At 41.9% G+C, this 72,089-nt stretch overlaps 1 protein-coding gene across 2 annotated transcripts; it reads right to left on the bottom strand.

Moving 5' to 3' along the window:
- Positions 1–50,237: 50,237 nt before the first annotated feature.
- On the bottom strand, positions 50,238–59,282 carry LOC147880341 (uncharacterized). Of its 2 annotated transcripts, XM_087370418.1 has the most exons (7): positions 59,015–59,282; positions 58,603–58,903; positions 58,342–58,527; positions 57,587–57,697; positions 57,388–57,461; positions 50,963–51,190; positions 50,238–50,886 (listed from the first exon to the last, which is right to left on the bottom strand). In XM_087370418.1, the coding sequence occupies exons 2-5, from the start codon at positions 58,706–58,708 to the stop codon at positions 57,457–57,459; spliced, it is 408 nt and encodes a 135-aa protein (XP_087226544.1). In that variant the 5' UTR covers positions 58,709–58,903; positions 59,015–59,282; the 3' UTR covers positions 50,238–50,886; positions 50,963–51,190; positions 57,388–57,456. The 2 variants fall into 2 exon arrangements, with proteins under 2 accessions (XP_087226544.1, XP_087226543.1); XM_087370417.1 differs by having other exon boundaries at positions 50,244–50,886; positions 57,388–57,697; positions 59,015–59,279.
- Positions 59,283–72,089: the final 12,807 nt, after the last annotated feature.

Genomic DNA, 72,089 nt, shown 5'->3' with positions numbered 1-72,089 from the left:
GGGGGGGGGGGACTTGCAAAGAAAGAGAAAGAGAGGGATAGACAAAGAGAGAAGAGAAGACATATTTTTTGAGGGTCTATGGAAGTAGAAAGAGGTAGAAAGGACTAATTTTAATCATATGGTACATGGGCAGAAACTATGGAAGTAGAAAATGATAGATATAGGAGTAATTTACAGTCTGTTGTATTGAAGAATGTTAAGGATGAGCATGGGGAATGGATCCCTCAGCTCTACAGGAAATATTCTTTGATCACAATGCAACCCACTAATCGTGGGTGCTACAAAGTGGGTCGGAAGGATGCAATAGACATCTCCAAACATTGGAAGGGAAGCATCTTAGACTTTGAAATTTCTCCTAGTAATAACATAGTGACACATGTATATATTCAGCATGTCTTTACCCATGCAAACATACATGCATCCGAATGCAAGACTTCCATATCGTAGGCCCAATTGTAAGTTTTTCAAAGTGTACTAGTACTTCATTCATTTTAGTTTGCATTTATTTGGGGACTTTGACACAACTATCTTATGCCTTGTATTTGTTTCATAGATTTATATCCATCTACTTACAAAGAGCGGGAGCTTGTAGCATGCGTAATTGGGGTGTTGCATGTCCTCCATGTTGAGATCGGGAGTCTTCAGTATGAAGGTCACACACCATCAGAATTAAAAAAGGATGGGATCTTCTTCTATGACTCAATGTTCATTGTGCCAGATGAAGAAGGACAGTATGGTAGATTAGAATCTCTTCCCTTGCCTTCTTTTGATAGTCCAGAATGGCCACTTCCAAGCATGGAGATAAGTGAATCATCTAGAAATAGAATGTTTAATGATGTGAGAAATGCTATGAATCCAAGTACTGGTGGAAGAAATACTTGGTTAAACTAGTTTCTTCCATTTCCATGCTTTGTTGATTTCTTTGCAACTTGTAGGTAATTAAAGAAAACAAAGACTACATACACTTGCAAGAGCTTAGAATTGGACTGGTTGTTTGAGCTATTTGACAATGGATGGACAACAAGAACATGTCATGCTAAAGATTTAGTACAATGTCGATTGAACACTTCAAATGTGACATTTTGGTGATCACATTTTACAATTCTTGTTTGTATAAAAAATGATCAGGATAGTATGTATTAACAGATCCCAAATTTTGCAAGTATATCATTGGAAGGCAAAATCTTTGCATGACTTTGACATATAGAAGGTTTAGATAGAAGAACGTGCAATGGGAGGCAATGGATGATGATCTGTGTGATGGGACTCACAGTTCTGTTGTCGAGGTATCAATTTATTGGCAAGAACATCTTGATCTAATGTTGGACTTAGAAGAGGAGTGGACCATGCGATTTATCAAGGAAGAATTGCAGTTGGCAACAACAAGCCCTCCCCAAGACTATTATTTTAAACTTGATAATCGCAAAGCTAGATATAGGGATGAGACAAGTATCCTTTGTAAGAATTGTTGCCCCCCCATACTCTAGAGATAGTAGAGACATGATGGTAGGTATTTCATCAATATCCAGTTTCTTGGATCCTTAGTGCTTCAGCAATGGACTTGGCAATGAGGCATTGTTACATGTATGAATAGAAATCATAAATAATACAAAGTGCTATTTCATTTATTGTTAAGATTTTATTTATTATGTTTGCACCTCTAGATTGATGGATCTCTATGGTCTATAAGAAAACAATACAACGTCAGTGCTCAACAGATAATAGGATCTCGTATGCAAGAGAGAAAACAAATAGTATGGAGAATCAAAATTTTGATTACTGTAAAACTGATACAATAGATGGCGCTACCTCCCAGCCATGCGCTCCTGTGAAATAAGCTTCGATGGCATGCTAAAAATAGTAGAGGATGAAGGCTGGAGGAATCAGGGTGGTTGTAGCCAGATGATGAAATGGGCTTCATAGGCTTGCTCTTATATAGCCACCACAAGTATTCGATTAGAGTCAATTGGGTGACTGACCCAGTCTGCCCAAAACGACTGACTGGGGGTCGATTAGGCCACCGACCACACGATAGAACCAGTGTGCAAAATAGAGCAACTAACCTACAGTCTCTGCCCAGAGCCATCCGAGATTCATCTGAGGCTCCAAACAGGCCCTGCAACCCGAGAGTGGGCTGCCCCGAGAAATGCTCCGTGTACCCTCAGTGCAGTCAGTCATGAGATGCCTTCCCGCACTTACATGTAGCCTAGTTGGTGCTGTGCCAACTCTATCTGAAGCCGTCCAGCCATCAGGCCACACATGGCCCACATCTGGTGTCCAAACCAGGACCTACCGGATAACCGAGCTACTTAAATGCCTTCTCCTCATATGGGAGGCTTACAAGTAGAGTTAGCTGGTTCCCGCGTAGTTACATGAGAGTGGAGCATTGATATCTAACACCCCCCCTCAATGTCCACCCGCAAGTGAACTTACTTTTTCGCTTCAATGCCAGGTCGATGAAGATGCCTCTCCAGCAAGTCTCTTCCAAGAGCCTTCGTGAAGATGTCTGCAACATTCTTTGTAGCCGGACAGTACACCAAGTCGACCTCTCCATCCATGATGAGCTCGCATACAAAGTGATATTGAATCTCAATGTGTTTTGTGCGAGTGTAGAACACAAGGTTCTTTGCAATCGTCATGCAACTCTCATTGTCACATGATAAGTACATAGGCTTGTTCTGCACTGCACCCATGTCCCCTAAAATCCTCCTCAACCACATCGCTTTGCAAGAAGCAAAGCATGTAGATTTGTACTCACCTCAGTAGAAGAAAGAGTGACTGTGGGTTGCTTCTTGCTGACCCATGACACAGCTCCAGATCAAAGTGAGAAACAATAACCTGTCACTGATCTCCTGTTGTCCACGTCTCCTACCCAATCCGAGTCACAGAATCCGGTCAAGATGTTGCCCTTGGTATAGGTGATGCCATAATCAAGTGTGCCTTTGATGTATTTTAGCACCTGCATCCTTGCCCTCCAATGGTTCTCCCGAGGCTTATTGGAAAACCTACTTAGTACACCAGTCGCAAAACTAATGTCCAGCCACGTGTTGCACAAGTAAATCAAGCTGCCCACAAGTCTTCTGTACTTTGCTTCGTCCAGTAGTGGTGATGAATCCTCGTTTGAGAGCTTCATGTCAACCTCCATAGGGGTACCAATTGTCTTGCACTCAGCCATGCCAAATGCCTTCAGTATCTCTCCAGCATACTTCAGCTATGAAATGAAGATCTATTTTGGCTCTTGCCAAACTTTAATCCCCAAACAGAAATGCATCAGTCCGAGTTCTGTCATTTCAAACTCTCTTCCTAGCAAATGCTTTGTCTACAAGATCTCTTCATGGTTCCCTGTTATGACAAGGTCGTCCACATAAAGGACCACGATCATACACCTGACTCCTTCTCATGCGCGTGGGGCATGCGCGTGGGGACTGTTTCAACCTGTAAAGTGCCTTCTTCAGTTTACAGACTTTACCTTCTGAACCGGGGATCTCAAAACCTAGTGGTTGTTCCACGTATACCTCCTCCTTGAGATCTCCATTCAAAAAGGTGAATTTTACATCCATCTGAAACACGGGCCAACTTTCCTGGGTAGCTAAAGCCAAAACACTACAAATTGTGGTTAGTCGAGCTATGGGAGCAAAAGTATCTTGATAATCAAAACCATGTACCTATGTGAATCCTTTTACCATGAGCCGAGCCTTGTACTTATCCAACGTGCCGTCGGACTTGTACTTGGTCTTGTACACCCACTTGGTTCCGATTACCTTGCGTTTTGGTGGTCGATCCACAAGGTCCCAAGTGTTGTTCTTAATTATGGAGCCATACTCCGATTGCATAGCCTCCATTCACCTATCATCACCTTGTGCCTCTTCAAGACACTTGGGTTCTTCAGCACGGATCACCTTTGTCATCGTGTAGTTGACCAAGTGTTCCTGCGCCCTTCTTTGCTCCTCTAATCTCTTGGACCGGTGGTGTTCGGATGGTTCCTCCTTAATGGCTAGAGGTTCTCTGCCATCCAAAAGCTACTTTACCCACTTCGGGAATGGCTGTTGCCATTGTGGTTCTGCAGACTCTTCTTCCTCTTCTTTATCTTGAATCTTCCCAAGCACCATTGGGGGAGTTCGGTCTACTGTTGGTGGTTGTACTGGATGGATATCCTGGTCCTAGTTGTCTAGGAAGGAAGCATCCTCCTCCAATTGATGCGGCTATTCTGAGAAGACCACATCGTGACTTATAATTACCTTCTTGGTAACAGGGTTATAGAGACAACAACCCTTCGCCTCTTCACTATAGCCCAAGAAAATACTTTTCCAGCTCTTTGGTTCCCATTTGGTCTTGTTAGCATCGGGGACATGCACAAAACAGTCACATCCAAAAACTCTGAAATGTGCAACTGAAGGTTTCTTACTAGGAAAGGTCTATAGTGGAGTCATCCCGTTCATAGCCTTCGTGTAGCTACGATTTAGAATGTAAACTGCAGTGTTACATGCTTCAGCCCAGAAATTCTTTGGCAAATCTTTCCCTTTCATCATACTCCTGCCCATTTCATAGATGACGCGCATCTTGCACTTTGCTACTCCATTTTGCTGTGATGTATGTGGCGGAGGTTTCTGCCTCTTAATCCCGTGACTTTTGCAGTAACTCTTGAATTCAGGTGATGTGAACTCTCCACCTCTGTCTGATCTCAACTTCTTCACCTTCCTCCCTATTCTTTCTCGACCATTACATGCCATTCCTTGAACTTACTAAAAGCCTCGTCTTTAGTCTTCAGCAAGTCTATCCATATCCTTCTACTGTAGTCGTCGATCAGCATCATGAAGTAGTAGGAATCACCCAAAGCTTCCATCTCCATCTTTCCACAGAGGTCCGTGTGAACGAGCTCCAAAGGAGCCTTTGCCTTGCTGGCCTCTTTAGGAAAGGGATGCCGATGCTGCTTGCCCATCATGCAAGCTTCACATACATCGGGCAAATCTACAATTTCTGATAGGTCTACAATCATTCCACTTTTATGCATCTCCTTTAAAGAACTAAGGTTTAGATGACCAAACCTCTCATGCCATAGCTTAGTGTTATTCACATCCTCTCAAGCACTGAAAGCTGAGAGTTCATAGATGTTGTTGCGCCATGTACATTTACCAACGACCTTCCCTTGAAGATCCAAAATCTATGCGCCATTCTTATCGAAGTGAACTTTGTGGTCCCGATCCGTGATTGCAGAAACGGACAAGAAGTTTCTCTTGATATCTGGCACATAAAGAACATCGGACAACTGTCTTACAACTCAATCTGACTTGAGAGCAATCGTACCTTTTCCTTTTGTTGGACATTTTGCATCATTGCCGATTGCTACCAAGATGTCATTCCCTACCGGCTATAGAGAGGTATACCACTCCTTGCGACTGGTCATGTGGCGAGATGCACCACTGTCAATGATCCACGGTTCATCCGTAGGTACATGAACTGCCTCCATGTAAATCTCCTCAATTGCTACGAATAGCTCTACTGGTACTGCCTGTGCACTGTTGCTAGACTCTTTCTTCACTCCGTTCTTCTCATCTGCAATCTTCTTCCGGCACTCATTTTGCTTGTGCCCTACCTTGTTGCAATAGAAGCACTTGATCTTCTTCTTTCTCTTTTTATCATCATCAGAAGATGGGTTACCAGAGTCCCTACCCTTACCTTTCTTGGATCCAGCGTAGAAAGCCGAATCTTCTCCAGTCCTCGTCTCTTGATGCATCTCCTTCTCCAGAATCATTGCGCTGAAATCCTCAAAGTTGAGGGGTGGATTTCTGTTCTGTGTATTCAGCGCTGTAACAAGACCATCGTACTTTGATGGGAGAATCTGTATGCACCTCCGTGCTAGATTCTCACTGGTGATGGTGATGCCAATTGCAATCATTTGATCGCACAGATTCTTCACCCTGGTGATGAACTTCTCTACCACTTCAGACTTAGACAGTTTCTCATTCATGAGTTGAGTCTCTAGATTCTGAATCCACGTCTGATTCGTGGTCTCGTACTGATTTTTCAAGACTATCCATGCCTCCTCCGCTGTGGTGACATGTTGAATTAACACCATGATGGAATCACTTACACTGTAGACAATAGAACACAGTGCATCTGCATTTCTTCTTGTCCATGCAAGAATCTCATCCGTAGTTGGTACTATCTGTTGTGCTGCATTGGCCGAATTCGATCTCGATGATGATCTCGGGACCAGCTTGATATCCACCCTAGTAGCAGTATCCCAAAGCTCGTATGTGCTTAGGATAGTCTTCATCAGAGTGGATAGTTAGTGCCGTCCATCTTTTTGCTTTCGCCAAACGGTGGGATTCGCAATCTTGCAGGCTGGGCCATCTCTCATAATCTACTCGCAAACATAAACACAATACCAAATCTTCTTGCTAGAGTCCAGGCTCTGATACCATGTAAGAAAACAATACAAGGTTTGTGCTCAACAGATAACAGGATCTCATACGCAAGAGAGAAAATAGATAGTATGGAGAATCTAAATTTTGATTACTGTAAAACTGATACAATAGATGGTGCTACCTCCCAGTCGTGCGCTCCTGTGAAAGAAGCTTCGATGGCATGCTAGAAACAGTAGAGGACGGAGGCTGGATTCTAAGGAATTAGGGTTGCTATAGCTTGATGATGAAATGGGCTTCACAGGCTTGCTCTTATATAGCCACCACAAGTAGTCAGTTAGAGCCAATTGGGTGACCGACCCAGTCCGCCCAAAACGGCTGACTGGGGTTAGTCTTGAAATAGGCCACTAACCACACAATAGAACCGGTGCACAAAATAGGCCACTGACCACACGATAGAACCATTCGGTGTAGAGGCCATCCGGGATCATCTGAGGCTCCAAACGGCGGGCCCTGCAACCCGAGAGTGGGCTGCCTCGAGAAATGCTCCGTGTACCCTCAGTGCGGTCAGTCATGAGATGCCTTCCCACACTTGCATGTAGCCTAGTTGGCGGTGTGCCAACTCTATCTGAAGCCATCCAGCCATCAAGCCACACATGGCCCACATCTAGTGTCCAAACTAGAACCTACTGGATAACCGAGCTACTCAAATGCCTTCTCCTCATATGGGGGGCTTACAAGTAGAGTTAAGCTGGTTCCCGCGTAGTTACACAAGAGTGGAGCATTGATATCTAACATGGTCTATGAATGATAAATTGATAAATATTTGTAATTTTAAATCTGTGTGGATATTTGTATTATGCATTGTGCAAGAGAGAGAGTGTGTGAGAGAGATAGATAGCAATTAGAGTGTGAAAGAGAGAGAGAGAGAGCAATAAGCGTTACAAAAACATGAGAGAGAGAGAGAGAGAGAGAGAGAGAGAGTACAATAAGCGACACAAATAATGCACTTGGCCATGAGATAGAGTTAAATGTATGAAGAGAGAGAGAGAGAGAGAGAGGGGGGGGGGAGTTAGGGACACAAATAATGCACTTGGCCATGAGACATTGTTAGATGTATGAATAGAGAGAGATACACTATGAGAGAGAGAGAGAGAGAGAGAGAGAGAGAGAGCAATCAAGGACACAAAGGGAGGGGAAAATATAGAGGGATGGGGAGGGAAATATGGAGATGGAGATGAGGGCAAAAAGAGGGATATGGAGAGTGGGATAGAGAGAGAGAGGTAGACAATGAGAGAGAGAGAGAGAGAGTTAAGATTGCATTTATTCATTTGCACCTCTAAGTTGAGAAAGAGAAAAATAAGAAAGTTAATTAAGGTCTTCAAGAGACTATGAGATTGAAAAAAATCCTAGATACAACTGATCCAAAGGGTGGAGCGAGTAACAAAATACAAATACTATATATGTAAAATCAATGTCCATGACATAGATAGCTAAGGGCAACAAGGCAACAAGATGATCATTGAGTGAGAGAGAGAGAGAGAGAGAGAGAGAGAGAGCAAATAGGGACACAAAGGGAGGGAAAGAGATAGAGATAGATAGATAGAGAGAGAGAGAGAGAGAGAGACGAGAACTATATCAAGTTAACTAATGCTGCAAATGTCGAGTTATATAACTTACCCTACGAAGAAGATAGCAAAAAGGCTAAACGAAACATGCCATCGTACCAGTTACTGACACCAAAAGGAGTTGCTCTATCGTCAAATGAGTACTGCAAACAAATAAGACAATTAAATCCACAACAACGGCAAATTTTTGATGACAATGCATTCTTGAGTTAACTTACCAAGAGGAAGAACAAATACACGCATTCATCACAGGAGGAGCCGGTGCCAGGAAAACAACTCTATTAAAGGTACTCGTTGAATTCCGAACAAGAAAATTCAATTCAAATAAATACGCTAATCCATTGAAACTAAAAGTCTTGAAACTAGCATACACTGGTAAAGCTGCGTACAATATAGATTGCATGACACTACACTCAACTTTACATATTCCTATCAACCAAAGACAAAAGTCACAAATACTAGATGAATGATTAGATGCACTCACAAAAGCATACTCCAAACTACAAGCAATAGTCGTAGACAAAATATCCCTAATAGGAGCATGAATTCTTACAACACTAGACAAGCATTTACGTGCAATTAAACACGCTCAACATCTACCATTTGGTGGAGTGCACGTTTTCTTTTTTGGTGACTTATATCAAATCTTGGCCATACGTGATGCACGAGAAGGTATACTGCCTACAAACATCTGGACACAGAACTTCAAATACTATGAACTCTCACAAGTGATGTGGCAAACTAACACTGAGTTTGTGAATATCCTAAACAAATTTTGGAAAAACAAACAAACACAGGAAGAAATCAATACAATAAACAAAACATGTTTCCGCGAACCTCCAGATGACTTGACAATACCACACTTATTCTACACTCAAAAGGCTACAAACCAACACAATAACATCACTTTCCAAAAAACCCAAGGTGAAATTCACATCTTCAAAGCAAAAGACTTTTACAATGAACATTTTAAAACAAGCATAATGTTACCAAATAATCCAAACAAAACAGCTGGTTTACATAAAACGCTAGAGTTAAAGCCATCAATGTTAGTAGAGTTATGTGTAGGAAATTATGACACAATAGACGGACTGGTTAACGGAGCAGAATGCTACTTTCACACATGAACAAAAATAGATATGAACGATCCAATTATTTGGATACAATTCCTTCAACCATGTGTAGGTGCACAAACATGAGCTCGATATGCAAACTTATATACAAATTGCATACAACACAATTGGACATGCATCTTCCCTATCTCGAAAGAGATACAAATAGGACACCACAGCACAAACACACTAAAATCAAAAAACAGTTTCCAATACAAAGTGCTGCAGCTCTCGTACGATACATCGCTCACACGGTTTAACTCTAGAATAGGTAGCTTTCTGCCTAGCAAATGTTACTAGGCATGGGCTAACATACATTGCACTATCATGTATAAGATCAAAGGAACACTTATACCTACTATCACCACTTACAGATGCGAACTTTCATGTGGACAATGCCGTCGAAGAAGAAACTAAATGACTATTGACAGAATCCTCGTGGCAATTTTCAATGTTACAAATACAAGACTTTACCACAGGTCACCACAATATATTGACATTAAACACTCGCTCTTTATCGGCACACACAAACGATCTAAAAGTACATTACTTTATGGAATACAGTCACATCATTTGTTTAACAGAGGTCAACACGCCTCAATTAACAACATGCTTCAATAGCAGCAACAAGTACAAATCTATCATAGCTCCTAGTAAACACGCAACAATACTTCTCTACGATAGTGAATATACTTTAAAAGAAGCACTCGTAGAAATAACAACCGATTATGACAATCGAAACAACATTACAGGCTACCAGACACATGTTACTCCATATCATAGCAATACATCGTTCACCTTCTAGTAACCAAACGGGTTTCCTAATTCTCTTCACTAGCAAAGTTTCGATGACACTAACCAAATCTTGCTATATTTTACAGGGAAGAAGTCAACGTCCTGCAACAAAAAAAACAAAGACCCGAATGATAAAGTCACTATTTGAAATATAGGTAAATTGCATACGGTCATGTATGCATTCTTTCTCTTTAAAAGTTTTAAAAATTGAATCATGGCTACAATCTAACCTACTTTCTTTTAACTCATTCACAGGTCATAGCAATGATGAGATCAACAATATTAGTGTAGCAACAAATCGCAGGTCCAAATATTGAACCCATTTAAAAACCCTATAAACAAAGCATGATCAACTTCTTGGACAACATCAAAGTTCTTACTACTTACTCACATTAAATGATTACATGATGTAATCTACAAGATTCATCTCACTATAGTGGCACAATCAAACATTTCAATATCAAGTTTTTAAGGCTCCACATAACTTATGCCTTTCTTTGAGCTCCTCTTAGAGAGTTATAAATTTCCCTTTTTCCTTTAATTAATTTAAATTTCCAACTCGAAAATATTGTGACAAAAAAATGCGTCACTCTTTAAATTTAAAAAAAAAACACTTTTATTCTTTCTTCTAGGGGCAATGCTCTCGGCACTCTGTGCCCCTTGTTAAAATCCAACCGGGATCCAAAGATAAAGAAAATTTTCAACCCGGCTTTTAAAGGCACACTTCCATAAAAGCTTTATAAAAGGAGAGATTTAATTTTTGACCAGTCTTATTAAGGCATACACTTTGATGAAACCTTAAACAAGAATGCTAATATATTGGAATAAACACAAGCTTTACATTATAAGAGCAATGTCTAGAGTGGCATTCTAAATAAGATCCATCATAAAAATACTTACACTGCATATGACCAAAACAAGCTAAAAAGTTTTCTTCTTACATTCCAAAAATACTTACACTACATATGACCAAAACAAGCTAAAGCTTGCTAAAAAGTTTTCTTCTTACATTCCAAAATACTTCTTTATTTGTCATAGAAACAAGCTAAAGATATTTCCAAAAGATTATTCATTTGCAATAGTTGTTGCTCATGTTGCATTTCTTGCTGCTACTGTTGATGCATTGAGGGAGGGCTAACTATTGGCATATGTAACACAGAGAGGGGACTTGTAGGACGTATCCCCAAAAGAGAGAGGGCTGGCTGTTGGCATACATGGCATAGAGAAAGGACTGACGAGACATATGCAACAAGAGAGAGGGCTGACTTTTGGTATATGCAACATAGAGAAAGGGCTAGCAAGACTTGTGCAAAAGGAGAGAGGGCTGGCTGTTGGTATATGTGGATGTTGGCATGTGTAGCATAGAGAGAGGACAAAAAGGACATGCAATAAGGAGAGAATTGGATGTGAGCATGTGCAGCATGGCTGTGGACACATGAGGGATAGCTATGGGCACATGCAAAATAGAGAGAGGGTTCCCTTTGGGCACAAGGAAACATGGACATGGGGCTAGAGATGGCATGGATGTCTATTAAAGCAAACGCTATGGCAAAACGAATCCGCCCTAGAGTCTTCATATACATGTTGAAAGAGAGGACCTACACACAAAACACAATGTAATATAAGTGCATATTGGCAATTGAACTTACCAAACTAGCATGATAAAGTATGAACTAAAATTATATTAGACAGTCAAACTTTTATAAAAAATAACTGAGTGCATCAAAAAATCCTACAAAATCAAATGACATAAGATGTTGAAAGACATGCAGTTTTCAACTTAAGCTATAAAACATGATTAGCATTTTTATACCTAGCAAAAAATATTACCATGATGAACTATAAATTGAAATTATATCAGAGAATTCACCTCTTGCCTTGTAAGGCTTGTATGGCATCGACTATAGTACTCAAATGCTATCTCCACCGTAAGCATAGGATACTTAGAAAGCTTTTATTAAAAAAAAGAGAGTTCATCAAAACAATTGTACAAAATCAAATGACATTGGATGCTGAAAGACATGCATTTCCCAACCTAAGCTATAAAACATGATTAGCTTCTTATATTAACAGTAAATATTAGCATTCAATCTCTCCAAAATAGGCATAATAAGCTGAGAGCATGTGAACTTATCCACCAAATATATATATATATATATAGCCATGGTTGCTATACTATATTCGGTATACCATACTGGCATCGTAACAAGTGTAGCATATTCTTGTCAAAAATAGATTCAATGCAAAAATAAAAAGTTAGAAGATACATAAGTAAAAAATTATATAAAGTACAACATTAAAATGTTCACTATTTACATAAAAGACATCCTTTTAAAACAAAACTTACTATTGTCATGGAAAAGCCCTCAGTCTCATTGAATCCCTTCAAGCCTACATGTAAACAAATGAGGTTAGTATGAAATAAGGCAACTCTTCTAGATATTTGTCAATGACTAATTTAAAATTTTGAGAAGCATACCTTATGCTCTCACCATATATATGGTGGCTGGTTCTAGCAATACTTCTCCATAAACCAATGGTTGTACTGAAGTCATAATCAAGAAGAGAAGGGCCCTTGATTGATACACGCATGCGTGAATCCAAACTTCTTGTACTCAAAGAATTTCTAAGCTTTGATTTGAATTTTTTTTAAATGCTGAATCCCCTTTCACTGGCTGCTGCTGTATTGGCACATTGAAGCATAGAAATATGTACCAACTAAAGCAACATGGGATACTTCATGCACGTGGTTGGACTCCTACAAATAGACATCCAAGTGTCTCTCAAGCTCTTATGTGAAGACTTGGCCAAGAGTAAAATCAATCCACCATGGATGATTAGAAATCTCCCACTGTGACAATGTATGCATGCTAAAAGGGTACATACAAGTGGTAGGGCTCCCTATGCCTAGCCACCCTTTGCATTAACTAGCCATCTATGTTAGTGTATTTTCTTTCACCAAATAGGAAATATACCTCACAAGAGATATACTTTCATCCTTAAGGTTTTGGACATAAGAAGATCATGTAATGCTCAAAAGAATATTATAGTTAGCAGTCTTTATCTAAACACCACTTGTTCTACTACTTGATCAATATTAATTTTCTTTCTTGGTGCAATAATGTTGAGGATTGTGTAGATTGGACCATACCTTAAGTGCATTAGGGAAACCCATGCCTTGTATTCTTGAAGTATGCTGCCTTTGCTCTGTAGTGTGATTTCTCCATTTGTATATATAATTTTATTTGGAACCTGTAGGCAACAAAAAAGAGCAAGACGTAATGTGGTTAAAATTTTACTGTGTAACAAGTCGTTTAAATTAGAATGAAATACTAGAATAATGACAAGGTAGTAAAATAATAAAAGAAAATAGCACAACATATAAATTTGAATGCCATTAAGTTAAAAGAAAATGTATGTACATGGTAAATTTACTTCTTACAACTCAATAAACAATATTGATGGATGAAGGTACAATAGTAAAGAGTCAATGAAAACAAAACACCATTTTACTAGGAACATGTAGCTGGGAAACATGGTAAATTTACTTCTTACAACTCAACAAACTGTGTTGATGGATCAAGGTATAATGATAAAGAGTCTGTGAAAACCAAAAACCATTTTGCTAGGAACATGTGGCTACCTCCTACAAAAAGAGTTTCGATGTTGAAGTAGATATGAAACACTCCTAAGCTGGAAACAAAGATGAAGGTCTACTCTTTCTTTTGTTATCCTTTAGATAACATGTTGACTGTATTCCTGTTCATGTACAAGTAGTAACCCACCAATCATGGTACTTGACAGCAAATCTTGTTGCTCAAGGCTAACTTGTGATTAGTCAATCTTTGTTTTTCCCTTGTTACTTTCTGTATTGTTGTCACTTTCTTTTTTTTGTTTCTTTCTTTCAATGTTATCGTATCCAATAATCGTGTTTGCCCCAGTTAGCATGAACCATCCATGTATCCTTTTTGCATTAGTTTCTTTGTGAAACCTTGTTCAGTTCTTATTATAGTAGGTTTTGATTGGTTTATATGTTCCTAGAAATGATAGGAGCCATTGGTCTCTGACAAAAACATTGATCTTGCTTGAGATTGTACTAATGGTGCCTACCATTAGTGATATTATTTTTGACTCAACATCACTTTGACACTTCAAGCAGTAGAAAGCATCGTTGTTCAAGTTTTTGTTGATTTGTACTTTTAAACTGCACTTTGAACAAACATGGTAAAAAGGTTTGCTTGTAGGAGTAAATCTAAATTCACCTTCAACCTACATAAGTGCTAATAAAACTTGAGGACATTAAAAGGTGTTTTAATGTTTGATTGTAAATGTATGGGCACAAAAAAAAACATACTTCTCTGTAAGAATTTTGCTTTCTCCAGTGTCTTGCTACTTGGATCAACTCTTCTTATTGATTTATCATCACTGGTAAAATCTAAAACATAATTGCAAGGATTCACGTCCATATGTGTGAAATTTTGCTCAGGCATTAAACCAATTGCACTTGTGATCACACCTGCAATTTGCAAAACATTCTGGCAAAACAATCTTACTCGTATCTTGGTAATTGTAGAATGCCATGAGAAACGTGGTTGTTCTAAAGGAGTTTGTTTCTTTATCCAATTGATGTATGATCCATAAGATAGAGGAAGAGACATGAGCATGTCATGGGATAGTGCCACATTGAAACATGGACTAATTAGCCAAAGCTCCTTGTCATGCACATAACCTATTGCTCGACACACAGCTCTACGTGTCACACTCATTACTAACTCTGTCTTTAGTGTGACAAATGTGCTCTTGCATTATCCTTTAGAAGTCTTTTGCCAGCATAGGATAATGTTGGTCTAAAAGTTGGAACACCTTGAACTTGCACTTGGTATACCCTTCCTTCTATTCCACCACCTAAATATTCATGAATTGTTAATGCTGCTAGTGGAAAATGCATAGTAGAAGAACATAACTCAGCAAATTGAGTGCATAGTTCAATTTGTGCCCTTCCTTGTATGTCTGTAGCATTAGTTTTTTCCTCAGATCCACTAGCCATCTTAGTATAATGAACAAGAGCATTGGTAGTTGCTTTCCCTATTGATCCTCTCTCTCTCATATTTTTCCTCTGGATAGCAGCATGTGATTCTTTCCACAGAATTGTCCACAGGTTTAACTTATCATGTCCATCAATAGGCAAGACAAAGTATTTTGCCTTAAGAAGTATTTGTAATTGTGTTGTGATTGTGTTGTGATATCCCCAAGTATTCTAGGAAAGAATCCATTTACTGTCTCATGGATCTCACGTCCTATATTCTGTCCACGCTTTTGTCAAGCAATGTGAAACCTTTCAAATATTTGTTTTTGCATTTCATCTAGCAAATGTTTACTAGCCGTAGTAGATCTAATTTCCTCATTGGTCAATGCCATGACATGCCTGATTGAAAACTCACAAATAAGCATTTGAATCTTGAACTTCAGCTTTGCACTCGCTCCCTCTGTTGAGTTGTTGTGCTCCATCATTGCGTGATGATCTAGACCAATCGAAAACAATTATTATGTAAGTATTCTACCAAGTAGCACCAGTAATAAATCATAAAAGCTACTCATGCCATAGTAATTCTGAATAAATTATATTTAATACAATTATTAGAATACAAAGTAACATATTAATTTAATATCAACACTATCAACATCGATATCATTAAAAAGCAAGCAAGTAAAAACTTATAATATCGTAATATTGTATATATTCTCACAATGTAATATCGAAGATCAGTTTATACAAATAAATAGAGCAGTTAAAGTTCTAAAAGATTAGGTTCAAGATATTCTTCAAGTATAGTTTTGTACAAAATTTATCTAGTAGATAGAACATGAACATTTTAAAGGTTTTCAGATATGCTATAGATTTTGTAGTAGCTGTATAACTCTATTAAATTTTACGATCAGAATTTAGAATGGGCTTTTAGTTATAAAATAACGCTACAAGAATCTATGTAACCTCCCAAATGAATAGATCGTAAATGAATTTTAAATCTTAAATAAACGAATTGTGTAGTATTCATGACTTTTACCTCTGTTAACATCGATAGCATTAAACAACAAATGAGTAGAAGCTTATAATCTTGTAATATAATATGTAGATTAACGATTTATCTTTAAACTGGATAATATGTAAGCTCATCTTTAATAAAAAATAACATATGAGTTTAGCATTAATACTGTTAACATTTAAGTCATTAAACATCAAACAAGCGAAAGCTTACAATCTGATAATATCATATATAAATGGAATATTTATATCAGTAAATAGGATATTGATAAAATACGCATACATTTAGAAGTCAAAAATTATAGTAAATAGTACTATATATTTAATACTAGTGTAAATTAGATGTACACTATGTAATAGTTATCTATCTTTAAAGCTTTGAAACTCACACCAATTACTAATTACTGGTTAAAGAGATATCATCAAGCTAATGTAATCTAGAACATAAAACATGCAACAAAATTACATAATCAAGATGATCTAGATTATTGTTTATGATTACTTATCTGATTGCTCATGCTATAGTAATTCTAGATAAAGTATATTTGATGCAATCGTTAGAGTGCATAGTAATATGTTAATTTAATATTAGTACTATTAACAACAATATCATAAATAGCAAACGAGTAGAAACTTATCATATCATAACATCATATATAATCTCGCAATGTAATATAAAAGGTTATGTTATTAAAAAAAATAAAGTAATTAAAGTTCTAAAAGATCAGGTGCAAGATCTTCTTCAAGTTCAATTTTGCAAAAAAATTATCTATTAGGCAAAAAATAAGCATTTTAAAGTTTTTTAGGTATGCTAAAGATTCATAGTAGTTGTATAACTCTAGAAAATTCTAGGACTGCAATTTAAAATGGACTCTTATTTATAAAATAATGTTACAAGAATCTATGTAAACTCATAAATGAATAAATTGCAAGTGAATTTTAAATCTTGAATAAATCAATTATATAGTATTCATATCATAATAATAGAAGAAAACTGTCGTGTAAACAAACAAAGGAGTGCTCAACTTTTACAAAAGACTCAAGTTTTATATATTCAATATTTACTTTTATACATTTTTAACCAGTTTAAGATTGAAGTTAGAAGAAAAAGAAGGTGAAAACAGAAACATAATATAACTGAAGTTCCAGGAGATCAAGTATGCCATTTTTGGATAACTTTATATTCAATCAAGGCTTTCAAGACGATGGCACAACATAGAGAGTAGTGGGAGCCTTCAACAACATACTTCGCAAATTGTGGGTCCTTGTAATATTGAAGGCCTTCCCACAATTCATCCTGCAATTGATCCTTCTTTCGAATAATAATCTGAGGTCGATGTTGTGGAACACTAAGCTCTTTCTCCAATTGATCAATTTCATGTACAATGATCTTAGGTTGCCGAGGAGCCCATTGCGAAATGACTTCATCTTCTACAGGATATTGACTTGAAGGAACATCGTTGCTACTGTGGCTTTCCATATCTGTTTGTTCGTTCTTTCATTAACCAATATGTAAATTTAGCATTAACTTCATTAACATCGACATCATTAAACAACAAATGAATAGAAGTTTATAATCTTGTAATATCATATGCAAACTAACCATTTATATCTGAACTAGATGATTTATAAATTCACCATTAATAAAAAACAATGTATGAGTTTAACATTAATACTATAAACGTGCATATCATTGAAAGCTTATAATATGATAATATCATATATATTTATAAATGGAGTATTTACATATAACTAAATAGGAAATCAATAAAATGCACATACATTTAGACGTAAAAAATTGTAGCAAATAGTACTAGATATTTAATAATAGTATAAATTGCATGTACACTATGTAATAGTTATGTACCTTTGAAACTCTGAAAGTCATACCAACTACTAATTACTAGTTAAGGAGATATCATCAAGCTAGTATAACTTAGAACATAAAACATGCAACAGCATCACATAACCAAGATGATCTAGATCATCGTTTATGATCACACATCCGGTTGGGAAGATCATTATCGAGATGGACCAACCAATAGAAACGAGCCATCACCCAAATAACAATTAGCTCTATTTGCACCTATGTACGTGTATATGTATACATGTGTATTAAATCATAACAAGGTGATTCAAACCAACAAATGCCAGTTATCACCCGATTGTGATTGTATACTATCTAAATATGTACATAACTCAAACTGAGATGATTCTAACCAGCGCAAGTGAGCCATCATGATAGATTTCTCTTTCTCTCTCTTTCCCTCTCTCTCTCTCTCTCGCTTGTTTTTTTTTTTTGCTTTTTTACATTAATCAAAACGAGGTAAATTCATCTTGTTAATGTAAGCAATCAGTTAGTTTTGATTAATAACTATATAATTGTACTTTGTTCATTTGTTGTTAGTAAATGCTACTATCAAATTTCTACTAATTATTTATCACTAGCAAACATTATTATTCAATTATAAGTAGTTACTAAGCAAGGAATATGTTATCAACATAATATAGACTTAAAAAAACACACGCGTATACATACACACACACACACGCATGCGCTCGCATACATTATACATGTGGTTAACATGAGCCTTCTCTAAAGGAACGAACATGAAGTAACTTACTAAAGAAGCTACAGCTCTCTCTCTCTTTCTCTCTCTCTCTCCTTCCTTAAAGATTCTGTATCAAGCTTACAATATCAAAACTCACTATACAAGACTCTACTTCAATTGTCACCTCACTAAGGATCCCAACTGTGAGCTCCTTTCCTTGTCTTCATTTATTTTATGAACTCTCTTTAGAATCCATAACTGAACCCAACACTTGCTAAAGAGCTTCCTTATAAATTCCAGATATCTCACAAAGAGCCATATCATTCTAGCCCTCTCATCGATTCCCTTTTACTTCTCTTCATTATTACCTAGGTCTAGCAATAAACCTAGACTCAACCCCCTCATAATGAATAATACAATAAACATTTCTCAAAAGACAGTATATATAATAAATAAATAAAACGAAACATGTCACTCAAGATAACCAACACGGAAAAACTTGTCAATAGAAATCTTAATCACAAGAAAGTTTGCTATACAAGACTACATAGAAACAATAACATGAAAATGAGTAAATTAAACACTTTTCTTCAATGTTCTTTTCCACATAAGAATTCATATCTACTAATTTCATGCTCAAACCCAAGGACCAATTGACGCTAAAACCATGCATATGAAGACTATGGAAACTACAAAAAAGTCAAGTATCAAGTGCCAAAAGTGTTTCAGGTTTGGCCACACCCCACTGATTATTTCCAGAAAACTTCATGAAGTTGATTATGTCGGAGCACAACTGTAGAAAGTGAAATGCAATTTTGAAATCCATCTAATGGGCAAGAGAAATGATTAAAAGAGAGATCCAAGGTGGCTAATTTTGGCAAGCAGAAGACTCAAACATGTTAGACACCCAGAGAATTGAGTGTTGGAAAGATTTAAAGAAGCGAGCTGAAAGCTCCCATTTGCGAGGGTCCAAGCTAAAAAGGAACAAGTCAGATTGTTGTTAGATAGATCTAGCGTGTCCGGAAACAATATGAGATTAGCAAGAGTACTTGGAATAGAACCCAATCCTAATTTGAGATCTACCAAAGAAAGTCTGAAGAGCCAAGCGGGGAGAATACCCATGACTAGAGAGCCAAAGCCACACCAAACTAGAGAGACTAGAGAAGGTTTTGGGAATCGAATCTATGAAAGAGTTTGAAAGGTTGACATAGTAGAGATTGAAGGTGTTTCCCAAAGACTTAGCGATTGGACCTACAAAAACGAAATAGCAATGTTACATGAAATGACAGACCAAAAACTTCGTCTCGGCAAAGAAACTGCTCTGTGCATCTGCCTCACTACAACCAAACCCACTCGGAACATTGTCAAGTGACTTGCAACACTCTGCCAAATTATTGGCCTACTTTGCAAGCCAACTCTCGTGACACTGCTCGCCATCACTGAAGTGAGGCAAACTCCCGTGACACTACTTGCCATCATTGGAGCTCTTCACTGCCGAGGTCCCTGCAGTTGCACCCGCCATCACTCGCCTTGCCAAAGGCCTCTCCCCTTGGCCTCTCAGTAGTTGTATGCTCGCTTGAAGTCTAGCTAGCCCATCTTCTCATCTGTGCCACCCCCATTGCCTTTCTTCTTCATGTGGTGATACCCAGTTCGTGGAAGCTTTCTGCCGTCCAAAGTACTCCTCCGCCCTCAAAGTAGAGACGCCACCTCCATCCAACACCTCCTAGCAAGAGCCACGGCCAACCTCCGAGTAGGATATCAGAGCCTGCACTCACAGTGACCAACTCTCATATCATCCCACTCATCCGAGTCGCCTATCTCCTTCACACTATCATAGCCAGCACACGGCACCCGCCTTGCTCACACCCGTGAGCTCTCCTTCGTCCCAAGGTCTCCCCTCCTACACAATCGTCCTCTTCGTCCAATCTAGCAGCACCCAAGTAATTGTGTTTTTCCATTCATAACAGGATCTCATTGTTGTAATTTGAGGAATTTCAAATTTCTCCACGTATTTGTGATGCAGACGCTTCATCTTGGTTCGGTGGAGTATTCAAGGGAAGATGTCACGTTGTTGTGTTAAAATGGAGGCGACATATCCTCCCACCTTAGCCTCACAGGCTTGTGTGGCCAAAATGGTGTTGAACGAAAGGCCTGAACTAGCGGATGAGCTTGGAACGTTGCAGTTGTAATGAAGCTGCGGATGATGATGACGATGATTTCTGTCTTTGAAGATGATTATCTTGATTTAGGGGTTGACAGTGTCTTATGTAACTTCTTCAATGGGGGGGACAGCAAAGCAGAGGAGGGCATGATCGTGGGAGTTGGGGTCTAGCAGCCAGATTCGGGAGTTGGAACTGGATGGGGTGATGCAGAGACGGGAGGGGGAACCAGGAGCATAAAAGAGGATGGAAGGCGTGCCAGGAGAAGGAATGAGACGCGGGGGAACTGAGGAGAGTGTAGAGAGATGGAGGAGAAGGCAAGCCAAAGCAGGAGTGCAAGGATTGCAAGGAGGGGCAGCGCAAGAACAAGAGACGACTCCAGAAGCAGCACATGGAGCGATACAGGAGAGGTGGTCAGCGAGACCAGCGATCAACTGGGAAGCCATAGCTATAGAGTTCCGAAACTCTCAAAGCTGTGAAGGAGAATTGAACACTTTAACGAGCGAAGCGCTATTCATCACTGGAAATAATTTTACTCGTCTACGCGAAGCTCCTCAACAAATTAAACCTAACAACGACTAGCACAATCGAATCAAAAAGCAGAAATGCGTTCACAGAGAAAAAACAAAAAAGCTAAACAGATTTCACATCAAACGTACAAGTACCTGCAATATTTGAAAGTCTGAGGGAAAAGCCAAACGACCAGCAGTCAGGGCACAGACGAGGAAAAGCCAAACGACCTTGAAACAAGAAACGTGCAACCAGGGATGCGAGCAGGGATGCGAACAAGGACGAGATTGAAAAACAATAGAAACGAAGAACACAACACACCACCCTCATCCGCTCAAAAATTAGAAATTTACTTTTACAAAATGAGGAAAGCACATGGCCACCCCACTTTAGACGGAAATCATTGTAGTGCTAAAAATAGTGGAGAGCCACCCTTATTTTATATGGTTGATAAAAAGGTTTTTCGTGAGCACCCTTTGCCTGTCTGTCAGCCATCTGAAGTGGCCTGATGTGCTGGCCCGTTTCTAACACGTGGCACGTGTTTATTCCCCCAAGCTGTCTGCACGTGTCTACACTGCCACGGATGAGCCAATGCCACATGGCGACCCTGCGTGCATCGTCTTGAATATCTGCCATGATGAACCCATGGCACATGGCGATGCTATGTGCATCGTCTTGAATATCTTCTTCTTCATCTTTTCATCTTCATATAAAAAATGAGCCACCGCCCACTTCTCTTTCTCAGAAATTGCTTGCCTTCCATCCACCCAACACAGCTTTTCCTGCTTCCCTTTCCTACTCTCCCGCACTCACACCCGCCCCTCGCCTCGCCTCGGTCAGATCAAAGCCGCCATCGCTTCTTCCTGGCTTCACTCCGTCTCTTCCCTCTTCTCCAGACCCTCTTCCCTCTCTTCCGACCATGGTAACTCTCCTTCTCCTCTAATCGATCAGATTCTTTCGGATCTTGTCTCCTCCGAGCGCTCCCTCAACGCCGCTGCTGACTACTGTGATGAAGACTGAACAGAAAACTCTGCCCTCACACAACTCGAAGTTCAGAAGACCCCCACAGCTCTCATCTTTTGCGGAGCGCTCTAGATGAAGCTGCTTCCGTGATGCTTGGATTATCGCCAGCAACTCCCCCTTATTCGGGCAAAGTGGGTTACAGGTCCCATTAAGCCGCAGGATCGTTTCTGTTCCCTGAAACAGTGTAGTTTTCGTCAGTGCTTTCTCTGTTACTCTAGTGTGGTTGGGAAAGGCCAGCAAACAAGCCAAAAGCTCTTGGGAGCTGGGGCCAAGCCGGCAGCGCAACAAGTGATGCTCCAGCGTGATGGCTAACGAAATTCTGATGAGCAGGTCGCAACAAGAAACTACCATGTGCAGATGATAGCACTCACAAATTTTGTAGGCAGGCATGAATGTTTTGTACAAAATACTGAGCTAATTATACAAACGAAAGTTGTCCAGCGGAGCAGTGCGAAATTATCTTTTATAACGTCGTTCTCATTTTGTGTAGTTGTGAGAAATGCCTTGATGTGTGAGCTGGGGCGAATCCTCCATTTCCGGTGTTTTCATTCTCTATCTTCTGAGCTTTGCCATAGCTTGATTCCAACCAATGTCTTATGATCTCTCATAGCCGAAACTGTATCCATCTCAATTTCGGGCTCCCTCCTCAGTTCCAACTGACGCAGTGCGTTATTCAACCTGCGCTGACGGAAGTATTGGAATAATATTTGTTCCGAAGTTCAATTTAACGTGTATCAACCTTTCCAAGTTTCACAGAGTTTTGTTTGTAAGTTCACAAATGATAAACAACGAGGCGAGTAGCCGTTCCCAAAGCCCCTCTATCCTTAAAAATCTACATACAACACGACACTACACACAACTCCACCTGAATTAGTCCATTTTTGAATCATGGTCCAAAGAGAACCCCAATTCTTAGTTGAAAGAGGGCCTAAATTACCCATTAAAGAAGAGGGACTAGCACGGAAGCCCATATAGATCAGCCCTTACCAAAATTTAACGCACCTCATAAACACTACTTCAAACCAGAGGTGTCCCAACTAGAAATACGAAAATTACAGGAGAAGATGAAGTCCTCCTTTTGACACGAGAAGATGAAAGTCGCCTTTTTGCAAATAGGTTCCCCCCATTCTCAAATGTATTCCTTAATGCAAAGGAAAGATATAGGGGAGGAGTAAAACTAGAGTGAGGACTTGCCTCTAGCTATTAGGGGAAGGGCCTCTTATTTATGAAGATAATGTAGAAAAGGGGGTAGGGACAAATTAGAGAATGGGGATAGAAGAGGAGCGAAAGGAAGAGGAAAGCACGGGGAGAAGGAGGGAGATAGGGTAGGAGGGAGGGAGGGAGGGAGGGAGAGAGAGAGGGGAGGGAGAGAGAGAGAGAGAGAGGGAGGGTGGGAGGGAGAGGATTAGATGTCACATCAAAAGTGAGTACACAGGGTCGGGAGCTGGAGAGGATTAGAGAGAGAGAGAGAGAGAGAGGATTAGATGTCACATCAAAAGTGAGTACAAAGAGAGAGAACAAAGAGAGAGAGAGAGAGGATTAGATGTCACATCAAAAGTGAGTACAAAGAGTCGGGAGCTGGACTTATTTAGTCCCACCTCCACTGTATCTCCTTTAACCCCTAGCCAAATTAGCCCTAACCCTCACTACTTGGCCTTACTTACAATTTGTCCCTCAAACACAATTTTGCCCTCAAAATTGCAAGTGACGGTTAGGCATTAAAGCCTCTTGTTGTAAACAGGACATACTCCATGCATGCCACCAAGGTCAAAAGGAAATATGATATATTCCTTTGCCTCAAGTGTTGTGGCACCTCCAGGGTCGTGTTGCTGGTAATCCATCACAAAGCTCTACATTCTAGATGTCCCCAACCACATTGTGCTTTGCTAACCACTTTTCTCCGCATGGGAAGCATTGATTGGTTTGTCATATACCACACATGGTAGCTTCAATGAACTATCTTTGAATTGTGTCTCTAATTATGTTGTCCTTATCAAATGTGAAGAACTAAAAATTATCTTCATTATGGTTGATGTATTTGGGACTCAAATAGCTTTATTTGTTTCTCTAATCCGCCAACATTCCATGGATCTAGATTCACATATCAGACAACATAGGTGTTGAGAGTTGTGGTGCCATGAGCACATGTAGAGCAAAGGTATGAGTAAAGGGAGAGCTGCCACATGGCATGGAGGAGATATCCCACATGTGAGCAAGCAAATGGATGTAAGTACCCTTACCTATAAAAGGGAGGTTCATTTGAAGTAATATCAATCAAGCACTTTGCACTATCTCAAGATTCTCTTTATGAGTCCAAGCTAATCTATCTTGGAACCTAATTGACTTGAGGTACATGTCATGAGCACTCTCTTCATCATGCTTCCACACAGGTTCCATCCACCTTAGAGTGCTCCATAGATCCTGAGGCACACATGTTTTGTCATGGTATCAGAGCATAGGTCTAGTCTCCTAGATTAGTTGTAGGCATGTCTTAGGAGCTCATGTTTTTTCTCTTAGGTTAGTTTTAGTTTTTAGATTGAAAGAATTCCGCCCATGAGAGTTGAAGATTTCCGTTCAATTGTTTTGTGAGAGTTCCATTGTGAAAAAGAGAGAGCTCTTGTGAGTCCACTCTTTGCGCTGAGAGAGCGAGATAGAGAGGTGTTCCAAGAGAGTTTGAGAGTGTTTCTTTTGTTAAAGAGAGGTGAGAGATTTCAATCTAAGTGATAACGCTCCTTCAAGGCCAGCAGTAACAACGAAATGACCTCATGCAATACTGTAAACTTCAGGCGGTGAAGCACCTCTTGCAACAATAGCATCGATGAGAAATCCTCCTCGTAGAGTAGCTCCGTGTTGAAAGAAGCTCCACATCTAGTGGGGAGAGCGTAGGCGACAGCGCTGACCTCTTCAGCAGGCCTGAAGGTTAGGAAGCAGTCCAAAGCATCACAACAATGTAGCTCCAGCCATCGACCATCTCTACGAACAGTGGTGCTCTCAACTCTGTGGCTGTGCAACAAATCTACAGTCTCCACCCCGCATGAAGGACCTCTACAAAGAGCTCTACCAATAGCGCAATCTGGTAGTCCACGGGCTCGACATCCACACAACAGGCGACTCCTCTATTCCAACAAACTCAGAGACGGCCGACTCTTATCTTGTTGTGTCTCTCCAGCAATCGAAGCTTCTCACGGCCGATTCTACAAAAGACTCTACGTGATGACGAGGTTGATGGAAGCAGGCCGAGACGAGCTGTGACGCCTCCACCCGTCATCCTCGAGCTCTCTCCGTCGAAGCCGCTCGTCCGTCATCGACCTTCCCTGCACAGCAAACCTTCAATTCTCCAAGGTCTCACCACAAAATGCCATGTGGCAGATAAGGTGGTAACTTTTTAACTGTGGTTAACTGTTCAGGTTAGTTGAACCTTGGTACAGTTTAAGTAACTGTGGGTTAACTAAGCTGGGGTAATAGGTCACCACAGTGCCACCTAAGCACATAGTACCTTGCTAAGCACAGTATGGAATTCAGCATGTGAATCCCTGTGCCACATCATCAATACCCCCTCTTCTTCATAGAATCTTCGACAAGCCGTAACTTCCAATCCAGGAAGAATTTGCACATGCTCCGAAAAGGAAAAATAACCATTTTTTTGAGTTCTACGCACCTGTCAACTCAGATTTTTTGTATGCAATTAGACACTACCAGATTTGAAAGTATCATCAACTGGTAAGACCTTTGCAATGGCAATCTGCACCCCAACTATTGACAAGTTCACCGAGGATGGATTTCACACATGGTCTACACAAATGAGATATCTCCTGATGCACCAAAAGCTTTGGAAGACTGTAAAAGAAGACATACCCACTACACAAAATGATGCTTGGAAGGAAAAAGATGAAGCAGCAGTATCACTTATTGGATTGCACTTGGGTCCAAACATAATTCATCATATAGAATCTAAGGATCCAAGGATGCATGGGATGAGTTGAACACAGTGTTTGCTACAAAAGCCAAAAAACAAGAAATCCATCTTAAGATTGAATTCTATGGTATGCACATGGGCTTCAATGAATCCATGGCACAATTTGTCAACAAAATCAAAAGCATTATGACTCAACTAGAGGGCATAAATGCAAAAGTAGGAGAGAAAGATGCACTTGCAATTCTCCTTAAAAGCATGCCTGCAGAGTATAGTGCATTGACAACCACTTTGAAGAATTTGCCACATCCAAAGTTTGAAGAATATGTATCCTCTCTTCTCTTCTCGAAAAAGAAAGAGAGTTGAAGGCATCGACATCGACATCGACATCAACACGCAACAGCTATAATGAAGAACAAGCACTATTCAGTAAAACATCAATGAAGTGCTACCATTGTGGAAGGATGGGTCACTATCAAAGTGACTATAGATTGAAGAACAAACCAAAGTGTCACCATTGCAAGAAGCTGGGACACAAGGATTGAAGAACCAGCAAGTCAACTACGTGGAGTCATCATCAAGCCATGAGCAGAATGACAGGAACAACATGTATTGAGAAACAAAAACCTTGGCAACCTTGCCTATATTTTGTAAATCAAACCTGACCACCTGAGAGTAGCTATGTAAGCACTCAGGGGAGGATTTGATCTTGTAACTCACATCTGACCACCTTGCAGTAGCAAAAGAATCATGGCACCAAGGGGAGGTGTTGAGAGTTGTGGTCAACACATGTAGAGCAAAGGTATGAGTAAAGGGAAAGCTACCACATGGCATGGAGGAGATATCCCACATGTGAGCAAGCAAATGGATGTAAGTACCCTCACCTATAAAAGGGAGGTTCATTTGAAGTAATATCAATCAAGCACTTTCCACTATCTCAAGATTCTCTTTATGAGTCCAAGCTAATCTATCTTGGAACCTAATTGACTTGAGGTACCAGTCATGAGCACTCTCTTCATCATGCTTCCACACAGGTTCCATCCACCTTAGAGTGCTCCATAGATCCTAAGGCACACATGTTTTGTCAATAGGGCTCCAATACTTGGACTTTGGATGTCCTCCAAAGATGATGTCTTATGGTGCATCTAGCCTTCAAACAACCAATAATTTGAGAGAGATAAATTAGGCTTGCTAGTGTCATGTAAGCATGGTCCCATAATCTTTCCTTGTCACTAGATACCCCAAAGTCCAACCCCTAGTAACAAAATCATCATACACATTTCTTGAAACTATTTTGGTAGAGCAAGTAGGGGCATTAGGGGAGAAATGGGGTCTCAAAAGGGCCTCCAATTAGTGTTTCCTAATTTCAAGGGACCAGAGGTGTACCAATGAGAGTGCTAGAAGGTGTGAGGCAATGGTATGTTGAGGTGTAGGGTGGGCAGGCCTGCTGTAGAGAGCCCCTATTGGTTGTTTCCCTTACACTAGAGACTACCCAAACCATCCCCCCCCCTCCCCCCTTTTACCCATGTTTGACCCTCCTCCCATGTGCACCTCCCCCACATGAGACCAAATTTGCTTTGAATGAGGCTGTGGGCCCTTTGTGGCAAGTTTTTCTCCCCCCCCCTCTTTCTAGGTCCTCTGCCCCCACTATTCTAGTCTAGCCTACCATTCCCTCCATTTTTGAATTTTGAGGCTGCCCTCCCTTACAATTTCTCTCTCTCTCTCTTCCATTTTTTATGCTGTTATGTACCTACCCCCCACACCCTCTCTATCTATCTATCTCCCTCGCCTATGCCTCTATTGGAACTCTTTTGTCCCTCTCCCTCTCCCTCTCTTGTGCCTCTATTGGAGCTGCGTTGCCCTATGTAGGAGTCCCATTCTTGCTATTACAACCTCTGCAAGCATGGTGAGGAGCAAGGCTACAAGACCATCCAATGTTGTGACCTCTTGTGTGTTCCACAATACCACAAATGCATTGGATGAGTGGATCCCTTACACCTACAGCTTGAATGAATCGATAATGATGAAAGGGTCAGAGCCAAAGGTCCACATAGCTTCCCAAGAGCAAGAGAAGTGACATCTTGCATGAGTGGAAGGGATGTATCTTGAAGTTCAAGTTTGGGAAGAAAGGGTGGTTTACAAAGGTGCAACATGTCTACATCGAAAAATACATGCGGTCGCCTCCATCAATCAACCAATCTAGGATACCACCACATTGTAAGTATTTCTATCTATGTACCTTTTTAGGTGTAAGGAGTCCATTTCAACATTTTATGTTGATATGATAGGAGATCCTATTCATGGCAGATGTATACCCTTCAGAGTTCGAGGAGTGGGAACCAGTCGAGTCATTCATAGGTAAGTTCATTGCGATTCATGAGGATTTAGGTAAGCAGATACATGTTGGAAAGAAGTCGCCAGACTTGCAAAAGAAGAATATGTATTGGTATAATGCTACATACATCACTCCAAGGACAGCATCATGGATGATATTTTCAAGTTAGTTTCATTAAGAAGCTAAACTTTAATGTTGGCATGGAAATTTTGTATGCCCTAACAAAAGTAAATGTTCAAAACATTCTCTAGGATTTGAAACTTTTATGCAAGAAAATTTAAAGTTTCGCCAAGATTTACATTTTTTCCTTCAAAAGAAAATATATTAAAAGTACTACATTCTACCAATATTATGAAACTTAAAAAATGAGCTTGAAAACTTTTGCCCATATCTTTTACCTATTGACCATGGACAAGGAGAAAAAAAAGCAAGGAAACATGGCAGCTTGGAGGAGAAGAGCTTGCCACTTGTCACAAAGGAGGAGCCTTTGGGATGGCTCGATGTGAGAGGAGGAAGATGGAAGATCAAGCATTTGACATGCACACCTCATTTCTTCTTTTCTTCTTCTTATTCTTCTTCTTCTTCCCCTACTGCTTTGCCATGCATAGCTCTACTAACGCAGCTATGGTGACACACCTCCCAACGCCTCTTCCTCCCCTCTCCTGCTCCATTTCATCAGCTACTCCCACAGCATCCCTCCCTCCCTCACCCTCCCCAATCACGACCTCACCCTCCTTGGTGACAGTTCTCCCTCCTCCCATGATCCCCTCAACAATGATCTCTCTTCCCCTCAACCCCCCTTCCCCTCTCCCCAACCTATGGATCATTTCTTCTCCCCCGACCGCCCCCAATCCCCCACCCTCGACACTCAAAATGAATCTGGAGCTATGCTTTGTTTGAAGCTTGGGTGTTACCATAGCCCCGTGGACTTCACCAAGGATGTTGAAGTTGCCTGCAAGCGTGGGTTTGAAGTGGAAGGCAGCCGGCAGCATGATTCCATGATCGAAATCCACTCCATCATGCATTCTTGCATCAGCTACAATAGCAACAACATGTCCAGCACTGAATCGCTAGTTGGGTTGGCATTGTTACTCAACATGACCATAGTCTTGCAAGAATTCTTTCCGTCATACCAAGAAGAGGAAATCTAGCCAGTCGATTCAGGGGGAGCAATGGATGTCTTCTCCTTTGATGATTATAGAATATATGAATTCAAGGTCAAGAGGTGCATGAGACCAAGGATCCACGATTGGACGGAGTGTCCATTTGCGCATCTGGGAGAGAGAGCACAAAGGAGAGATCCTCGCACCAAAATTGCCTTTTTGTTGGCCTCAATCGCACCTCACCTTGTTTGTGGTTCCACAGTCCTTGACGTGCATCTTGGCTACTTTGAGCTCTTGGCCCCGCCTCTGGCCCCACCTCGAAAAGCTTCTGGGGGATGGGTATCGAGCCTATCACCCACAAACCTATGTCTCAGCTCCTGGTTGACTTAGAGGCGGGCAGCATAACCTTGCCCAAGGGAAATGAGATCACAGAAGCCATTCTGGGATGCTTCAAAGACGACATGTTGAACGTGCTCATGCGAAAACAGAATGACCAATAGCTCTCATCCTCACCAACTATCCCATTTGGTCCCCTTAGTCACACTCAACAGACATGGGAGAATCAAATCAACTCCCCATCTTCAAGTGACGGCTCTGATAGATTCCTCCAATACGATGATCTGACCGGCCTACGAGCAAAAATAAATGCTTTCACGCAAAAGATCAAGACAGGCTATCAACAACTATTCAATCAAAGTGTGTGCCACTTCCAACTTTCATAAGTTCCCCATGCGGTCCAATGAGTGGCGTAAGGTCAGCTAGCGGCTCACTCACACATAGCATAGTGACTGTGCAAGGTCAAAAGGGTTGTCTCTTGTCTTCATAGGACGTTTCTCCACCCTTGATCAGTTTTTATTCGATCAGAATCAATACTCAAAGTCCGTGCCAGACATGCTTTTGGACCCCAACAAATCGAATCTCCCTCTGTACAGAGGTATGAGTTGAAAGAATGCTTCAATAGTTTGAATTCGATAAATGAGAAGACCACATCAAGGTCCACTTTAGCAACTGCCACCAGAACTTTTCCCAATGGCGATGTGCCGAAGCATCAAGACATGCAAGAGATACAACAGTCCCAATTCACAACCTCGGATCATTTATTGGAATTCTCTATACAACACGATCACTTCATGACAACCTTGCTACAGCAACAAATAGGTAATCAGGGCATGCGGCAACAAGCTGCAAGTCATGAGGGCATGCAGCAGCCCTCAGGAATATCTGCGTAGGGAAAAGCTATTGCTGCAGCAGTAATGCTACAAAACTCCATGACAGATTCAATTGCATGGAGTCCAAGTTGCAATGGAAGAAGCTCCATCAACACAAACCTTATTCCAGCAATGGAACAGGCTTCATCTTTGGAGGGCGTGCTGAGTTCGAATGCTCTTCTTTGGGATTTCTCAGAGCTTGGCTCCATGGTCTGTTGAATCCTATGACATATCTGCTTAGACGTGAAGGTTTTGCTATTAATAATTTGTTGATTCCTGATTTGATGTTTGAAAAAAACATTGGAATATTGTAAGCCTCAAGTCAATTGATTTATATTGAATTATGAACATGAATATATCAGAATTGGCCTTTCAGCCATTCATCAATTTATTCGAGTTCTCTTTAGGAGACATTTTTCACTGGTAGCTCTTTGAGCTATCTTTAACCTATTAACCATGGACAAAGGGAAAAAGAAGCAAGGACACGTGGCATCTTGGAGGAGAAGAGCCTGCCACGTGTCACAAGGAAGGAGCTCTTGGATGGAGGCTTGGAGAGGGGAGGAGGTGGAAAGATAAGAGGCAACTTTGGGAGGAAGGAGGAGATATAAGGTCGATGGAATGGAGGAGATGGAAGTCCACCTTAGGGAATGGAAGGTCAATGGAATGAAAGGAGGTGATAGAGACATGGGTTAAGACAGCCAAAATTTCAAAATCCAATCCAAGTATGCAAGGTTAATTGATTAGCAATTTGAGAACCGATCAATGCATGTGCCAAAAGGAGTCTCTCTCTCTCTCTCTCTCTCTCTCTCTCTCTCTCTCTCTCTCTATCCCGCAACAATGCATGGGTTGCATACTAGTTTAATATTAATATATAAGCATAGCTTCAATAAAAACATCCCTGGACAGCATCAAGCTATGGCCGTTTGCAAAGCATTGCACCACCACAACTTCAAGACATGGATTGTAGCATGGTTGACTCGAGGACATCACAATCGCACAAGGACAAGATTACAAACAATGACGGCATGGCCATGAATTTCACATTCAGAGCCAAATGGGCAAGAAATGAACGTAAAAATGCCTCCTACCTCTATATACATACAAACCCTAAAAGTTAAACAATAAAACATAAAGTCCCCATATTTCTTTGAAAAAATTCTACGTGAAAGCACAAGAAAAAAGCATCAAAGTAGGTTACACTACATTTTCAATATGCTCAATTTCTTGAAACAAGAACTAAGAAATGGCACATAATTTAATGCTACACTATTCAAAGACATTGTTTACTATCTTCAAAGTTGTAGGAGGAAATAAACTAGCACTATGCATGAACTTCTTTGCATGTCACCAATATTTTTACCATTCAACATAAACATGAAGGACTCTGACATGCCATCCTCCATGACCAATAGGTGTTCTCGCATGTCCCTTAGAGTCCATTGTGTTGTGACAGTCACATTCTTGGCATCTCCCTGATCAACATCAATAAACAAGCTTACTCCTGTATTGTCTTCATCGTTAGAGTCAAGGGAAGCCACCGGCAATTTGTTTTGTTCTAGTGCCTGTATTGAAAGGCTAAATACAACATTTGCAGTGGTATATGGTATCTAGTAACGGCATTTTCCTTACATGTGTGACATTGAAACATATCATTCTTTTGTTCACTTAACGTGGTTCCCCAATCCTTCCCAAGTAAATCTTCTAGAGCATTTTCATCTACACGCTTGTAGGACCACATAGTTCTCATTCTATGCATAGGTATATTTTAAAAACAATAAACAAAATGTGTAGAGGCATAAACCAAGATTTCCCACTTTCACTTTCATAGAGCCACAGAAACTCCCACTCCCCGAACTTCCTCACTACCTCAGCCTCTGTTTCCATGGGTTCTGTAAGAATTGCCTTCCATGAATTCATCTTACAAACTACACTTTGTAGATCGTGAGGAAGAGCTCTTTAGGGTGTTTGATAGGACTATAGATGTCCTAGGCACATATCAATGAGCCAAGGATGACTTCAAGGAGCTCATCGACTATATGCAAGATAGTTTCTCAGAACAGGATGAAGTTTAGTATCCCATCGACCCTTAGCCGATTGCACTATCTTAGTGAGGATCACCTTAAGTGTTTTGTTTGTTCATTCGGCCTCACCATTGCCACAAGGATAGTGGGTGTGGAAACTGTATGCACGATTTTGAATTCGGTCTTAAGAGACTGTACCACATCATTAAGGAAATGTCTACACTGATCACTAACATGATGCAAAGTGCGTCCATATCTATAGATGATATTTTCAAAAATGAATTTAGTGGTGCTCCGCCGAGCCGAGTTGTATCAGAGTGCCTTACTTTTTTCCCACTTAGTAGCATAGTCAATAGCTACAATGATGTATTTATGCTGAGCAAACCTAAAAGGTTTAAAAGTACCAAAAATATACAAATGCCATCTCTAAAATACTTCCCACAGATGAGCAGGTTGTAGTGCCATTGATTGATTGGCCAAAAACCGTCTAGTGCATTGACAGATATCATAGTGCATACACTTTGAGCATCTTCGAACAAGGTCTCCCACCCTAAGCCTACTTGCAAGACTTTTCTGGTGGTTAAATCCCCTTGAAAATTTCCTCCTGATGGACCCAAGTGAGCTTCTTGCAACACAACTACTCGCTCATGTGGCATAACCCATCTGTGAAAATTTCCATCTACACACTGACGACATAGGTGTCCACCAATCAAAGTGTATTTCAAAGCCTTCAAGGCTTGTTGTCTACACCTATCTTGAGGCATTGTATTAGGAAACATACCCTTAGACAAATAATTCAGCAATTTAGCATACTCATGCTCATAATAGTCAACTGCAAAGAGTTCATGTTATTGCATAACCATGCAGGTTAGCAGCAATGACCTAGAGGGGTGTGCGAGGGTAGGCAAGCCCTGCAAGGGTTGACGGTTCGAATCCCCAAGCGGTTGTAGTCTTCAATGGATGCTTCTCTAACTGTCGGACGGTTTTGTATGCATGCTATTACTAGCATTCTGAGGTCATTGTGTATAGAGATGTTGTGTGAGCTATTGCTCCGAAATACAGTATTCTTCAGTGTTCTATCATTCTCTTGCATATCTGTATTCCATTCTCGTGGATGTTATGCGTATCGTTTGTCCATTGTTTCCCGTAGCATCTGTGTGTATTTATGACGCTACACATTGGCGATCACGATGTGCATTCTTACCATCATGCAAGGAATTCGCAATCGAGCAATTGAGAGCGCATGTCATCCGCGCATGTCATCGTGATCGGGCAATTGAGTGCTCACGTCATCCGCTCCTTGCCGTTATTGTGGAGGCACTTCACATGGAGGTTTACTCACTCGGGAGGAGATTGCTATGGTGAGGAGGCACATCCATGGGTTTTAAGATGAACTCTATCGGATGCGATCTGACCCCCAACATCCTACTTATGGTCGAGTGAGTGCGAAAATTCCAGTGAAGAACCTCATCTAGTGATCGTGGCAGTGCATTTTGCGATTATTATCTTCCCAGTAGGCATGCATGCGCACACGCTCGAAAGGACCTCCTGATCCCTTGACACCAATGATGCGGCTACAACGGCACAACTGTGATCCTGAGCATGGAGAGGGCAGCCCACAAGAAGCTCCGAGAGGGGTAAATCGGCATCAGAATCCACCTGCACAGTCAGTTTCATCGCCAAAGCTACGGGTACGGGTCTTGATTGATGCATGCCGCAGCTGCTGAGTGCATCTTCATCTCCAACCGTGGTTTTGGCAGCTTCTCCCAATCTCTTCTATCAAGGAAGGCCGTCTGGAGGAGCACCAAATGTTGGAGGCACTATGATGGCTGCAGTAGCTCCTATGGCTGCAGCAGGTAATGTCAAGTATGCCAAGTTTTCGGGGGGAAAGTCGGATGACCCCGATGCGCATGTTCGAATGTTCGAAAAGGTGTATGGGATCAACAATCCGGGAGTTGTGGTACCGCTCCAACAAGAGGCGGTTTTTGAGTCAACCTTATCGGGTAAGGCAGCATGCTGGTTGGCAAAGTACGTAGTGAACCATTTTGCCACATATGATGCAGCTCGCGACCCATTCTTGAGGCGGTTTCATCAAGAAAAAAATATTTCGCAAAGTCTGGAGAGATTGCATAGCTTGGAGCAAGGCGATCAGAATGTGGAAGGTTATGCATCCAAATTCAATTTACTCTTGCAACATGTGTTTGCGGCTCAAAGCCCTGCTCCAAACGTACTCAATGACTACTTCATTTTGGGGCTGTCATGGGATCTATGGACGGCATTGGCCACAATGGATCGGACACAGACAATGCTCGTGGCGGTCATGGCACAAGCAGTGCGAGCGGGGGAATCACCTGCACGAGAGGACATCTAGGAACCGCAAATTCAGGAAGAGCAAATCTAAGAAGAAAATGTCCAAATCAAAGAAGTCGGATGATAGTGAGGAAGATTTCGGACGAAAGGAAGGTACCAATTTGGAGGATTTCGACTCGGAAGCAGAGACAAAGACCCAGAGAGCCTTTAAGAGGGGTAACGGCATGCCCGTGGCTTTCGAAGAAGGATCCGTACCTAAAGGCTTGAAGGGGATATGATGTACTCACTGTCGCAATCCTGGTCACTCTGCAATCGAGTGTGCTCTTAATGCGAAGTGGTGCGCGATTTGCTTGACTAATACACACAACACGGTGGGATGCCACTACAATCAGCACAGCTAGAGAGCGATTGGTCATCAACACAGCAAGATGTGGCTGCATCTTTTGTGCAAGAAGAGCCACAGCATCCAGCGTTCCAGCCCAAGCAACTGACGTTCCAACAAGGCGGAGGGGACAGTGGCCACCACGGAAGCAGACGTGGAGGTGGGGGTCATGGTCAAAATCACTCGAAAACATATCAATTTTGCTTGGGCAAAGGCCATTGGCAGAACGAATTCCTGGAGGCCTAGGAACGGGATCAGCAACGCGCGAAGTGGCAAAAAATGTTCGAGAAAATGCCCAACACTTCGATGGTACACATTGTTGATGATGATCCACTGGTGTGCCCGGAGATTAGCATAATCACCCGTGCTAGAACCACGACTCCCAAGAACGGTGACAAGATGCTAGATTGGTCAGCTAAGGAACACATTCGTCGATGCCTACGAGTTGAGCCACCATTGATGTCTCTTATCCAAATTTCATCATGCCGATTGCTTAATCTGGTTTCGAAATTCCACCGGCAATTGTTGTATTCCCTACACATGGAGTCTAAACCAGAAGAGGTGGAGCTATGTCAAGCTGATTCATGCCCAGTTCCAGCAGTTCCTTTGACCGACATGAGAATTCCGGTGATTTTTGCAAAGGCACAAGGTTGAACTTTTGCTCAGGTGCTGGTAGATGGATGTTCGGGAGTCAATATTGTCACTTTGAAGACCTGCCAAGAAATGGGATGGATGTCTTGGGAGCCAGTGCCATTCTCAGTCTGCATGGCTAATCAACGCCATGTTCGACCACTCGGAATCTTGCAAGCCATTGTTCTGGAGGTGGCGGGCATATCATTCGTGGTGTCCTTTGTGGTGCTTAACATGGAAGTTGCAACACCAAAGCATAGCGTCCTTTTGGGTAGGCCTTGGTTGCGGCAAGCAAAAGTCAAGAAAAATTGGGAGCAAAATGTCATTTTAGTGTGGAGAGGGAAGAAGAAAGTGCAGGTCACAATGGGAGTGGTGGCACCATTGGCGGATGCGGTCCGACCTATGTTGGCTGAGACGGTGAACATGGCGGACAGATTGGAGGATGAGGAGAAGGAAGCCTTTCTCAAGGCAAATCCGGAGTTGGTTCCTATCTTCACCATCGATGTGGAAGGCATTACGGACAGTTACATGCATCAAAGTTTCCTAGCAGATGCGGTCATCCCTGTTCCAGAGGGGGAGTCTGAGCCCCAGCAAGTAGCAATAGAATTGGATATACAGGATCTCCTACAGCAAGAGAGGGAATTCGAAGAACAGATGAGCAGTCACGCGAGTTTAGGAAGATGCACTGGATACAGTTTATCTTGGAGCAGATGGAGCATCTAAACCAGTCAAAGTTAGCACTTTGCTGACAACTGAATTTCGCAGCAACTTGATTGCCCTCTTGCGGGAATTTCTTGATGTGTTCGCCTGGGACTCTGCAGATATGAAGGGTCTAGATCCAAAGGTTTACCAACACCAGGTCAACCTCAAACCAGATGTGACTCCGACAAAGATACAAAGGTATCGTATGAATCCGCATGTGGCCAAGCAAGTGCGTGAGGAACTGGAGCGCTTGTTGTGGGTGGGATTCATCGCACCGATTGAAAATCCAGAGTGGATTTTGTACCAAAGAAAAACAAGAAATTTTGGATTTGTGTTGACTACTGCAAGCTGAATGCGGCCACAGTTCCTGATCCATTTCCCTTGCCCTATATGGATTCTATGCTCAATGAAGTGGCAAGGCATGAGGTGTACTCCTTCTTGGATGGATATAGCGGGTACAACCAAATCCGAATGGCTCTAAAAGACCAGCCCAAAACAGCATTTATCACATCCTGGGGGGTCTATGTCTGCACAGCTATGTGGTCCGGATTGCGGAATGCTCCCTCAACCTTTCAGCAGGGCAATGCAGGAAATCTTTGGGTCCTATTTGATAGATTTCATGAGGATTTTCCTGGATGACCTTAGTGTGTTCGGCACATTCGATGAGCACCTAGAGCACTTGCGAAAATGTTTCCAACGATGCAGGGAAGTCTCCTTTAGTCTAAATTTGCGCTCGATGAAATGTGCATTCGCAATTCGCAGCGGTTGACTCCTAGGGCATGTGATCTTGGCAAAAGGAATTACGGTGGATCCGGATAAAGTGGCAGTAATTATGCAAGCCCCAGCACCAACGCCTAAGGAATGCTTGCGGTTCTTGGGCCAAATTCGATGGCATGGCAGACATCTGTGGTTCTTGGCTCACATGGTGATTCCCTTGAATGCATTGGCACATGTGGAGCGGAAGGCATTTCTGTGGACCGCAGAGTGCAACCAAGCGTACTGGCAGCAACTGAAGATTCAGCTTTCCAAGCATCAATGCTATTGTCTCCGGATTGGGAGAAGAATTTTCATGTGTTCGTGGATGCCTCGGATAGAGCTATTGGGAGCGTCTTGATGCAAGAAGATGCAAATAAGTGGTATCGCCCAGTCTACTACGTGAGCCGACGGCTCTCAACAGCCAAAAAGAAGTATTTTGTCACGGAGCGGGAAGGACTGGGCATGATCTATTCTGTCAAGAAATTCTGGCATTATTTTTTGGGCTGACAGTTTGTCTTCCATGTTGATCATTCTACATTATTATATTTGGTGAAGCAAGAAAGTCTTATGGGTCGATTGGCATGATGGGTGTTGCTCTTGTAGGAATACGACTTTGATGTTATTCATCACCCGGGCTCACAGCATGCGGTTGCAAATTATATTTCCCGACTGGAGTCTGGGGAGTTGCCAACGGGAGTGGAGGATGAGTTCCCTGATGCAGAGCTAGCAGCGATTTTTCGGGCAGATCCGATCACGACAGAGGCTGAAGTCATCCCAGTAGGACCATGGTCGTGGTATGATGAGATGCTCTCGTTCCTATCTACAAGCATCATGCCCAAGTACATGAATCGGGATCAAAGGGAATGCTTGGCATTGCGGAGCCGATCCTTTGAAGTAGTCCTGTACCGATGACACCTGACTGAGGCATTCTTCTGGTGTGTTCCACCTCATGAGCAAGAATCAGCGTTAATGGAAGCCCATTGTGGGGTTTTCAATGGCCATTTTGCGGGCGAAGTCACCGCAAAGAAAGTTCTGCAGGTAGGGTTATTGTGGCCAACCATACAGAAGGATGCTTGATGGTTTGCAAAAAGTTGCGACGCTTGCCAACGGTTGGGACAGCCCACTGATCGAGACTGCATGCCACTTAGTCCCATCTTGCCTCTGGAACCATTTCAGAAATGGGGCCTAGATTTCATGGATCCATTCAAGCCCACAGCTGCCCGCACAAGGAATTGCTACACTCTGGTAGCCACTGATTATTGCACCAAATGGGTGGAAGCTTGGGCCTTGTGAGACAACACCGCAAAATCGGTCGCAAGTGTCTATACCGTGATGTGTTCACTCAGTTCGGGTGTCCAATTGAGATTGTCAGTGACAGGGGGACTCACTTTGTCAAAGTCATCAAGCAGATGAATGCTTTTTATATGGTGATTCACAAGAAGTCTTCCCCCTATTATCCCCAAGCGAATGGACTGGCAAAGTCTACTAATCATACTTTCAAGAGGACCATGTCACTACTTGTGAATGAGCACCGCACGGATTGGGATGAGAAGTTACTGGCAGCGATATGGGCATACCGCACATCATTCAAGGTGGCCACAGGGTTGACTCCTTTTAAATTGGCGTTTGGGCTAGAAGCAATCACATCGATCGAGCATATTGTTCCGAGTCTGAGGATTCCAGTGGAGGACAAGCTTCTTCCGCAGGACTCTATGGTATTCCAATTGGATGTTCTAGACCAATTGGATGATTTGTGGCTCTAAGGAGAGCTATTATCTCACCTTGGAGGTTCAAGCCAACAGGTGCAAGTGGAGAATGGATTCGGCATCCAAGAAGAAATCTTTTGAGCAGGGGCAACTGGTTCTTATGTTCAACACTCACCTTGGAAAAATGCCGAGGAAGTTGAAATTGAGATGGTCGGGTCCATTCTGGGTTTTTCATGATTGCGAATCGACATTGTTTTATCTTGCAAATTTGCAAGGGCACGTACTTCCACATCCAGTTAATGGGTTTCGGCTTTGTCCATACCATCATGACGGCAGTCTTCAATGTCCATTCCCCATCTCTAATGAGGCATAGATTTCTTGGGTTGAGGTGGACGCGATCGAGCTATTGCATGAGGACACGTGGTAGAAAGGTTCGTGGCATGATGACAGCAGTCTTCTGCGAGGTCCTAGCCTAGCTGCCATGCAACTCACTATCGTAAGGGCGGGATATTGGCAATCTGAATTACAACTCTTGAGCCATTGTTTGCATGTACTAGTTGCTTGCTACTTGCTCTTCATTGCACTTGCAGTTCTCTTGAGTGCATTCGCCTTCCAGCTCTCATCGGGGCATTCATTCTTATCTCTTTCCTTCTCCTTCGCCTCGCCATGGGGATGGCTCATGCTCAATTTCTTCCTCTTCTTCTGTTCGTGTATATAGATTCCCAGTTGATTGATGCTCGTCTCCAGCAGCTACAGATTCGAAGTTTCAGCAGTATTGATTGGCAGAGGGTGGTTGTCCATCCATCAGCATCGGCGCTTTGCCAGCAGTTGGTGGTAGGATCTGCTATGGAGTTCTTGCATGAGCATCGGGAGCTACAATGCAATTGATTCATCAACGTCTCTTTTTTCCTATGAATGGAGGGATGATCGTGCAACCAACGTGTACACTAGTAGTAATGGAGGCAGAGTTTGGAGCTCCTACTAGGGGTGAATACAAGCTGAGTGGGTATTCAGATGCTCAAATGAGGGACCTGTATCACTGGACACTCGAGTCACTATTCTTGTAGGCCAAAACGTACATCATCACTCCTTGGACTCGAGGGATGATATAGGTTGCTGAGGAGAGGGCGGTGCCATGGGCTCGAATCTTCGAGGAACGGATTCATGCAAAGGCTTTACCGGTGGCAACTCATGTGAATAAGAAGCAGGCAGTGAATTCCAAGATTGGGCAGGTCCTGGAGATTTTGTTTCCCATACATTTGGAGTCTACAGTGCCTCGACGGTCAATTGCCTTGGTGCTCACTCTTGCACCTGAGGGGCCTACACAAGACGAAGCTGAGGGATCTTCTGGTGGAGTGGCTACAAAACAACGAAGTAAAAAGCCTTGCCTTAGCCAAGGGGTGGTATCTCCCCTTGCACCCTCAACTCCTTCACATATTGGTGGTGTGGGAGGCGTTTTCACTAGTGGGGTGGCGACGATGCAAATTGTTGTGTCTACACCTATGGCATTTCCAGTCATGGCAGAGCGGGTGATGGTGACCCCCGTGTCCACTATAGCGGTGATCCTGTGTCCACTATATCGGTGGGAGGTTCCCTTATGTAGCAGTGGATGAAACAGCTTCAGCACAGTGCAACAACAATGACTACGGTGACTACTACAACATCAGTGGTGGTCTCTAATGCGACAAGGGTGTCGGCGGCAGAAGTGTTAACGGTGATCTCAGAGTCTATGAGTGTGTCTCCAATGTCTTCTACCGAGTTCAATTTTCAATCGCAGCCTATTCATGTACAGTTGTAGTTTTGTTCGCATTTGATAGCTTCACAAATTGGTGCAAGGGGAGAGCCTGCTAGAGTGACCAGTTTGGAGGCGGAAGTCACGTAGTTGCACATGGAAAATGAGTCTCTGTGAGGTCAGCAGGAGTGGATGTGGCAACTGGAGGACCCGATGACAGTCCTTGAAGCCAGAGTTCAAGTGGCAGAAGCGCATTCGGAGGCCACGCAGCAGCTGCATGTGGAGTATGTGTTGAGCATTGAGCATGAGTTGCTACGCCGACGTACTACCGGTGCGCTGGCGAAGTATTTGCAGGCTTTTTCGAAGAATGTGAGTGTTAACATGGAGCATATAGGCTTGCTCCGGGAAGCTCTTTAGGGTGATGTGCGGGCGGAATGGGATAGGCAGGTGCCAAGATGGAGTGTGGCTATTGTTCCGCAGACCTATCGGGAGGTGGTTCCGCATGTAAAGAATAAGGGAGAGGGATAGGAGACTCAAGTTCAGCTTTCTTCACAACACACAAAAGAGAGAGGACACAAGGTTGGAGGGTGAAGCCTTTCTTCACTTTTGCACACAACATCAATACAATAGAAGAGGGAAATACCCTATATGTCAAACCCTAGAATACGTGGTTCATATGTGAACCCAAACCAAAAACATACGTGGTAGTCTAACTACACCACGAGTATAACTAACATAGGCGGTGACATAAATGATAGTCATCCAGGAGATATATCGGGGGTAGAGCTTGATATCTCAACACTCCCCCTCAAGCTCAAATCCATCTCACGTACACCAAGCAAGCTCCTAAATCTGCGAAGCTTCTCGGTACCTAATGCCTTCGTAAAAATATCAGCCACCTACTCCTCAGTGCTGACATAGACAAGATCAATCTCACCAGCTAGAACCTTCTCTCTCACAAAGTGATAATGCACCTCAATGTGCTTCATTCTAGCATGATAAACTGGGTTATTAGCAAGCATGATGCTGCTAATGTTGTCACAATGAATGACAACTGCTGCATGAATTGACTGTCCCATATCTGCAAGTAGCTTCCGTAACCAAGCTACTTCACATGCAGCCATTGCTGCACCCCTGTACTCAGCCTCTGTGCTCGACAAGGCAACTGTTGGCTGCTTCTTGCTGCTCCAACTGATGGCACCACTCCCGAGGGAAAACATAAAACCACTAGTAGATCTCCTGTCTGAGACACTACCAACCCAGTCAGCATCTGTGTATCCATGTACCTGTAATGCACACCCAGCTTCATAAAATAGTCCATAATGCAATGTGGACTTCACATACCGCAGTATGTGCCTAGCCGCATCCAAATGTGGCTTCCTCGGTGCCTGCATAAACTGACTCACCAGCCCCACAGCATAGCTCAAATCTGGTCTGGTTATAGTCATGTAAATCAAGCTACCTACTATGCGCCTGTACATAGTAATATCTTCAAGAAGCTCACCTGTCTCTGCATTGAGCTTCACATTCTACTCCAATGGAACAGAGATAGGCTTACAGCCTGTCATCCCATATTTGGACAGCATGTCCAAACCGTATTGCCTTTGCAACAGCCATATCCCACTCGGGGATCTAATAACCTCAATGCCCAAGAAGTAACGCAGCTCTCCCAAATCCTTCATCTCAAATTTCTGCTTCAACAGCAGCTTCACTTCATTAATGTCTGCATCACTATCACCTGTAATAATCAAGTCATCAACATAGATGACTACAAGCACAATCCCTCTGTTTGTCCTTTTCACATAAAGTGAAAAATCTGAATTGGAAATCTGAAATCCAATAGTGACAAGATATTGCCCTATCTTGTCTGACCATGCCCTCGGCGCCTGTTTTAAGCCATACAAGGCTTTGCGCAACCTGCATACAAAATCGGGGTGTGAATTATCCTCATAACCTTCTGGCTGCATCATATAAACCTCTTCCTGCAAATCACCATGCAAGAAGGCATTTTTCACATCCATCTGATGCAAAGACCATCCCTTTGCAGCAGCCATAGCAATTACTGCTCTCACGGTTGCCATCCTTGCAACTGGGCTGAAAGTTTCCTCATAGTCAATTCCATATGTCTGCGCAAAACCTTTGGCAACCAATCTTGCCTTGTACCTGCTAACAGACCCATCAGCATTGTGCTTTACTTTGTAAACCCACTTGCAGCCAATAGCCTTCTTATCATGAGGCAAAGGCATCAAATCCCAAGTGTGGTTTGCATCCAAGGCAGCCATCTCTTCATCCATAGCTGCTTCCCAATTTTTATGCCCTGCTGCATCCTCAAAACATGTGGGCTCTGGCTCCTCTAGAACCTTGACCATATAAGCATAGTGATGTGCTGTATACCCATCATATCTCAGCTTGTCAACTGGATACTTAATACGAGTGGACCTCCGTACAACTGGATCAGTTGCAGGAGTCTTTAAATCATGCCTGCTTTTCCTTGCACCAGGTGTAACAACAGAAGGAATCCCAAGTTCCTCATCAAGGCTCATTTCAGAGCCGCTTGACTCTCCATCAACATGAGAGCTACCAGCAGACACATCAAACACTGGAGCATGGTCTACTTTTTCTTTTCCCTTATGTGATACCTGCACAACACTATCAGGGCTACCATGTGACGATTCACTAGATCTCAATCTCCCTGTCCATGCATTAGATCCACTAGTAGAGGACTCTCTGGGTCCACTCAAGGCTTGAGATTGCTGCTCTGCATTTATTGCAGCATTCCCATTTCCTGCATCTGCATCTCCTACCATAACAGTTGGTGCATACCAGCTGCTCATTTCATCAAAAACAACATCTCTGCTCACTTGCATTTTGCGGGTGAAAGGGTTATAACAGCGATACCCTTTCTGGTGCAGAGCATATCCAATAAAGATGCATTTTTCTGCCTTTGGATCCAGCTTTGTTCTCTTCTCATCAGGAACATGAACATAAGCTATGCAACCAAATACCTTCAAGTGAGAAATATCTGGTTTTTGGCCTGTATACATTTCTTCAGGCGTCATGCCATGGACAGCTGCAGTGGGGGTTCTGTTCATAATATAAACAGCAGTTGCTACTGCTTCAGCCCAAAAATAATCAGGCATGTTTTTCTCATTTAGGATCGCCCCTCCTACTTCTGCAATATGCCTGTTCTTCCTTTCTGCAACCCCATTCTGCTGAGGGGTAGACCTGCATGAGTACTTCCTTTGAATTCCCTGTTCTTTCAGATATTCACAAAATTCTTCTGAAAAGTACTCTCCCCCTCCATCAGATCTTAGCACTTTAATATGCACACCTTTCTCTTTTTCAACCATGGCCTTAAAAGCCTTGAAATGGCTGAACACTTCACTTTTGTGCTTCATAAAATAAATCCACACCTTCCTAGTGTAGTCATCAATAAACGTCACATAATAATGGCATCCACCAATAGAAGCAGCTTTGGTTGTCCAAACATCTGAATGGATCACTTCCAAAGGTCTTCTACTCACCTTAGCATTTTTGGGAAATGCGTGTCTGGCCTGCTTACCCATTTGGCATGCTTCACATACCTTTTGCATTCCCTCAACTCTGAATTTAGGCAAACCTGCAACAATGTTTTTCGTTTGCATAGATTTCGGCCTTTGTATATTCACGTGCCCAATGCGCTTGTGCCATATCTCAATATCTGCAATGACACCTCTCCCATGCGCAAACATAGCAGCTTTCACCTCAGGCATATCAACATCCAAGGTTCAGCCATTTTTGTTGCCTTTTGCAACCAAGCGACACTTATTTTTCAAGTCCTCAACAAAGCATCCATCAGGATTAAATCTAACCTGCAGACCTTGCTCAACCATCTGGCCAACTGAAACCAGGTTCTTAGTGATTTTTGGAACATGAAGTACATCTGCCAAGTACTTCGTTTTGCCATCCTGCATAGCCAATGGCACTTTACCAACCTGCGTAATTGGGTGCGCAGTATCATCACCTGTTTCAACATAACCTGGCTTATCCAAATTTCTAACATCATGAAACCACTCACCATGACTGGTCATGTGGTTAGAGGCACCTGAATCAACATACCAAACATCATTGCAAGCTGCAGCATCTCCTGACATGGAGTTAACCATATGCTGCATCACAAAAAGGTGCTCATTTCTGTCGTCACCATGCCCACTTGATGATGCATAGTTGCTTTGCTGCAACTTCCCACTTTTGATGTCATTCTGCTTTTTATAGCATGTATTCTCCTTCTGTCCAGGCTTTCCACAATAATAGCATTCTGTGCTGCTATTTACTTGCTGGTTCCTTTGCCATGAACCACGGCCTCTTTGGCTCCCCCTGCCTCTAGAACTACCACGTCCTCCTCCATAGGACTGGTTTTCCTGTTGTTGCTGTTGGTTCTGATTTCCTGCACGGCCACCAAAACGGCCTCTTCCTCTACCTCTACCTCTACCTGTATTCGAGTAGAAAGCAGTCTCTTGAGAAGTTGAGGTGGCTGAACCACCATTCCTTTGCTCTTCACTCAGCAAGAGAGCAATAAGTTCCTGAAAATCAGGAAATGTTTCACGGACTCCAATGGATGTCCGAAACTGTGCATAATCTTTCCCAAGACCATTCAAGGTTACAGACACTAAGTCCTCATCATCAACAGGTGCTCCAATGGAGGCAAGAGAATCTGCAAGGCCTTTCACCTTCAAGGAATACTCATTTATATTCAGATTTTTCCTTTGCACATTGTGCAACTCCTACTTTAGCTGCATCTTTCGTGCTTTGGTATTTGTGCTATATAGCTTCACCAATGTATCCCATGCCTCCTTAGGCGTCTCTAGATCCTGTATATGCACAATCATAGAATCTGAAATGCTAACAGACAGCCAATACAGGCATTTTCTGGCTTTTTCATGCCATTCTTTAAAGGCCTTCAATTCAGCAGGAGTGGGAGCAGCACCCAAAACTGGTTCTGCAGTTTCACCACTGATGTACTCCCAAACTCCCTTTCCCATAAGGAAGTTTGTCATCCTGAACTTCCATGCTTGGAAGTTGTTCTTGTCAAGCTTCTCACTGACAATGGTAGACAGATTCTCAGACATTTTACAAATCACGAATTGCAACAGCAACCTGTAAACACAGCAAATGCCTCACAAGGGCAAATAGCAAAACTTCTGCAAAAAGCCTCACAGGGGCAGATCTGCAACACTGACGAAAGTGGTATTTCACCACACAGTCACTTCCTAGTGACGATTTTGCATCAACAGGCAACAGGCATGAATCTGCAACTCCCAATATCTCTGCACACAGGCATACGATGCAATTTCTGTGGCACCTTTTCACCGACTAGCCGCGCGTGGTCGCACAGCGAAAAACAGGGCCTTTTTCTGAGTACCTGCGAAGAACTTCCGCCTTCAAAACGGGCCCCGAAACGGCCTCAAATCAAAAAATAAAGTCACCAAGAGGGCGTCGCCCTCACCCGCAGCATATACTGTGCTCTCGCCACACCGCGAAGGGCCTCTCAATCTGAAACAGTGCACTCCTACACTTCTGGCTGTGCTACCTGCAGAGATTTGCTCCCAAACTCGAAATAGGAAAGCAACACTGGTCCTCTTACCAGGACACCACAAACTTAGCTTGCTTTCTTGAGCTCCTTACCACGAACAAGGCTCTGATACCATGTAAAGAATAAGGGAGAGAGATAGGAGACTCAAGTTCAGCTTTCTTCACAACACACAAAAGAGAGAGGACACAAGGTTGGAGGGTGAAGCCTTTCTTCACTTTTGCACACAACATCAATACAATAGAAGAGGGAAATACCCTATATGTCAAACCCTAGAATACGTGGTTCATATGTGAACCCAAACCAAAAACATACGTGGTAGTCTAACTACACCACGAGTACAACTAACATAGGCGGTGACATAAATGATAGTCATCCAAGAGATATATCGGGGGTAGAGCTTGATATCTCAACACCGCACAAACAACAACCCAGGATGGACAAAGATGCAGCAGCTGGTGCGGGTTCTGGTCAGCAACAGGGTCCGCAGGTGCCAACTAGTTCTGGACCAAAAGGGTCTAGCACATCTTCTAGTGGCGGTGGTGCAGATAAGGGAAAAGGAGTGGTTGCGGAGTCAGTGCAGATTGAAGAGGATTGGCAAGCCAAATATGAAGATGTAGCAGAAGGCATTGTGGAAGCCTTTCTCCCAACAGCAAAAGAATAGATGCGCTGAAGCGGCAGAGGTATTCACTTTGTCTATGGTGGATTGTGCGCCCATTCTTTCAGTCTATCATTACCTCCTCGTCCTCCTTGGTGGAAAGAGGCAGATAAGTTTCTAGGGAAGTATTGTAATAAGCACACACCTTTTCCAGGGTTACCAGATCGCCCTTCCTATGAGCCGATGGTGATTCAAAGACCTGCGATGGCATAGGAACGATGGCAGCAGCAATTACTGCCGGGTGCATAGATAGATGAATTATTACCCATAGAGCAATACCTAAACAGCAGGTAGTGGATAGATCCAAGCCTCATCCGTTGCAATGGCTGATGGATCTAGAGCAAGATCGAAGATTGAAGATGTTCATGCTGAAGCGGCAGTTAGAGACAACTGCGGCTGCTGGTTCAAGTGGAGCAATGACGCAGTTGCAAACAGAGTTACGTAAGAGTAGTGATGCGGGACTGAGCAAGGTGGGTGGTATTGTTGCACCTGTTCAGTACATTTCTAGTTCGGATGAAGAGTAAAACTACAGCGATGGCTGCGAAAGGGCCTCATAGAATAAAGTGTGCCTCACAGAATAAAGTGTCATTGTGTAACTAAGCGCATGCGTCACTATAATGGTTGCTTTTGGACAGGCAACATCGAAGATGTCCGAAATGTGGGGTTGCTTTTGGGCAGGGAGGAGAAATAAAAAAAGGACATTCAGACAGGCATTGCCACTACAGAGAGTGGATGTTTTTCGAAATGAGATGCTTTGTAATTCTTGTGTACTAAGTGAAGGGTGAGATTTAACTTACCACACCTGGTTCTCTACCAAGGCTATGCGTAAAATGATTGTTGCACATACACTTTGCACCATGTAAGGCATCTGACTTCCGTCCGGGGATGTGCATGTGTGGTTCGCACAGTCCACCATGAGTGCCATGTGTTATTGCATAACCATGCGGGTTAGCAGCAATGACCTAGAGGGGTGTGTGAGGGTAGGTTATCCGCAAGGGTTGATGGTTCAGATCTCCAAGCGGTTGCAGTCTTCAACGGCTCCTTCTCTAACCGTTAAACGGTTCTATACGCATGCTATTACTAGCATTCCGAGGTCATTGTGTATAGAGATGTTGTGCGAGCTATTACTCCGGAATACAGTATTCTTCAGCATTCTATCATTCTCTTGCATATCTGTATTCCGTTCTCGTGGATGTTATGCGTATCGTTTGTCCATTGTTTCCTGTAGCGTATGCGTGTATTTATGACGCTACATTTCAACATCTGGTAGTTTAGGTAACCTGGATAAACAATCATCTCCTACATGGCTTTTCCTAGGATTCTGAATGATCTTAAAGTTGAACTCCTAAAGAAGAATCATCTAGTGGACAAGACATCCTTAAATAACAGTCTTGTTGATAAGATAAAGCAACACTTGATGGTCCACATAGAACACAAAAGGATTTCCAAGTGAAAAATGCCTTGATTTTTGGACACTGAATATCATTCCCAAAGCTTCTCGCTCGGTGGTACTATAATTGGACTCAATGGGTGTCAGCAATTGGTTGGCATAATATACTAGATAGTCTAATCGACCATCCAGCTGAGCCAAAATAATGCCTACAACATACCCAAAAGCATCTACATGCACATGGAAGATAACATCCCTCTTTAGCAGTATTCGCTCGTAGTCTATATATTTTGTTGCAGATTTCTTGGACGCTATGTTTCAAGTATGTTGTTCTTGCACTAACCATATGTTGGTAATTTCGCTTTCTTTTCTTTAGAAGTAAAGGATAGATTTTTTCTTTAGAAGTAAAGGATAGATTGTGGATACACTTGACAAGTCTGTGATTAGGATGTGGTGAGTAGATTCTATATTTCCATGTACAACTTGGAAAACTTCTTTTATGTTCCCTTCCTGCTTCAATAAAACCACAAAAGAGTCTTTAAACATATTCGATAATCTTTGCTTACCATCAAAAAGTATTGCTCGTGAGGTTGCTGCAGTTTGAAGTAAACAATGTATTTCATGTTTCTGGAGCATTTTCTTTTGCAAGTTTTTGTGTGGGGTGAACAGCATCTGCCATACTGTCAGCCCTACATTCATGGATATGACAATGTCATTGTATAGTGCATTAGACAATGAATCACAGTCCTCGTTTGGATAGAACTCTTTTAAACACTGCAGAACATCAGTATTTCCCTGCGATGTTCAATTGGAGATTATAATCACATAGTGCAGTGCTTCCGTCCATAGAGGCAATGAATATTTTAAAAAAAACACTTTAGTGAGGAAGAAACATTTCTGTTGAATTGGTTTGTTATCTGGTAGTCATACAAGAAGACGATGACTGTCACATGTGGAGAAATGTAGTTTGTGGTTCACAAATGTGATGAGCTAATAAAACTTTTTCACATGGAGTGAATCATAAGTTACACCACAACAAAGCAAACTCATGAAACTGCACATAATCACTCTGCAACTATGTTAAGACTTGCAGTACAAGATGACCTCGAGAAATGCAGTTTGTGGTTCACAAATGTGATGAGCCAATAAAACTTTTTCACATGGAGTATGAATAATGGCATGCCACAACAAATCAGCCTGTATATGCCATTGTTAAAGCAACAAACTTTCCCAAATTTTTGTAAGTTACACCACATCAAAGCATACTCATGAAACTGCACATAATCACTCTGCAATTGTGTTAAGACTTGCAGTACAAGATGAGCCCCTGCTGAAAGAAATTTCATAAAAGGAGCATCAAGCATAAAATGATTTGATAATGTGGAAAATTCGATTCACAATGTCAATGTATGGAACGTTATAAACCAAACAAAAATCCAGAGACGTAATGGTCGTGTTAAGATTTAAAATAAAAACCCATTGACATCCTTGTGTTGAATATTTATTTTAAACTTATGTGCGATACTCGAAAGAACAGAGCAAAAAAAACCCACGCAGTAGAAGCAGACACAACAACTGTTCTTTTGTAAGCACACAGTCACTTTGAAATACTGAAATTCATTTTCATTCCCCAGCCTGAAAGTATTGAAGGTTGCAATATTGAAAGCAGTACTAATATATGGCAGCGATCCAAAACTGCAGTAATAAAAAATAGCAAATACAAAAGTAGTGTTCGATCAGCCCACAATGGCAATCATAAATGTATCCTCTGCAACTAATCAAGTATGGCAACCACAAAATGTAGTATTCATACACTGCCCAGTGAAAACTACAGTTTCCTAGGACCCAAATCCAAATCAAAAGACTGTCCTCTGGAAAAAAGTACCACACCTACAGGACTGTGTAGTAAATGTCTATGAAGTGCTATCTAAACTGTTTTCTCAAACCTAGTCATAAAACCAGAACTGTTTATGTTAAACTGGCCTGACGGTCTCGTTTCCATCAACAAATTCCTGGTAGCCCGTGCATGGTAATCAATGAATCTGCAATGAAGGGCCCGCAGGTCATCTACATGACTCCCACGAACTTGTATGTCCATGTGCGAACCATTCCGAAGTAAGACCCTGCCTTTCAGTGAAGGTACAGGAGATATCTGTTGAACACAGGCGCAGCTGAAACAGAAAGGCTTGTGTGGATCCCATGTCACGCGAGAGCTACCACAAGATAAGCATTGATATTCAACTAATGGTGCGTTGAGATTTGTGAACTGTAGAACGCCGGTAACCTGCATCACATCAAAATCATACGTGGTAAGTAAATATCAACGAGTGAAATCCAAAGGGATTCAAATATGGGATTACCTTCTGGCCATAGCCAAGCTGCGATACTTGACGTTTGAAAGCATGCAATAGAGTTTCACACAAGCTCCCCTCAGGGACAGCCACTAGAATCGTAAAGTCAAACACACCGAATGAATGTCGAGCACGCATGAAGGATATATTTTTAGCACCATACATAACTACTCCATCATCAAGAAATTCCTGTATCAGTCGGGACAATGTGTTGCGTCTTTCGGCAACAAAAGAGAGCTGCAGAAAAGGAGAGGTGTCAATACTTTCCGGAGAATGATTGTAGTGAAAAAAGACTGCTCACAAACTGTGAGAATAGGGAGAGAGCAAAGTGTGAGAGCAGGAGCAGGAGAGAGAGAGAGAGAGCTGAAAACGATAGTTGCAATTAGATGAGTGTGTTACAACTGAATAGAGTGATAGGTTTTGTCTAAGTGACAAAACCTTATCCTTCACTAACCGTAGTTAGTGAACTAACTGTGGTTAGGGGGAAAAACCTCTAAGTGAGGAAAAAGTGTCCCTAACCTACTTATTACATCACATTGGTCACTGCTAAATTATAGAAATAATTCTAACACCCCCCTGCAGTGCCAATGTCATGTACAAGGAAATGATCAATCACCAAAAGGAGATAAGTTCAAGGCACTGCGAAATGCCTCAAACTTTTCACGTGGAAGTGCTTTGGTGAAAATGCCTGCAACATTGTCATGTGTTGACACATAGATCATACTGATCTCTCTTGCATGCAACTTCTCTCTGACGTAGTGATAGTGAACCTCAATGTGCTTCGTGCGAGCATGAAACACAAGAATCTTTGCCACTGCAATAGCACTCTGACTACCAGTGAGAATTGGAGAAGGACCCTCCAATGAAAAATTAAGATCAGCAAATAAACGACGCAGCCAAACACATTCAACTGTCGCTGTGAAAGCTGCCCTGTACTCAACTTCACATGAAGAGGTAGCCACTGTAGATTGTTTCTTGCTCAACCAAGAAATACAAGCTTTGCCCAAAAAGAAACAATTGCCACTTGTGGACTGCCTAGTGTCATAGTCTCCAGCCCAATCTGAGTCACTATAGGCATGCATCTGCAAGTCACCCCCCCTTGGGAAACATCAAGCCAAAAGACTTGGTACCTTGCAAATAACAGAAGATGTGTTTTACAGCCTGCCAATGCATAGTCTTTGGGCTGTGCATATATCTGCTCACCTGAGAAACTGCAAACTGAATATCAGGTCGTGTATTGCAAAGATAAATGAGGCATCCAACAGCCTGATTGTAGAGTGTGACATCAAATGATTCACCTGCTTCATGCATTGTAAGCTTCAGCCCCGGCTCCATGGGAGTAGCTATGGGCTTACAATCCTGCATGTTGAATCTGTCCAAGAGTTTTTGCACATACTTGGATTGAGACATACCGATGCCACTTTTTCTCTTGAGTGAACTGGATCCCCAAATAGAAGTGTAGCAGCCCCAAATATGACATGTCAAAAGTGGTCTGCAATTCAGCTTTAAAATCTGCAATATTATCTTCATTTGACCCTGTGAGCAGTAAGTCATCTACATAAAGAATGATGACTAAAATATCCCCCCCATCCTTCTTGATGTAGAGGGTGCTTTCAGTTGGACTGTTGTGCAGCCCCTTGTTGGTCAGAAAGGGATGAATTTTTCCATACCATGCACGTGGGGCCTGTTTCAGCCCATACAAAGCTTTATTCAGCTTGCATACCTGAAGTGCATTTCTTGAAATTTCAAAGCCTGGAGGTTGTTTGACATTAACCTCTTCCAACAAGTCTCCATTAAGGAAGGCTGTTTTTATGTCCAACTGATGAACATTCCATTGAAAATTTGCAGCCATTGCTATAACTGACCGGATGGTTGTCACTCTGGATGTAGGAGCAAAAGTCTCCTCATAGTCTATGCCCTTTTTCTGAGCATATCCTTTTGCGACCAGCCTTGCTTTGTACCTGTCAATGGTGCCATCTGGCTTTCTTTTAACTTTGAAAACCCACCGTGTACCGATGGCATGTTTACCTAGTGGCAAATCGACAACTTCCCATCTCTGATTTTTCTGAATGGACTACAACTCATCATGCACGGCATTCATCCAATGCACATTATCCTATGCCTCTTCAAATGTCTCAGGTTCCTCTTCATCAAGAAGAGTACCTGCATAAGCTGATTCAACTGAAAGAGCACCTCCCCCATGCCTTACTGCACTCCGAGTTCTGCCAGGTAATGGAGCATCAAGTTTACTCTCCCTGAGAGTTTGTAACAAGCAATTTGGAACTATTTTTGCTGCATGTATATCTGCAATTTCTTGCTGAACAACCTCTTCCACTCCTTGTGGAGGTGGTAAGACATCCTGTGGCTGAATCGGAGCATGTGGAGGTATCTGAAAATTCTGATTTGCATCAGATATATCAGCAGGGGAACCCAAGGCAATGGGTAGTAACCCCTCAAAGACATCATCGGAAGAAGAAGGCAAATCAAATTCAGCTTGAGTGTGAGCTGAATTTTCTGAAAATATAACATCTCTACTGACAATAATCTTGCGTGTGACGAGATTATAGAGACGGTAGCCCTTGCTCTCTGCACTGTACCCAACAAAAATGCATTTGATTGCCTTATCAGACAACTTATGCCGAAACTCAACGGGCACATGAGCATATGCAAGGCATCCAAAGACACGGAAATGATCCACAGAAGGCTTTCTCCCTTGCCAAACTTCATAGGAAGTCTTGGTCTTCAAAGCTTTTGTGGGTGCTCGATTCAAAACATAATTGGCACACATGAGTCCTTCAAGCCAAAATTTGTGAGGCAATTTTTTGCTTTTTAGCATACATCTATCCATCTCCATAAGAGTACGATTTTTCCTCTTAGCTTTGCCATTTTGCTAAGGAGTTAGCCTCACTGTAAGCTGATGTACAATGCCCTTGTCTTTCAAAAAAGCATCAAAATCTGCAGACAAGTACTCCCCTCCTCTATCTGTACGTAATGTCTGTATCTTGAGTCTGGATTCATTCTCAACCATGGCTGCAAAGTGTTTGAAAACCATAAACACTTCTGATTTGCGTTTCAGCCCATAAACCCAAGTGTAGTTGGAGTAGTCATCTATAAAAGTGACAAAGTAAAGATGACCACCCAATGATGGAGTCCTCATGGGACCACAGACATCACTATGGATAAGCTGTAATTTTCGAACAGCTTTTACTGATCCATCCTTCTTAAAAGGAGATCTGTGCATTTTACCAAGAAAGCACCCTTCACAGGCATGTGGAGGAGGTGTTTCAAGAGGAGGCAATGCATCAACCATGGCATGTTTTTGAAGCGTCATCAAGCTGCCATAATGCATGTGTCCATATCTGGCATGCCATAACTCCGCATTCTGCATAGCAGCAGTAGGAGTGGAAACTGCAAGAGCATGTGCTGGTCTTTTCTCATACATGTCAAGCTGAAAAAGACCACGTAACAAAGTGCCAGACAATCTCAAGGCATAGTCATGCTCTCTATCATGGACTGCACACTTGTCATCTTCAAAAATGACCTGAAATCCAGCTCTGTTAAGAGTGGACACTGAAAGTAGATTTTTTGTAATACCAGGCACATACAAGACATCAGAAATTCTGAATGTTGAGCCATCAATGACTGTAAGTTCAACTTCTCCTGTACCACGGACTGAATAGGAGGAGTTGTTGACACATGTGACCTTTTTACCAACAGGTGGTGGATGCAGAGATGTGAAGAGACACTTCCTGGAAGTGATATGCTTTGAGGCACCGCTGTCAAAATACCATGTATTTTGTGTCTCATTGACACTGAAAGATGATGCATCCTTGGAAGAATCATAACTGCATGTCAGAAAAGCATAAGTGTCATCATTACAAGTGGTTGTACTATCCCAAGCAGCCAACTGAGAGTCTGAAATGCAAGACAAGAAGGCATAGTCATACTCCACAAAGTTGGTTGTAGCTTGCTTATTGTCAGATGCATGAGGAGCTGAATCTGAGACAGCCATACCGGAGCTGTTTTTCTTTTCTTTTGCAAGCCTTTTCTTGCATTCTCCAATGTAGTGACCTGGCTTTTTGCAGTAATGACATATTCCCTTCTTCTTGGGCTTACTTGCATCACCCTTAGCCTTTTGAGAAGGCTGTCCTGAACCACTGGAAGGCTGATTTGCTGAAGTCTTTGCCTGTCCCTTTACTTTAGGCTTGAATTTTGAAAGCATGGCATGTTCACCTACTTGTGAAGCCATGTTTTTCCTGCCTGCAAGAGAAGTCCTATCAACTCGTGAAAATTGAGAGGATTTGCACCCCACCTCAACGACAAATTCAGCGAGGTATGAAAGCTGAGATAAGACTCAAGAAGAGAATTCAGAGTAGTGGTAATCATCTCTGAATCAGGCATGATCTCATCAATATTCAGCAACTGCTCTCGTAAATCCTGTAGCTTTGTGAGGTGCACTGACATGGAGTCGCCCTCTTCCATATGTGTATGAGACAATTCTCTTCTCAAAAAAGACACTCTGAGCTGCATACATGCTCTCCAAAATATCCCATGCTGCCTTTGAGGTCTTACACGACCGACCGGATATGCGGAATGATGAATCTTTTCACTGAAAGAGAAATACATGACAAAGCTAAAGCATCACGTGAATCCCATCTCTTCTGCTCTGGAGTGGTAGGTATAACTGCACCAATAACTTGTGCTGCAGCTGTACCCTGTGCACGACCTCTGCCTCCTCCTTGTAGGGGAGAGGTATTAGGTGCCACATTTGCTGGCCGGAACTCATCCCCATTTACATAGTCCCACAAATTACGAGAAATCAGAATATTGCGTACCATAAAACTCCAGAGGGAGTAGTTGATACCATCCATCTTATCCTCTTGTGAGACCACTGAAACCGAAATCATTCTGATTTTGCTGGGCCATGTCTGAGAAAGAAAATACAGCAAATGCAAATCTGAATCCCCTTGCTGGGAATGGAGTGCACAAATCCCAAAAAAAACACAGCCAAACACTGGCTAAAAATGCAACTCAAATCTCTGTAATGTCTGTGTCAGAAATCTGCAAGAGCATCCAATCTCTCTTAAAACCTGCCAAAAGTGCTTCAAAACACTCACAGAAAGGCAGTGTGAACTGAAACCTGCAAAATTGCTCTCCCAACACAAAAGCCCCAATTTGTGGCTTGAAATTGCAACCAGAAAGGGGCAAATTTACTAAAAGCCCCAAATCTGCAATTTCTGAGCAAAAGCCCCAAATTTCATACCAGATCTGCAGATCTGTCTGCAATGCTTGCTCCAAGTGCAGCCCCAAATTTCTTCAACACCTACAAAGTGACCCTTGCAAAGAATCCTTTGTTGAAAAAGACCCTACAAAGAAAACAACCGATGCACGAAGCAGGTTCAGTGTTGTACGGGCAATATGGCGCTGACTCTTTGTACGGGCCTGCTGGTACAGTTGTACGGACATGTGCAGTATTGTTGTACGAACAACGTGTACAACTAACTGAATGTACGATCGAGTTGTACGGACGAGCGCCCTCCTGTGTACGGACGGTTCAGCTCCTGTGTACGGCAACTGTACGGACGCCTGACGAACTAATCACTGGTACGGACGACGTACTAGATGTACGGTTCACACGTGCAAACTACATACGGTACAATAATCGTACTGTTGTACGGCAGTCGTACAACGAAAGTACGGCACAGGTGCGACGGTACGGAATGGCAACGCAGGTACGGACGGGCAGTACGGAATCAATCCGTACATATTGTACGGACGACGAGCTGTAGTACGAACGACGAACTGTAGGAGCAAGGAGCTTGCGGGCTGGAGCTGGAGGACGAGAGCTGGAGGCGAATGTGCAGCAGGAGCAAAAGCAAGAAGAACCCGCTCTGATACCAAATGTGAGAATAGGGAGAGAGCAAAGTGTGAGAGCAGGAGCAGGAGAGAGAGAGAGCTGAAAACGATAGTTGCAATTAGATGAGTGTGTTATAACTGAATAGAGTGATAGGTTTTGTCTAAGTGACAAAACCTTATCCTTCCTCACTAACCGTAGTTAGTGAACTAATTGTGGTTAGGGGGAAAAACCTCTAAGTGAGGGAAAAGTGTCCCTAACCTACTTATTACATTACATTGGTCACTGCTAAATTATAGAAATAATTCTAACACCCCCCTGCAGTGCCAATATCATGTACAAGGAAATGATCAATCACCAAAAGGAGATAAGTTCAGGGCACTGCGAAAAGCCTCAAACTTTTCACGTGGAAGTGCTTTGGTGAAAATGTCTGCAACATTGTCATGGGTTGACACATAGATCATACTGATCTCTCCTGCATGCAACTTCTCTCTGATGTAGTGATAGTGAACCTCAATGTGCTTCGTGCGAGCATGAAACACAAGATTCTTTGCCACTGCAATAGCACAAACATGTTTACCGTTGCTCTCTATCCTCAGCATTAGGTCCATCAGCAACAATGACTTGGTCGCACGAAGGGCCATCCTGGTCAACCTTTACAATAACAAATGCAATAGTGTCCATGACGGATGTAAATGAGCACCCTGCAGATTGCATCTGATTCGCTGCCCATGGGACGTACTGGCTGATTATCTTGTCAAGGTGGAAACATATTTCACCTGCAAAGGGCTCCCCCTTGATAACACTAGTCGTGGCATCAATACGCCGAAGAAACATTGGAGGTACCTCCTTCACCGTTACCTTTCTTGGAAACTGCAGGTCCTTCAATCCTGTAATACCCATCCACCTCAATGATATCTTTGAGCTGTGCAACAAATGCGTGTGGAACATGAAGAGTAATAGTTTGACAATAATCACTGTCAGTAAGGTCCACCCTCATGTATACTGCATAGGGCACATTACTGGCCTTGAAAGTACCATATTTGCACAAAACAATTCTACGTCAAATTAAAGCCCTTAAGAGCAAAAAACTACTATCAAAATCAAAGTAACAGTGATTACTTCCAAAAAAGGAAGTACATTCTCCAACGCAAAATTATTTGCTTGCTTTATAGATAAGAAATTCTATTCCATGGCGTTCGTACAGCATATAAATAATTGAAGACAATAAATCATGGTTTCGCAGAACCGCACAACATTGTGGGTAGGTGGAAAAATTAAAGAGATTATCCGAAATATCTAAATCTAGCCCTACTGTATGCAGGATTACTAAGAGCTTCAAGAGCTATCTGTTTCTGGAACAGGGGGCTCAATGTTTATAGTCATCCGTACACAGACTCTAGTTCTCCTCTTCGTTTCAAGCAGTATCTTGTGGACTGGAAAACAGAAATGAAGTCCTGATGAGACAAACGACATGACAATCTATTGACATTAGTAACTGATTTCCGTTCCTAACTTATTCCTTATGTCTTACCTTCAGCATGGGCCTCTCGAGCAACAGCTTCGAAACCACGCTTTAGAGATCTTCTGGAGGATTCCCCAGCAACCAAAGGGCTCCTATCAACCATCGTTGCAGGAAAGCTGAGCTTACGACGAGGGCGAGAACTTCTGATAGAGCATGTAGCCCAAGCACTCACCACGTGGGCTCCTGCGTCAGTACCTACAAAGATTCCACAAATAATTAGATGAACTGAAATTCATTTATACCTACAAAGAACACAAATCTACGGCATACCATTTGCCTTCGGATCATTGGAATCATTTATAACTTCTTTCCCTTTGCGCTTGTGATCTTTTACCACTGTATTGTTGCTCTCCATCCGATCAATCGAATCATTCATGACCTCTTTATGTTTGCCCTCACACTCCACAAGAGCCGTGTCGGGTTCACCTGAAGACACATAATGAAAATTTCATAAAACCCTGTCGACACACAGAACAAACTAATATAACAATCACTCAAAAAGCACCATCCAAAGAGGATGTCGCGTCATCGGTAAACTCAGGTTTCTTCTCGGCGGCGAACTTCAGCAACTCTGCATGATGAAAACATCTGTCAATCGTCCAAGAACACGGAATTCATACAGAAAAAGGAAAGTAGAATGGAATAAAGAATTCGAATCAAAACAAATCAGACGAAGGACGACCTCTCTGGAAATTGGAGCTTCCAGTGTCCGTGAATAGCAGCTTGAACATCGGAGATCGGCGTAGCAGCAAAGTTCGGGATAGCAACCATAGTAGATAAAGTAGAGGTAAAGCGACAAACAGAAGCAATCGAGAACACGATCGTCCAAGTCTGACGGTGTCTCTCTGATTCAAGAAACATTATATAGAACATCCCGTACAGATCCCTCTCAAGCGTCGATGAACCAAGTAGGAAACACACAAAATTAGCAGCCATCTTCGGATTATCGGCCGAAGTGTCGTGTTGCTCCTTCACAGCCTCAGAGTCCAGCAGAAGAAGCCCCGTCCAATATACACGCCCATGCACGAGCAGAGAAAACGCCCATGCACAAAGAGTGTCCATAAAGCAAAAGAGGCGAAAAGACAGTGCGGCTCTTCCACTCAGGCCAAAAAGAAGAGTTCCTAATTCTTACCATCATAAATAAGAGGTTCCCTTCCCCTTGGAAATAGACGGAACTTAGTGTTTCCCCAAAAAAATCCCATCTTTCCTTTCCATTTCCATTAAGGAATACATTTTTGATCTCGGGACCTACAATTTCATCTTCTCGTGTCTAACTGGGGACACCTCTAATTTGAAAGAAGTGTTTGTAAGCTGCCTTTCAATGAACTTCCCTTGATACCTCCTCCTTTATTGGCCCCTTTAGACCAGTTTCAACTCAGAATTGGGGTTGTCTTCGGACAATGATGCAAAGGGATTTATTCCGGTGGAGTTGTGTAGTGTCGTGTTGTAAATCTCAAGGTATAGAGGGGGTTTAGGACTAGCTACTACCCTCGTTGTTTATCATGTATGAACTTACAGACAGAATGAAGAACAATTGAAGAAGCTAGATTTATAGTTCTATACAAAATGCCAAAGAACTCTGGAAACGCAAATATGCGTTGCGTTGAATTGAACTTTCGGAGCAAAGATTACACAATATTTCCATCAGCGAAAGTTGAATGCCGCGATGCATCAGTTGGAACTGAGGAGAGAGCCAGAGATTGAGATTGGATAAGAGATTGGTTGAAATCGGGATATGGGCAGTAGCGAGTGTAAAGCTGAGAAGACAGAGAATGAAACACAAAAAATGGGATTCGTGACTCACACATCCAGGCCATCGCAACGACGACCTGATACAAGATTGGAGAACTTTCTTTTGTATAATGAGCTGAGTATGTTGTACAATTAACATTCATTGCGAACCCGGCCTGCTACACAAGGCAATCATCTGCACATGGAAGTTTCTTGTTTGCGACCCACTCATAAGCGTTTCTTTAGCCATAACGCTGGAACATCACTTGTTGCGCTGCCTGCTTTGGCCCCAACTCTCAACGGGGTTTGGCTTGTTTGCTGGCCCTCTTCAACCACCACAATAGAGTACCAGAGAAAGCGCTGACCAAAACTAGACTGTTGAAGCGATCCTGAAACAAGATCAGGCTTAATCGGACCTGTGACCCTGTACCAATTTGTCCGAACAGGGGGAGTTACTAAGCATCACGGAAGCGCTTCATCTAGAGCGCTTCATTAAGGAGCATTGCGGGGGCACAACTTTAGCGTTCACATTTTGAAGCATTTTTGCTGCAAAATGCCATTCTCATAGTCTACAAATCCAACAAATTACATATTTATTAGAAGAGATTTTTATGCGCAAAAGTAATGTGCCTAGCATATGTAGATTGTGCATCCCTCGCACTTCCCTCCTTTCTAGCCCTTACATGGTGAACAGGTTTCCTCATCCATGACCTCAATTTCCACATTAATGGCCCCTTTTCTGTTTCAATAATGACCATAGCATCATAACATTGAACCAACTTGCCAATCATTCCAAGTGGCAAGTTCATGGCTTTCTCAAACACTAATGGTCACACAAAAACTCTTGTCACTACACATTGATCCCAAGCCCACTACCAAGCAATTGAGAAAATAAAATCGAGTCTCAAAGTTTGTGACCCCCCCCCCCCTTCTCTCTCTCTCTCCATCTCTCTCTCTCTCTCTCTCTCTCTCTCTCTCTCTCAGACACACACAGTTTGTTGGTGTCCTCTCCATGTCATTCCTTTCAACATTCTTTCATTTTAATTGATCACAATTGCACTTTATTGCAATTCAAACGTCAATTTTGTATGTGAAGGAATGCTTATCAATTGCTACAATTCTTCATTAGGTTTAACTTGGTGAAAATAAACTTTCAATATATATTGTAACTCGTGGTACACTTAGTTCATCTTCACCACCTTGCCACCAAAAGACCACACTACCTTAAATTCATAATCATTATAAGATCCTTAAAACTTAAAGGCTCCATTCTGGTAATCCACATGAAGGAGGGGAAATCCAAGGAAGATTCACTACTATAGAGCAGAGGGCATTTAAAATAGATGCACATGCAAGTGTCGTGTGGATTCTCTATCATTGGTACAACTCGCTCTCCTATCTTTAGTCTTCCTTAATCTTTATTGATCTACTCCTAGTTGAGTGAAGGCCCAAAAAGGGAAATTATATTGCGTTGCAATTTCATATTCTAACATATAATGCAACCTTGAGTAAACGTACAAGTGTAGGTGCCTCCTTGAGTGTTCCTCTTAGAATATCCCTTGAATACAAGTGAGGGTGCCTCCTTGAGTGTTCCTCTTATAATATTCCTTTATATTTTCATGTCATGTTTCCATATAGATTTTTCAATCTCCAACGAGCATCCATCTATTAAATTAGGCCTAGGTACAAAAAAGCAAGCTTAAAATATCAAAAAACAATTACTTACAAGCCTCTTCACCTCTATTTCATACTACTTAGTGCATCTTAGTTTGGCACACTCTTTTGCTTTTGGGTAGGCCTTAGATGGAGTGAATGGTCAACATGAATTCACATGATGTTTATTGAGTGTTTATTGTTTTTTAATAAGAGTTGACAATTTTCATATTACAGAGATATGCTTACATCTTCTCTCCCTTTCAATATCTTACATTCTTGAAGCATATCTCCATCAAATTTGGCATTTTACATTCTCAAAGCATATCTCCATAGAGTTGGCATTTTACATTCTCAAAGCATATCTCTCTCAATGTTGCCATTTTACATTCTTGAACCATATCTCCATCAAAGTTGGCATTTTTTAGATTACATAGATATACTTATATCTTGTGTCCCGTATAATATTTTATATTCTTGAAGCAAATCTCCATTATCTAGAGTTAGAATCTGAGTGCTTTATTTCATACTAACCAAACTTATTCAGAAATGCCCTCAATTATTACAAACTTTTATAGGACTCACACATTTTGTAAATCTTCAAGCATAATGTGGCATTATGGTTTCCATTTTGGACACATAAACTAGGTTTATTGCTACAAAGGTCAAAAACCTTTTCTATAGTTAAACACCAATAAGAGTAACTACTACTTATGGAGCAACACCAATTCTCTAGCTAAACTCCAATAGTGATAATTACTATGAAATAGTAGGTATGCCTTTTTTAATTGATTGTAAGGCCAACATATATAATTAGAGCTGCAAAGAAAATGGTAAATTGGCCTTATGCTAAGAGGAGGGAAAAAAATAAAGAAAGGCCTTGTAGGGGCATAAGTTAGTGAGAAATAAGCGAGTATTAAAACTTGTGATTATCCAGCTTGAGAAGGCACTTCCATTTAGGCTGTAGAAACATTATCTTATCATTACAAAATTTTCCTTTTAAAAGAATCCATTCTATAATAGTTTCACATCATAGGCCACTTTTTAATAATTCAAAATGCTTTATATATTTTCAAAATGCTCTTATTGAACACACATTTTATATTTACAAATATCTAGGCTTAAGACCCATTAGATTGTGTGAGATAAATGAACATTTTAAAAACTCAAATGTGGGAGTTGTTCCATATCTCCATGATAAAGATCAGAGCTTGGAGCGGCTAAGATATGTGATAATCCTATACTTTTAATTCCTCTAGCACCACATGTTTTAACAATTGAGTTAATGGGATGAGGATATGAGACAATCTTCACCTGTATTTTATAATCTTCATGTGGGGCTAGGATACCTTAGTTTGATACTAATCGATTGGTTTGATTTTTAAAGAATTATTCAAAACCATCAGAAGTAGCACATAAAGGAAAATCTTGAAGTAGCCAACTTGAATTTTATCAAAGATCAAAATTTTAAAGATCCATCCTAAGATTCTTCCATAATAACAAAAGTTTGGATATCCTAGGATCTAATGTCAATGACAAATACTGCTTTTGAATAAGGCTTTGTTTGAGTTTTCAATTTTGAAGATCGATCCTATTGTAATAACAAAAGTTCAAATATTCTAGGATTTAACGTCAATTACAAATATATCCTGGCAAAAGCTACTTGTTGAATTTGAAGGGGACGTCCTTAGAGAACCCCATGCATGACGGCATGCAGAAGGCCCATCTAATAGGGAGATGATCCAAAAGGCTCGTCTGCATAAGACATTCCCCACTCCATGGCCTTCTGAGCCACTAACCGTCCACGGATGTGTAGAATCGATCAAGTTGAGCGGCACAAAAGTTCCCCCTTTCGTTGGTTACTCCAAGTGAAATCGCCCAGGCGTCCCGGCGCTAGCTCCTCATAGTGTCAATGAGCCCCTTGTTTAGGGTCAGCTCTATGGATGAGTTTTTCATGTTATTTTTGTTAAGAATCAAAACTTTTATATTGATGTTGAAAGTTTGTATGCTTTTGCCATGATTTGAAAATTTCATGCAAAAAAAGTTAAAGTTTCACCAAGACTTACATCTTTTTCTTCTAAATTCACCTTTGATTAACTAAAAAATTTAGATTGATAAACTTTTAGCCAAGATTTATATTAGTACATAAGTACACCTTTGACAAAAACATCCATGGTCAACTCCATCACAGGCTATGCATTCCGCTCCCACAAACACTCCCGACTATGAGACCTATCCTTATCTCCCTCCATGAAGTTACAATCTCCTGCTAGGATCCAGTGATCTCCACTCATGTGGGAATTCGAAAATGCAGCTCCCTTGTCGTCCCTAAAGACCAAACGACAACACACGAGAATAGCCATTCCTCCCTTGCCGAGTGAGATGTAGTTAGCTCATTTTGTTTCTTCAGTTCAACATTGCCCTCCTCGAAGGGAGTTTCTATTGGAGTTATGTGCATCTTATAGTGAGTGAGGGTTGTTTTCACGCTAGGTATTCCTCTGTTTGGAGGCCTATTCCAAGGAGATTCCAAGGCTATTTGTGGGCTGCATGTCTCAACCTTTAGGACTACCTAGCCAAGCCAGTTTAGGGCGAAATCGTAGGTCAAGTCAATCAACTTGACCTACAGGTCAGTTGATGACCACATGGCTAGCCCTAGGTCAACCACGTGGCAGGCATGTAAATGGCCCTACCCTCCTATCCTATACACACATCTCTTGGAGCATTTTTCCACCTCATTTGGGTGATTCCCTTCTTGTACATACAATTGCCATTCCCTCATGCTTGTGTCAATTCTCCCTCCCTCTTTGATGTGTGCTTCCAAATTGCACCACTCACACATGGTATCACATGATTAGGGATCAAGGGAGGGTAGATTCTCCCTCCCTCTTTGATGTATGCTTCCGCACTACACCACTCTCACATGGTATAGGATTATTAGGTCAACTAGGGACCAAGGGAGTGTAGATCTCATTAGCAATTTATGAAGGCTTTGACACATGTAGGGGGCTATTCAGTTGCTGCTATTGTGTGCTCTGGAGCTCCCATAGGCGCTATGAAGCAATCCTTGTAGGCAGTTGTTTTGTGTTGTCTACACATCCCATGCCGCATACAAAGGGTCGACTACCTCTACCATTAGCGGCTTGTTGTTTGATGACTATTTGGGATAGTAAGGGTAAGTAGCAAGGTGTAAGAGTCCTGCTTGAACTAGGTCTATAGCAAGGCTTCAAGTTTTTTTCAATAAAAAAGTGAAAAGGTTAAGTTGCAATGACGCAAGGCTTCAAGTTTTTTTCAATAAAAAAGTGAAAAGGTTAAGTTGCAATGACGCAGGTGAAAGGAATAGCTTTAAAACTTTAAGCAAAAGGGGCTTGAACTTTGGACTTCCTAGAGATGTTGAGAAAAAAGAAGAGTTTCTAATTCTCAAGAGGGGCCCTTCCTCTTGGAAATAGAGGAAACTTCGTTTTACTCCTCCCGTATGGGTTACCAAAAAAAACCCATCTTTCCTTTCCAACAAGGAATACATTTTTTATTTGGGGGAACTTCAAGAAGAAGAATTTCATCTTCTCGTTTCTAGCCTTTAGTTTGAAAGTAGTGTGTCGTACAATTTGATAATATGAGCTTCCATTGACACCTCCTTCTTAATTGGCCACTTTAGGCCTGCTTCAACTCAGACACACAATTTGATAATATGAGCTTCCATTGACATCTCCTTCTTTATTGGCCACTTTAGGCCTGTTTCAACTCAGGATCGGGGAGTTGTGTAGTGAAATCTCAAAGTATAGAGGGGGTTTATGACTAGCTACTACCCTCGTTGTTTATCAGAATGAAGAACAATTGAAGGAGCTAGATTTATAGTTATTTACAATTGACAATGCCAAACAACTCTGTGAAACTTGGAAACGGCACTTCAGCGAAAGTTGAATGCCCCAATGCATCAGTTGGAACTGAGCAGAGAGCCAGAAATTGAGATTGGTTGAAATCGGGATTTGGGCAGTATCGAGTGTAAAGCTCAGAAGACAGAGAATGAAACACAAAAAATGGAGAAGAAGGATTCGTCCCAGCTCACACCGCAACTAGAATAAACTTTTTGAAATATACTACCTTATAAAAGATAAATTGGTACTGCTCAGTTGGAGAACTTTCTTTTGTATAGCTGAGTAATTTGTACAATTAACAGTCCGCTGCTACACAACCCAATCATCTGCATGTGGAAGTTTCTTGTTGCGACCCGCTCATCAACAGCGTTTCTTTAGCTATCACGCTGGAACATCACTTGTTGCGCTGCCTGCTTTGGCCCCAACTCTCAAAAGGGTTTGGCTTGTCTGCTGGCCCTCTTCAACCACGATAGAGTACCAGAGAAAGCACTGACCAAAACTAGCTGACTGTTTCATGTAACAGAAGCGATCCTGAAACAAAATCAGGCTTAATCGGACCTGTAACCCAGTAGACCTGTACCAATTTGTCCGAACGGTGCGGTTTGATCTTGCGATAGCCCAAGCATCACGGAAGCGCTTCATCTAGAGCGGTCTGCAAAAGATGAGAGCTGTAGGTGTCTTCCGACGTTCGAGTTGTGAGGGCAAACATTCATGTTCAGTCTTCGTCACAGTAGTCAGCAACGTTGGGATACGAGAAGGAGCGCTCGGAGGAGACAGATCCGAAAGAAGCTGATCTGCTGGAGGAGAAGGAGAGTTGACCATCGTGTGAGGAACGGGAAGAGCAGCTAGAGAAGAGGGAAGAGACGGAGTGAAGCAAGGAAGAGGCGATGGCGGCTTTGATCTGACCGCGGCGAGGCAAGGGACGAGGTTGGGAGAGGGATGGGGTGCGGGAGAGGGAGGAGGAAGAGTGGGAGGAGAGTGAGAGAGCCATGAGGTGGTCAAAGGGATGAGTTAAGTAGAAGAGGGAAGCAGGAAATCTCTGTTGGGCGTACACAAGGCAAGCAATTTCTGAGAAAGAACAGTGGCCGGTGGCTCATTTATATGAAGAAGATGAAGAAGAAAGAGAAGAGCTTGCTTCTCCTAATACACACATGTAGAATGTGCCCCCTCCCCCCCCCCCCCCAAAAGCTTTCGTCATCAATGACCTCAACTCCCAAGATTACATATCGTATAGATATCACATAAGGTGGAGCCTGGAGGGAACAGCATTCTCCATGTGACGTGTCGTGGGTGTATAAACTTGCCCCCAAGAGAAAATCTGCATCTCAAAAGAAAACAAGCGGCACCCGTGCCGAGCACACTCCCCCTTTATTGAAAAGACTCTAAGATAAGAACTAGAATGCTTGGCCAGTTGCTATGTATATTGTAAGTAGCTAATAATAGGCTAATGGATCTAGCGGCTTAGAATGTGCCACATGGCTTCGTAGGATTTTAGAGTTCTGTATAACGCTCAAGTGCTAGCCAAGTAAAGCTGGTTACAAAGAGGTTCTTTTGCAAAGAAGACTATCTAGCTACGTGGCTTACTTAGAGCCCTATAGGTTGTTCCTGTTTTCCAAGGGCCCCTAAAAAAGAAAGTTTCTCTATGCTAGAGCCCTGCCCCTAATGCAACAATGCTAACAAAATAGTGCTAGGGAACACCTACATTTACTATGTCTTTTACCCACTATAATTGTAAAATATCTCTTTAGATTTTGCCTCACCTTATTTTAAGGATAATTTAACAAATTACATATTTAGATGAGATTTTGATCTGTCAATTTTTGTGGGGTTTGCCTATTATGTGTAGCTTGGGCTATCTTATGCCATTGCGATCCAAAGTAGTATTTTTAAAGCTTTCTTAGGCCATTGCATGCCAAGGTATTACCACTAACCTTGCACTTAACAATGATAGAATCACATCAATGCGGTTTAATTACAACTTCTTAGGAATGTTCTTTGTGTCTGTCTTATCCATTTTTTTTTTCTCTACATACACACAATTTATAATTTGTGTATAGACCACAACATGCAATGTCACGAATATTCTTGTGTGCTCATGGATATGATGTATATGGGTTGGACCAATGAGAATCTTTGATAATTTAAAATGGATGATTGTCAATATTCATTTTGGCAATTGCATGTAGCATAATGAGAAGCTGCAAAAGCCTACCCTACCTTGCAACTTAGTATTGTATATAGCTATCAAACCATGTTATCTCTTAGATCTAATGCTAGATAGAAAAATGTGTTGCCCTATCCATCATAGAATGCTATAACTATGAGAGGGGAGGACGGACCTAATCAACATAGAGTTTAAAGTAATAGTAAAACCTAAATCAATAATGATATTAGTAGAGAGAGTGGGAATTAGCAAAAGGTGAAAGAATGTATATAGTGGCACTATCCTTTCAAACTAAATTTGTTTGGCTGACTTAGGCAATAGGCCATCATAGTTCCTAACTTGGGCCACTAGGCTCCTTGGAATCACAATCATCCATAAATGTGTCAAAATAAGAATAAGGATTCAGCATGGATTACATGTAATTATTTGTACGAGATTCCCAAATGGTCTATAGACTACAAGTTTATGGTGGGCATATTTTTGACATGTGGCTTTCAGCGATGGTGGAGTGTGCCCCAAACCCTCAGCCACCTAGCAACTCCAAGGACCTCAACCCGTTAAAATGGATTTGGGGTATTGGAGATCCCTATCACCAAGGCTTTATATACCTTGGTATTCGGATGCCTACTTTGTACATGGTAATAGTCCCTTGACACATTCGCCATGTTTCATACTGTCCATCGTCTCCCTTCTTGCACCTCATGCACTCGCATGATTGTGCACATTATAACAACATTCCAACATTCGAATAGGATCATGAGTCGGGTTCTAACTCTCATGACTGTGCACATTATAATAGCATCACAAGTCAGGTTTTAACTGCCATTGACTTTGTCCTCACATGCTACTTTTGAGATCTATGGGCTGCAACCTGAGGTTCCATCCTCTCCCTTCTTGAACCTCAAGCACTCTCTCCCTTCTTGAACCTCAAGCACTCTCATGAGTGCACATATTCTAACAATTGGCCCACTGGGTATATATGTGGGACTCAACAAGCAATTCAAAAACATTTTGTACCCTTTCATCGTCCAAACCCACCCTCATCTTCAGCTTGTTAGATATCAATGCTCCACTCTCGTGTAACTATGCGGGAACCAGCTAACTCTACTTGTAAGCCCCCCATATGAGGAGAAGGCATTTGAATAGCTCGGTTATCCGGTAGGTCCTGGTTCAGACACCAGATGGGGGCCATGTCTGGCCTGATGGTTGGACGGCTTCAGATAGAGTTGGCACACCACCAACTAGGCTACATGCAAGTGCGGGAAGGCATCCCATGACTGACTGCACTGAGGGTAGATAGAGCATTTCCTGGGGCAACCCACTCTTGGGTTGCAGGGCCCGTTTGGAGCCTCAGATGATCCCGAATGGCTCTGGGCCGAACGGTAACCATAGGTTGGTTGCTCTATTTTGCACCACGGTTCTATCGTGTGATCGGTGGCCTATTTCGAGACCGACCCCCAGTCGACCGTTTTGGGCTGACTGGGTCGGTAACCCAATTGGGTCTGACCGACTACTAGTGGTAGCTATATAAGAGCAAGCCCGTGAAGCCCATTTTATCACTGGCTACAGCAACCCTGATTCCTTAGCATCGAGCCTCCGTCCTCTACTGTTTCCAGATCGCCATCGAAGCTTCTCTCACAGGAGCGCACGGCTGGGAGGCAGCGCCATCTATTGTATCAGTTCTATAGTAATCAAAATTTTGATTCTCCATACTATCTGCTTTTCTCTCTTGTGTATGAGATCCTGTTATCTGTTGAGCACAGACGTATTATTTTCTTACACAGCTCACCCATGTCCTCTAGGCCTCCTCCAAGCTCCAGCCCTACTCTTCCAACTTCTCATTGTGACACTATAAGTAAAATTTTAGACCCTTGTACTAGGGCAAGGTGGGGCAGGGGGGAGAGGGGGCGGGCATGGGAGCCAGGGGGTACTTAGAAAAAATATAATTATATGTACATTTAGAAAACATTTGTAAATCATGTTTTAGAAAACATTTGTAAATCATGTTTTTAACATAAAAATATTTATAGAGGTGTATCATAAAAAACATTTTTAAAAAGTTCTAGATTTTTATAAAAAACTTGTTTCTTTCAATCATACAATATTCAAAGGCCTTAAATGCATGTGATATAGATGGTTTACATATAGTGACTTCCTTGAGACCTTGCACTTAAATGTAATTTTACAGGATCAATTCCTTCTTCTTCCTATTCATCAAAATAAGACCCACATAATCCCTATCATATCTACAAGGACCCACAAGGCAATGGCTCTGAATTTTCACAATGATTGTGTGTCGATAATCCTATGTTTCCTATAATGGGAGGTTGTTTTCCATATAATGTGAATGTGTCCTATATATAGAATCGAACTATCACGGTATATTTTTGATGATTTTGTATGGATCTCCTCTCACTATGGACAAAGGCTTCTAGAGATATAGGGTGGAGTTCCTTTTAATTTCCCCTCCATAATACTCCCAAGAAAACGTAATGTCTATTCTTTTTTTCCTTATACTAGGCTTGCTAATTTTAGAGACGTGAATGTATAATTTTGTGTATATATTGTCCTTTGCCAATCTTCAAAATATAGAGAGAGTTAAAATCTTTATCTCACTCAAATTGATGGCTATCATTGGATTTCTTTGTGTATTATTTTTGTTATATTTTGGCACCTATGAGATAGAAAGTTGTAGTTTTCTTTATCTACAAACATTAAACTTCCCTATGAATACTTTCTGGTGTTGTGACTTTAACTACTAAATTGACATAGATGAAACAAGGGTATTGTTATAGGGCATAGGCCAGATTGTAGGGGAGAACTCTGAGAGAGAGAGAGAGAGAGAGAGAGAGAGAGAGAGAGAGAGAGAGAACCCCTTCCACCCTCCACTCTGCCACGAGCTTGATGTTTTGTAGGAGTATAGAGACACATGCATAATGTTTCTCATTAGATTCTCTTGCTATTTGGGACAATGAAAAGCTTATGTCTATAATCAATTTTCATCAGCTAGTGCACATTTATATGAGGGTATATAATGAGGTGGTGCACTTTGAAATTGTATCAGAGCCAAACTTTGAGCTTTATTATATGTATTACAATGTTGATTCTACGAAGAGATGTATGAAGAGACTGCTTTTATGAAGAGATGGATGAAGGGATTGGTTTGTGGAGTGAGTTAATTGGCTAGAGATGAGGTAAGATTTGATGTGATAAGTATTCAGAATAGCACATGCCTAGTTTAGTCTTATAGCCACATTTTATAGGAACCATGATCACGTTGTGGCAAACACGTCATATGATTTACGATCACCACCATGGTGGTTGATTTGGCCACTAGACTAGTCTACCCATGCTACCATGGCCTGCATGTAAACACCTATCGTGCAAGTGGGCATGCAAGTGGGAAATCGTGGTAGTAGCCACTGCTTTCAATAGATCCTGTGGTCACCACAATAGTTCAATGGTCCGTTGGACAAACAGCATAATGGTTGGCATGGATGACCAGGCTATCCGGACATGTGCCACAATGGAAGTAGTCACCACCTATTGTAGAGGTTAATGTGCTACCTACAATATTCAGATGTGGGCCGTGTGGCTAATTGCAATCATTATAATGGTTTGACATGGTTGGTTTGGGAGACTATGCAATGCCACATACCCTCCCTTAAGAATCTTGCCAATGGATTCAACTAATGCAGTGCACAATGGGCACTGAGAGTTCTATGTCAAGAACCAGCATGGTGGTTGCAATAGAATAACTATGGCCTCCATATGGCTAAATTGATCTTATGATACTCACAATACTATGTATACAAGGAGTCTCTAGAGAGATGGTGGATTGGAAATTAGAGCCCTCTAATGTGATAATTATCATTATGCTAAAAATATCCAACAAGCATGTGTGTTGTTACACGCCATCGTGAGCCTACCACTGATTTTATGAGCCCATCCACCAATATCTACCACTGCGCACCCCAAAATAAATTAGCTACACCGATTACCCAATCATGTTTTGACCATAGTGCATTAATCAAGGATGTGTAGAAAGCTTAAGTTTTTGTTCAAGTGGTAGTCTATATATTACAATGATGTTGTATGTAATTATATTATGTAGTAGGAAAATGATCGTTTTAATTTCATCAATTTTTTGTATTTCATGGACGATTCTTTTTCTTTTTCTTTTGATAAGAGGTGCCAATCCATGCTTTGATAATTAATTATAGTAATGTACTCAAAATTGGGTGTTACTAATTTTAGTTGCTTGAATATATACCAAAAGCCATTAGTTATGTGATGCTTAGATGGAATTGTAGTGTTCTTTAATGGATATTTTGTTT

The sequence above is a fragment of the Dipteris shenzhenensis genome, chromosome 32 (assembly GCF_047967505.1).
Source record: "Dipteris shenzhenensis isolate YYH24624 ecotype China chromosome 32, Dip_SZ_1.0, whole genome shotgun sequence".
Lineage (NCBI taxonomy): Eukaryota > Viridiplantae > Streptophyta > Polypodiopsida > Gleicheniales > Dipteridaceae > Dipteris > Dipteris shenzhenensis.
The sequence above is the reverse complement of the archived record's forward strand: the minus strand, read 5'-3'. Positions and strand labels throughout refer to the sequence as shown.

Bases quoted from the DNA above. Each gene is read 5' to 3' on its own strand.
- LOC147880341 (XM_087370417.1), bottom strand. From the start codon at position 58,708: ATGAATGATTCGATTGATCGGATGGAGAGCAACAATACAGTGGTAAAA. The intron at 57,698-58,341 runs GTAAGACATAAG...TGGGTATTACAG, and splicing joins TCGAGAGGCCCATGCTGAAG to GATTGAAGGACCTGCAGTTT. The intron at 51,191-57,387 runs GTAAACATGTTT...CCTTTTCTGCAG, and splicing joins GCTGAGGATAGAGAGCAACG to CTCTCTTTTGTTGCCGAAAG.